Below are 71,442 nucleotides of genomic sequence, written 5' to 3' on the forward strand. Positions count from 1 at the left end.
ACGAATATAAAACCACAGGCTTGGAGAGAACCCCAAATATGGCCTCCAGATTAACTTACTGCTCATCTGACAACGTGCCTCCTGTTAGCTGGGCTTTTAAAGTTTTCTGAAATGGTTAAAAAAGAGGGGGGGGGACATATTTATTAAAAACTGCAGAGAGGAGAAGTGCCACGTAAGGAGAAGTGGTACAGTGGTACCTCGGGTTAAGTACTTAATTCGTTCCGGAGGTCCGTTCTTAACCTGAAACTGTTCTTAACTTGAAGCACCACTTTAGCTAATGGGGCCTCCTGCCGCCACCACGCCGCCGGAGCACGATTTCTGTTCTCATCCTGAAGCAAAGTTCTTAACCCGAGGTACTATTTCTGGGTTAGCGGAGTCTGTAACCTGAAGCGTATGTAACTGAGGTACCACTGTACTTTTGAACAAATACCTGCACCCTCAATTTATGTGGGCATTATTCAAAACCAAAGGAAGCATGCTGTTCTCTTTGAAACCTTTCTCTCTTCCCATATGCAGATTTTATTCATGTCTGTGCAGGAAGGTCTGTGGCCTAATAGTAAGGTATCAGCTCCCAGATTCATCTGCAGGTGGGGGCTGGGAACGTCCTCTGCCTGAAACCCCAGAAAGCCTCTGCCAGCCAGTGTCGGCAATGCTGAGCTGGATGAATGAATGGCATGCCATGGGCACAGCTGGGATTCAGATTCAGCATGAAATGTCTCAACAACAGTTGTTTTAAATTGCTTTCTTTTGACCCGAAGAAAAGCCTGTCAAAATCTTTCTACAATTTCTACTCTCAGTTAAGTATTTTTATTTATTTACTTGATCCCCACCCCACGCCTACACCCATATGGTTCTTATGTTCTTCGGTTATTAAAAATATGTGTGTGTCTATACAGAGACTTTATCTATACCAGTTCTTAACATAACCATGCAATAAAATAAAATCCATCGATGCAGCCTCGTCAATGTGGACTTCTTGAATCAAGGGGTCAGCCCTAGAAGGAATAGGGAAAAGACCTCGCCGGCTGTTGGGCTGCACGTGGCTGGGCGCTTACCCCGGTGCAGGGGGCCAAGCGGCACACCTTGCAAGATGACGTCATACGGATCCAGCCACCTCGACCCCAAGGCGACAGCAATGATGTCACCACCCCAGCTGAGTGGGGCCAGCTGCTCCTGCAGGGCTGGGCAGATCCCTATTCCGAGCATTGTGAGGAATCACCCCGTGCGCGACGCAGCACAGCGCTGCTGCTCCAAAGGCCGGCAGCCTCTTCCCGGTCCGCCCCGGCGCTTCGACGCACCTGCCGCCACCGCGAGGCTCCTCCTGCCGCCCGGCGTCTGGCGAGTCCCAGGTGCGCTCGGCAGCGACTGCCAAGCCCCGCCCCGCCGACTCAAGAGGGAGGGAGGGAGGGAGGGAGGGGGCGCGGCTACGGCCGGGCGTTCCCGAGCGTGGGCGGAAAGAGCCGAAGAGGTGGGCGAGAGCCGGACCGTGCCGAGGAACCCCGAGCGGCTTCGGCAGGTAGTGCTGGGAGGTCGAGCCGAGGAGGCAACTTTGTCGGGATCTGAGCCCGACGGAGTTGCGTTTCGGGGGCCAGTGGCGTCATGGGAGCGTGCCTCGGGGTCTGCTCTTTGCTGAGCTGCGTGAGTGCCTTTTGCAACTTCTTTAAATATATAGATTTATAAGAAGAAGAAGAAAATTCTTAGAGGGGTGGGGTGGCGGAACTAATCGTTCTCGGAGCTCTTGGGTTGGGTCAGGCGTGCCTTCTTCTCTTATTTCTGCTTCGATGGCTGCTTTTAGTGGAATAAGGGCTGAGTCGCAGCCGGATTGGGGGTTGACAGCCCAGCTCTGCTTTTCTTCGGAGACACAAGTCCCATTTTGTTCAGCGTCTCAACTGGGCAAGTCTTTCTTTGTTCGCCTTTTAAAAAAAGAATCGCTCTCCCTTTTACGCATTGCCTGCCCCTTCCGTCCCCACTCCCCAAATTGTAGATTTGATAGTAGATATTTCTTGTCATTCTATTTATTATTCTTATGAGAATCATAAACTCTGCCGTTACAGACGGACGATCACGCTCCTGTCTTTACTTCCTCTTGGAAAGCGTTTGCTCAAAGGACCGGCAGGTCTTTTGAAATCCTGGTCATACTCAAGCAATGCAATCCTGGTCGTTTATTTCATAAAATTTGTGCACCGCTTGGTTGGGAAAAGAAAGAAAAGAAAACCCTCAAAGCGGTTTACGAACAAGTAAAACAAGGGAATCGAGGGAAAATGTACAGTTGCACTTAAAAGCCCACAAAAGTTAAAATGCTAAAAGAGATTAAAATTGCCTCAACTTTCTAAGCATCTGCACAAGCTGGTCTAAACTATCATGGTTTTAGCAGGCATCAGAAATAAACATCTCTGGCTGGGAGTAAACTCTGTAGAATTCAATGGGGCTTGCTCAAGAGCAAGCAGTGAGAGGATCACAGCCACTCCTAAGCATGTTTCCTTGGACAGAAGTCCTGTTGAATTCAGTGGGGCTTACCGCCAGGTAAATGGGGGTTAGGATTGCGGCCCAAAGTTTAATTTCTTCCAGAGACCCCGAAGGCAGCAATGGCTACCAACCTAGATGGCATTCAAAGAGGACTGGACAAATTTGTGGAGAAGGCTATTACTGATGGCTACTAGCCACAATGTCTATGCTCTGCCTTCACAGTTGAAGGCAGTAATACTTCTGAATACTAAAACCACAGGAGGGGAGAGTGGTTTTGTTCTCAAATCCTGAATGGAGGTTTCCCATAGGCATCTGGTTGAGAACAGGATGCTGGACTTGATGGGTCACTGGCAGGATCCAACAGTCTTCTTATGTTCTTCACCTGATAGCTGAAGAACCACACACAAGTTGTGGCTTGACTACTGCAAATAGTAGTCCATACCACCAGTTTCCTGTCTTTCTTATTATTGTGTTTGCTTTTTTAAAAAAGACAGACATTTAAGTTGCTTTTAACGTTATGGTTCTCTGTGTTATTGTGTGTATAAATTTGTTCTTAGAATTATTTCGTGCAAGCTGCATTATGTTATGCGGTGGCATGTTGTCAATGCTGTAAAATAAATGTGCAGAAAGAGAACATGCGATCAGATGCAAAGGAAGTTGTTTGTTTCCTTTTTTTTAAAAAAAATAATTTAAAATAAATACATTTGAGAAAACAGACATACATGCAAGTAAACAAGCATACAACCAAACAAACAAATAATGTTTCCTTTATCCATATGAGTGGTGTGGATTTTGAATTAAAGTCTTCAAGCTTTAAGAGCCGAGATCCACCTTAAACCATTTCGGGATCTTTCTGCATCAGGTCCATTGAAAGCTGTCCCTCCGTGTGCTTTCTGGACTAGAACTCCCATTATCCTTGGCCATTGGGACATAGCAAGCACCTTACACCTAGTCAAACCATCTAGCTTGGTATTGGCTACACTGACGGGCAGAGACTGTCCAGGGTTTCAGGCAGAGGGATGTTCCAAGGTCTGCTAGGAGATGCTGGGGAAATTGAACCTGGGACATTCTGTAAGCAGGGCAGCTTCTTTGCTCTAGAGATGTAGCCCTTCCCCTGCCTTGGGCTGATGGCAGATGGAGTCCGCCAACATCTGGAAGGCTGTAGGTCCCCCACCTGCACTCTAAAGAGAGGAGGAGAAAAATGACATGGATGATAATGAAACATCTTTTTGCTCCCTTGTTGCAGTTAGGGGTTTAAATGTAAGTCTGAAAGATTGGTGCATGTGAAAGGTTTTGCATCTTGCACTCTCCAAGGCTGGATAGCTTCTTCCTCCAGGAACAACATTTATGTAATAATTGATCTCTGGTCATGCAGTTTGTGTGCACCTGCCTGCAATGTTGCTGTTTTGTTGTGACCTGCCCACACCCAGGAAGGTAAAACCGGGGGTGTTGCTGGGAGGAAGCAATAATTCATAATATAGCAATTAGATAGGGTTTCTTGTGTGTGTTTGCATATTTGGGCTGCATTTCTATACATTATTATTATTATTAATTAAAATTCTGTACCGCTCTTCATCTGAGGATCAAGGGTGGTTTACAATATAAAAACACAAAAATACATAACATAGTAACAACCAAGAACAACGCCTCCCTACTTATGTGGAGTTAGGCCAATTGAATTCAGTGTACCTACTTTTGAGTAGACATATACAGGATTGTGCTTTTAGCATCAGTATTTGAGAAGCATTTAACTCACAGGTCACTCAAAAAAAGTTGACGTTCTTCCCAAATTGAAGAATTTTTACTATTGCCAGGAATCTGATCTTGTTAAAATCAGAACAGGTAGTTCTCAGTCTTTCTTCTCCATAGCCCACTTGGAAATTGCTGAGGGTCTTGGCAGACCACTTAATTCACTGTGTTAAATGTTGTATGATATTTTTTTTTTAAAAAAATGGATATTTATTGTTGCTTTTATTTCTTATGTGTTGTGTATTACAGTCTGAATTGTAATACAATGAAGTGCAATACAAGAAATGAAAGCAGCAATAAAAATACAATCCAAAATTTATACGATGGATTGTGTGATGGATGTTGCCACAAATCCATACACTTGACATGGACCACCTGAATGAAGCTCATCAACTACTGGTGGTCCTTGGAACTACATGGATCAGATTTTATTGATAGTGACAGTAATTGCAGTGTGAAACCTATTGCATTTTTGTAGTTCTTTAGGTGCATGTATGTATGCATGCAGTAGAGGCTGGTTTATGTGTCCTAGGTTGTAAGTTCTTAGGGAGTGGAGATCTTTCTATGTTGCCCATGCCACTCTGTTAGGCCCCATGTACAGAATGGCTACTGCTGCTGCTATTATCATTTAATTTTTCATTAACAAAGAGCAACTTTTGTAGCTTCAGAAACAAGCTTGTGATTGATGCTGATTACATGTTGAGGAAGATCAGCCTGGTGGCCACAGAAAATTTCCTTTGAAGCCAACCAAGTTTGTTGCATGCTTAAATTTACCCACAATCTAAAATAAAAAATGTAGAAAATCCATTTCTTTAGTGGTACCCGAAATTTTTATTTTCTCTTTTTTGGGGGGGAGGGATTTCCAAGCATCCTTTTGATAAAAAGTATTCCCAAAGCAAGGAACGGTAATGAAAAACAAGATGTGGTGGGCTGGATATAGATTAAGGATGCTGCAAGTGCGGAAGGGCAATAGTAGCTTAGTGGTAGAGCATATGCTTTGCATGCAGAAGGTCCCAGGTTCAATCCCCAGCATCTGCAGCTGGTTCTGGCCATAGCTGTCAACCGTCCCTTATTTGGCAGGAAAGTCCCTTATCCCAGCACCGTGTCCCGCTGCTGTCCCTTATTGATGATGTCCCTTAAATTTCCCGGGTTTCAAAGGAAGTAGCTCCTCTCCCTACCTCCCTGCCTCGGCCAGAGAGGAGGAAGGCTCCAACTGTGTTGCTTGGCTGCGTTGCTCACCCAATAAGGAGTCTAAGAACGACCAGGGGGTGGAGCTTGCATGCCTTGTGCCAATCAAATCGGCCGCATTGCCTGGGGACTCACCTTTGCTCAGCGCTTCCCAGCAGAGAGGTGACGGTGGTTTTCCTTGCTGCATCCTCTTTGCCGGGTTGCTGCGCTGTGGGAACCACCACATGAGGCTTCGTTCGGCTGCTGGCTGGGCTTCCTGCCTTTGGCTTGGAGGGGCTCAGAAGTTGAACATACCTGAGGTCACAAAATCCCTTATTTTGGCTGCTGATCCCTTATTTTCAAATGTAAGTTGACAGCTATGGTTCTGGCAGAAAAAAAAACTTGTCGGAAATCCTGGAGATCTATTGCCAGTTGGTGCACACCAGTCTAGACCTAAGCTAGTCTAGACCTAAGACCCACCTCAAACTCCCAACCAGGAACTTGTAGCCCACTTCCACATCTTCACTTTTGATTTACTACATGATGGCATTTCACCACATATCACATGCTGGCATACTATTCCGCCTCCTTCAATACAAGTGTACCAATGTTTCCTGTATTGTTGGTCAGACTTTTGAGCCCTTTTAGTAGCTGCGTCCTCTTTTGATTCTCGGTGGGTTTTTTGCTGCTTCTCTCCAACGAGGCTTGTGGTTGCTGTTGAGGAAGAGGGGAAGTCAACATCACCACGGGTGCTTGTGTTAGCAAAGAAGCCTTTATGTTGCAAGGCGTAGCCATTTGCCTTGGGAGGCAGGTCCAACACCCATCCTGCCCCTACCATGGTGCTGCTGCTAGCCCTGTGGCAGCTTTGCCCATGCCACTTCTGCTGCTGCCACAGCACCCTTGTCCTCACCACTGCGCCCTCACCGTTACGCCAGGGTAGCAGCATAGCTGCAGCCACAGGAGAGGGTGTAGCCTCAGGGGTGGGGCTGGTAGCAGTGTGGGCATGACTGCATGGGGGCAGCCCCCAGATCTGCTCTGGGGTGGTGGGGAGTTTTGCCTGCAAAACAACTTGGACTGCCTCATCTATCCCTTTCCACAACTTTCACAGCCTCTATTCTTTCTGTGTCACCAGCAACTGCCTTTTTTCTCCTACCTTCTTTTGCTTTTTGTCCTCCATCACCTGTCTTGCCTTTGTTTTTACTTCTCTCACCTTTCACCTTCCCTCTTTACACCCTGTCAGTCCTTTACCTGCTTCCACTTTCTTACCTTTTCCCACAATCCTTTCTGCCACCAGCTATGTTGCCTCTTTCTCTCTTCTCATGCCTTTTCCCACCTTCTCCTTACCGTCTCAAACATTTCTACCCTTTCTTTCTTCTCACCTGCTTTCTTTCACCTGTCAGTGTTGCCTTTCTGCCTCCCTCTCACATTCCCCTTTGGTCGGCTCACTTTCTTCCACCTTGTATCGCCTTCACTGCCACTTCGGTTCACCTCCCTGTGCTTTTGCCCCCTCATTGTCTGAAATCAAAATCAACAGGCTTTCTGGGAAAGATTAAACCCCCTCAGAACCTAACACAGGCAGCAGCTGTTCTTCATTTCCCCTTCGTCGCAAGTTTGAAGAAACCCCTCAGATTCTCCCACACTGCAGTAATATATAGTCATAGTTCCAACATGAAGAAAAAAAGTTTCGTCTGATTAGTTTGCAAACTTTTGCCATGTTACAATCTTTTAAAAAAAACAGCTAAACAATGGATCTAACAGCTCCCCAACCAGCAGATCTTCAGAACAGGGTTAAAAAGTTTTCTGCCAACAATTTTGGGCAGCAGTGTTTCTTGATGCCCACTAGGACATACACATGCCTCGTCTGTAAACAAAGTGTGCTCCTTGCTTCTGAATGATTGTCCTCTCCTTGTACAGAATTAATCTTGGCTGATAATTCAGCTAAGGGAATTGATTGATTGGGTGAAAAACTTAAATAGGACCAGTTACAGATAGGTAGCCGTGTTGGTCTGCCATAGTTAAAATAAAAAAAATTCCTTCCAGTAGCACCTTAAAGACCAACTAAGTTAGTTCTTGGTATGAGCTTTCGTGTGCATGCACACTTCTTCTCACCCCTTGCCTTTTCCTGTAAGACCTATTACAGTCGTTAAGAGTCGTCAACAGGCTCATCTCAGCTACCTGCCAATCTCCCATTCCCACCACCCTTCTGAGTAATACCCCTCCCCACCTTCTCACTATATAGAAGGGTCTGGCAACTTCTGTTTCAGTGTATCTGAAGAAGTGTGCATGCACACGAAAGCTCATACCAAGAACTAACTTAGTTGGTCTTTAAGGTGCTACTGGAAGGAATTTTTTTTAATTTTAAATAGGACCAGTTTATGCAGAAGAATAGCAATGAACCAGTGTTATTCAGCAGCCAAATTGGAAACAAGCAAACAGATAAAACCAGAGGAAACTTGTAAAAAAATGGTCAGTTTAAATAGGCCAAAATATTGAACCAAATGAAATGTAGTGTGTAAGTAATTGTCATCGTCCCGTCCCCTACCCATAGGGCCTTCCTATCAATCTGATATTTGGCCAGTTCAGCTTATCTGTGTGAATGCAGCAACTTCTAAGTAAAATGTTTGAGGCTGCATTCTATAGCTACTCAGGAGAAGGCCTATTTGAATCTTTACTTGTAGGAGTAGCAGAAACTGCCTTATAGCAAGCCAGGCCATCATTCCATCCAGCTTGATTAGGTCGCCCAGCATCTTGCTCTCCAGATGATGTTGAACTCCAGCTCTCATCATCCCTGAGTGCTGAGCATCCTACCTGGGGCTGATCGGCATTGGAGTCCAACAGCATTTGGAGGGCACCAGGTTGGGGACAGCTGGTGTAGCCTGATGGGTTGCAGTTCTTCAGGGGTCTAGAACAGGGGTCCCTCCCTACTCAGCCCTGGAGATGCTTGGAACTGAACCCAGAGCCTTTTCATCATAATAAATTTTTATTTACACCCCGCCCTTCCCGGTTCAGAAAACTGGGCTCAGGGTGGCTAACAACAAATTTAAAACACTTAATTGATGCAACAAAAATCAGCATAAAATACAGTATAAAACATAAATAACAATAAATTCTGAATTCAAAAATCAGTTTAGGGGGAAAATCCATTCAATAAACATTAGATGATCACCAGGGCTAGCTGGCTAAATTACTCCTATTTGAGCCAGCGAGGAGACCAGGGGAGAATTAGCTACGGGATCCCAGAGCGGGTAATCTTCTTTAAAAGGGGAGGGGGAGGGAAGGAAGGAAGGAAGGGGAATAAAAGATCAGGCTAAGTTCAAATTGAAAGCCAGGTGGAATAGCTCTGTCTTACAGGCCCTACAGAAGGAAGTTAAATCATGGGACAGAGCATTCCACCAGGTCAGAGCCATCACTGAGAAGTCCCTGGCCCTGGTGGAGGATAATCTGACTTCCTTAGGGCCTGGGACCTCTAAACTATGATTATTCATGGACCTTAAGGTCCTCTGTGGGGCATACCAGGAGAGGCGGTCTTCCATTCTCCAAACAGACACAGACCCTGTGTGTGTGCCTGTGACCCCATGCACTCTTGCCACTGCTTGGCAGAGAGAGAGGCAGGCGCCGCACTTTTGTGACAGTATTATATTTGAGGACAGCTGCGAAGCCTTACCTGCGTGTGCCTACTCAGAAGGGCCTCTGGGTGCTGTGGGGCTTTCTCTTTAGTAATTGTGCATCTACACAGCATCATGGAATGCATGACAGAATAGCTTGAAAATGTGGATCAACCTGTGAAGTTTCAGTAATGAGCAACTGCGCTGAGACACTGAAACTTCTGAACAAAGGAGGGTGTGTCCCTTGTATATTTTCCCCATAGGCCCCCTATATTTCTGCACTATTAAATATCCATTTGCAAGAACACACCAGCTGTTTTTGAGAGAAAATAGAAAATAGTGTGTGTGTTTGAGGAAGCACCTGACCCAGGAAAAGGTGGGTGGACAGACTCTGACAAATGGTCTAACTTTTATGATGTTGGATTGTGATGTGTCATTTGGGGTTGGGTAATAGTTAATAGAACCGGGACAATGTTTTGCAACAACTGCTTTGCCTTCCACCTATGACAACATTGTGAACTCCAAATCCTCATTATTATTAAGTTCTAATATTTCTTTATTAAAAAGCATTGATACCCCCACTTTTCTGCAGTGTGGCCCAGGTGGCTAACAACATTGGGCTTTAAGCCATGGGTAGGCAAACTAAGGCCTGGGGGCCGGATCCGGCCCAATCGCCTTCTCAATCCAGCCACAGACGGTCCAGGAATCAGCTCAATTTACATGAGTAGAATGTGTCCTTTTATTTAAAATGCATCTCTGGGTTATTTGTGGGGCATAGGAATTCGTTCATATTCCCCCCCCCCCCCAAAATATAGTCTGGCCCAGGTCTGAGGGACAGTGGACCGGCCCTCTGCTGAAAAAGTTTGCTGACCCCTGCGTTAAGCAATAACTCCACAATATTCAGAGCAGTTTTGATAATGGCAATAGCACAGTCAAAAGCAGGGGTTTCCAAACTTTTCATATCGTTGACACACTTTTTAGGCATACATCATTTTGCGACACAGTAATTCAGTTTTGGTTTGCTAATAAATTCAGTTTTGCTTGTAAGCTAGAGGTTAAACTAACCCCTTTGCAGCCCTGGGAGGAGCGCAGGGAATGTTGGTGCGACACACCTACACACTGCAGCTGATATACTAACATGTCGCGACACATAGTTTGGAAAGCTCTGGTCAAAAGACACCCATACAGAAGAAGGGGGACACACAAAGAACCATTAGAAACCATTTGATTGGTTCTGAATGTTTCCAGAAGAAAAATCCCCCAAATTGGGATCAGATTATGGTTTGCTAATAAACGAGTGCTAATAAATCAGAGTAACTGATTTTGTAGTTTACGTTTTAATCTTAATATTGGAAAATACATTTTGTAAAATTGGAAGATGCATTGTCTGGTGGTGTTGGCAGTGAATGGTGTATAGTGTATGCACATTTAAGTGGTCAGGTTTTCCAGAAATAATAGGAAAGGGCTCCTTTTCCGAGCACTGCTTTCATGTTTAGAAGGAAATTTAGCTGTCTTGATCACTCAGTGTGGAAAACTACTGGAGTTTTGCATGGCTTATCTTTCGGAAGTTACTATTTAACTTGGTATATTTATGGAGCAATCATAGTGGCATATAAGCCAGACGGGGGAATCTGGCACTGCTATGCCATATTCTCCTTAATACACCATATTTGATGCTTGTGCAGCCTTGTTGGAGAAGGGGGAAGACACACAATCAGAAAACCCCAAAGGTTGTAAAAATCACACACATGTGTACAGCATCCAGATGTAAAAATACATGCCTACAGCATCCCTGGAGTTGACACCTGATTTTGCCAGTGCCCATCAATCAACAGTGCTGGTTGGGGCTGATGGGAGTTGTAGTTTAAAACATCTGGAGGGCACCAGGTGGGTGAAAGCTTCTGTACAGAATGTCCTAGATAACGAGCTGAGATTCATTCAGGAAAATATATTACCCGATGTCATAAGCCGTTACAGTGGTACCTCGGGTTACATACGCTTGAGGTTACATATGCTTCAGGTTACAGACTCCGCTAACTCAGAAATAGTTCTTCAGATTAAGAACTTTGCTTCAGGATGAGAACAGAAACCGTGCGGTGGCAGCAGGAGGCCCCATTAGCTAAAGTGGTGCTTCAGGTTAAGAACAGTTTCAGGTTAAGTACGAACCTCCGGAACGAATTAAGTACTTAACCCAAGGTACCACTGTACTTATTTCCACACTCTGTAAAACTAAGTAACTAACTAACTCCAAACACCATGAATGTAAGAGCACTATTAGGAAATCTATGAATACAGCTTCTCATAAAAGAATGAGTGGGCAGATTGTAGTCTCAACAGTCTTAACAATCTCTACATCAGGGGTGGCCAACCTGATACTCTCCTGTTCTGTGTCAGAGGCTGCAAATGCTACTAACTATCAGGGTGGGGTTTTGGAAGAGGAACCAATGATCTGCCATCTTGTTTTCCCCTCACTGTGGTTGTTATGGCACCCCAGATTCCCTGGGTTCTGTGCCATGTGGGGAAAGGAGTTCCTGGCTGTACCGGATGTTCCCTTCTGTTCACCCACTCTTCTCTTTAGATCACCGTCAGGTGATTTTATTTTTCTACAAGGCCACCTTCCACCTATTGGCCTAAAACTCCCTTTGTGTCACCTCTAGAACGGCTCAAAGATAGCGTAGGACTTGGCGTTTTTGACGTGGACTAAGGGAGACCATAAAGTTTTTAATGAAACAACATTAAAAGTTGACTTAAAAGGGGAAAAAAATGTAGTGCATAAAGGGGGAAAAAAAGAGAACATTTTGGTCTAGGAACAGTTACAGGCACACAATAAACGTCCCAAAGGAGTAAAAGGACAAAGAAAGGAAAGCTAAAAAGTGACCTGCTTTCCCTCTCAAGTCACAAATGTTTCCATTGTATCCTGAGATACAATCTTGCTCTGAAAGCTGAGGCTGACTGACCAGTAATCTGAAGTTACTCACTAAATATAACCTCTTTCCCAACAACAGCCATGGTCTATGTGCCTCCTGTCTCAATGTTTCTGGCACCCTCCAGTTTGTTCATGTGTGTGTGTGTGTGTGTGTGTGTGAGAGAGAGAGAGAGAGAGAGAGAGAGAGAGAGAGAAAGAAAGAAAGAAAGAAAGAAAGAAAGAAAGAAAGAAAGAATCAGTGTGGGGAAGTCTCAACTCAGCCATGAAATTTGCTGGGTTACCTTGGGGCAGTCACAGTCTCTCAAGCCCAACCTACCTCACAGGGTTGTTGTGAGGATAAAAATGGGGCGGAAGAGAACCATGTATGCCACCTTGAGCTTCTTGGAGGAAAAAGTGGAGTATAAATGTAATAATAAACAATAAATCTTTGCCCTGTTGCGGATATTCATTGCTGTTCTTTCACTGCCAGGTGTCATGTCTTTGTGGTTCTGCTCCTTGTCTCTTGTGCGGCTGTTGCCCCTCAACAAAGAACTCCACCATCACACGCCTGAGCTTCACCTTCTTCCTGTTCCTGGGAACGTTGGTGTCTATTATCATGATCATCCCCGAAGTAGAAGCAGAACTCTACAAGGTAAGCAACCATGTTTCAATGGGGTGGCTAACTTGCAGCCCCTCCGGATGTTCCTAATTACATCTCTCATCATACAAAATTTTATTTGTATGCTGCCTTTCCACAGTTATACCCACCCTCAAGGCTTTGGTAGCTGGAGTAAGTCAGGGTCCTGTCTTCCCAGGCCTGTGGGAAAAGTCCAGCAAAGCAGGGAGCAGGTATTACAGGACTCACAGCCAAGATGGTCTGTTAAGGCCAGGATCTTTGCACTCATTCTTTTATAAGAAGCTATTATTATTATTATTATTATTATTATTATTATTATTATTATTATTATTTATTATTATTATTATTAGTATACTGCTCTTCATCCAAAGGCCACAGGACAGTTTACAACAACAAAATATAGAATGAGAACACAAAATACACAGCAGCAGCAGCAGCAACAACAACAACAACAGCACATCAGACTCAGCCAGGGCTCTAGACATTTTTTGTTGCCTGAGGCCAAGGACATGGAATCAAACTGAGCTGGCAATGGGAGACAGCAGGGTAGCTTAGGGGGTGCAGAGGGAATTGGGGGGGGGGACTGCTGCCTCACTCCCAAGCATCTGCTGCTCTCACTCTGCCTAGTAGTAGTAGGGCCAGCCTTGGCACCAGTTCAAAAAATGGTTGGCATGATGGGAATTGTAGTCTGGCAACTTCTAGAGGGCCACAGGTTCTCTGTGCCTAATTTAGAAGTACTGTTCCAAGACTGACATTGAGTGGTTTAGTTTCCTTCTGATGAAAGGGTGTTCTGGAAATGTAGAGTGTTTTGGAAAAAATAATTTTATTTCCAAATATGCAAGCAGAGCATAAGTGGAGGCAAACAGGCACTCCTGCTGCAAGGCAGCAGTTCTGGTAGGCATGTACCAAGATTAAACCTATTATTTATGTGTACCTTTTACCAGATTCCTGGGTTCTGTGATGAAGGCAATACAGTTTTCGGTGTCCACGGTAAAGTCGCCTGCAAGTCCTTCCTGGGTCACAAATCGGTATACCGCATGTGCTTTGCCACAGCTGCCTTCTTCTTCCTGTTTGCCTTGATAATGATCTGCGTGAGGAGCAGCAAAGACCCGAGAGCCTCAATACAGAATGGGTAAGGAACATATTTTCATCTATGGTGGGAATGTCCCAAAGCCAAAGCCAAAGCCTTCTGGGATACAGTCTTTTGAGAAATCTGATCTATCATAAAGCTGTATTTTACCCTTATCACAACCAGCACTCCTTAATCTTCTTATGGAAGGTGATATTCTATAGTTTATAGTAGGGAGCTGGTTGAACACTATTGGCTGTTTCATGACTCATGATTGCAAGGTTTTGGAGGGATATGGTACAGAATTGTTGTTTAGTCGTTTAGTCGTGTCCGACTCTTTGTGACCCCATGGACCAGAGCACGCCAGGCACTCCTGTCTTCCATTGCCTCCCGCAGTTTGGTCAGACTCATGTTTGTAGCTTCGAGAACACTGTCCAACCATCTCATCCTCTGTTGTCCCCATCTTCTTGTGCCCTGAATCTTTCCCAACAGAAAGATTGAGGTACAGAATTACTGGTACAGAAAGGAATGGGATATTGTAGCGTTGGAAAAGTTAATGTTGAAATTAACAATACTGTACTGTACTCAGACGTAATAATATTATTCTAAATGGAGCAGTGAAATGTATGTTGCCAGTCCCCTTTGAGAACTCTAGTCAAAAAGCTGGATAAAAAGGTAAAGGGACCCCTGACCATTAAGTCCAGTCACAGATGACTCTGGGGTTGTGGCACTCATCTCACTTACTGGCCTAGGGAGCCTGCGTACAGCTTCTGGGTCATGTGGCCAGCATGACTAAACCGCTTCTGGCAAATCAGAGCAGCACACGGAAACACAGTTTACCTTCCTGCCGAAGCGGTACGTATTTATCTACTTGCACTTTGATGTGCTTTCGAACTGCTAGGTTGGCAGGAGCAGGGACCGGGGAACGGGAGCTCACCCCTCATTGCGGGGATTCAAACCGCCAACCTTCTGATCGGCAAGCCTTAGGCTCTGTGGTTTAGACCACAGCGCCACCCACGTCCCTTAAAAAAAGCTGGATACCGATCTATTAAACAAATAAAGGCAGGCCTTTTGTCTTCTGAAGTTGACCTTCATTTGTTCAAAACCAGCAGGTCAGTTTCACTTGTGTATTGTTAGTACCATTATTATTATTTTTGGAGGGTCATGACAGATGAGAATAGTTTGACCCAGCTCCTCTCCATGGGCACTGGGCCATTAAAAAAAAAAAGCCTTTCTTCTATGAAACTCACCAGGCATATTTTATTCATCTGTACCCAGAACTAAGTCCCATTGAGTAGTTCTATGTAGGATGGTACAGCTGCAAGATTTTGCAGGTGACTTCTCAACCATCTCACAGAGCAGACCCAGGTGTGCTTGCCTTCAGCAAGGTTGCTGTGCATCACATGCCCCCCAACTCCTAAAAACTTTTAGTTAAGCCTTCACTCCAGCCTGATGGCCTCCAGCTGTTGTTGAACTCCTACTCCCATCTTCCCTGACCACTGGCCAATCTGGCTGAGTCAGATGGGAGTTGAAGTCCAGCGTCATTTGCCAGGCACAAGCTTGGGAAAAGCTGTTTTAGTTCCTCCTTCCTGCTTTGCATACATCATAGAGCAGCAGTGCTTCAGACGCAGAGCCTGTAGGCCAAGACTTACGTAACTCTGCATTAGCCAATGTTAAATGCCTTCATACCTTTCCTGAAATAGGACCAAGGAAGATATAAATAAACCCTGCTTTAAAATCCTCACTCAAAATAAAGCACCCTACCTTTTGACAAGGGTTTCTCTGCCTGCGCCCCACAAAGTTCCAACTTTTCTGGATAATTTTTGAGTTCTAATGTTCTTAGGGCTTCTAAAGCAAGATTGCCGAGGCTGCAACAGCTGATGTTTAAATATTTCCCAACTGCAACTTATTGCGAGTGGTGTGACTACTGTCTTCTGATTGGAAATAGCAACTCTGTTTTCCGATGGGGAAGCGCAGGAAGAGCCAGCATGGTGTAGTGGTTAAGAGCAGTAGACTCATAATCTGGTGAACCAGGTTCGCGTCTCTGCTCCTCCACATGCAGCTGAGTGTGGTGGAGTCTCCTTCTTTGGAGGTCTTTAAGCAGAGGCTTGACAACCATATGTCAGGAGTGCTCTGATGGTGTTTCCTGCTTGGCAGGGGGTTGGACTCGATGGCCCTTGTGGTCTCTTCCAACTCTATGATTCTATGATTCTATGATTCTATAGTCACATTTCTCTGAAGTCTCTTGGCCCGACTCACCTCACAGAGTGTTTGTTGTGGGGGAGGAAGGGAAAGGAGAATGTTTTTTTTTTTTTAATAATAATTTTTATTAATTTTCCAAACATATAATAAAACAAATAACAAAACAAAACCATACAAAACATACAAACAAATAAACATGTATAATTTCTTAAACTTATTTTCATAAACCTTCTTTCCCGGACTTCCCCATACCTCCCTTTTTCTGCATCCTTATGTTAACCCTTTCTCAGCAACCCTTCGTATCAGTTAATTCGCTCATTTTCGTTATGCATTCTTTAAGATTAAGATTTACAGCTGCAATTCTCTATTTCTTATAACCATAACATCTCAGCCATCATCAATTTTACAACAGTCTTTAAGATATTTTTTAAATTTCTTCCAGTCTTCTTCCACCGTCTCTCTCCCCTGGTCACGGATTCTGCCGGTCATCTCTGCCATACCCATATACTCAGTCACCTTCGCTTGCCATTCTTCCAGAGTAGGTAGCTGCTGCGTCTTCCAATACTTTGCCAGAAGAATTCTTGCCGCTGTGGTAGCATACATAAAAAAAGTTTTGTCCTTCCTTGGCACCAACTGGCCTACCATACCCAAAAGAAAGGCCTCTGGCTTTTTCAAAAATGTCCATTTAAGGACCTTTTTCATTTCATTATAGATCATTTCCCAGTAGGCCTTTACCTTCGGGCAGGTCCACCAAAGGTGATAGAAAGTACCTTCAGTCTCATTGCATTTCCAACATTTGTTACTGGGCAAATGATAAATTTTTGCAAGTTTGACTGGTGTCATGTACCACCTATAGATCATTTTCATTATATTCTCTCTTAATGCATTACAAGCTGTAAACTTAATACCTGTATTCCATAACTGTTCCCAGTCATCAAACATTATGTCATGACCTATGTCTTGTGCCCATTTGATCATGGCTGATTTTACTACTTCATCTTGTGTATTCCACTTCAGCAGCAAATTGTACATTCTCGACAAGTTCTTAGTATTGGGTTCTAACAGTTCTGTTAGAAAGGAGAATGTTAGCCACTTTGAGACTCCTTCGGGTAGTGATAAAGCAGGATATCAAATCCAAACTCTTCTCTTCTTCTTGTCCTGAGTCACACCATTGGGTCATCTGGTTCAGTATTGTCCACACTGACTGGCAGCAGCTCTCCAGGGTTTCGGACAGGGCTTCCCTCCCAACATTACCTGGCAAAGCCGGGGAATGAACCTGGGGCCTTCTGCATGCAAAACAGGTGTTCTGCCCCTGAGCTATAGTTCTTCTGTTTCTCTTTGAGCCTCATAGTCACCTGCAGCCTCTTAGCTTACTTATTTATTCCTGCAATGTATTCTTTGCTTTTTGTGGCCAAACCCTCACAAAGCGATGTACAGAGAGAAATGGAGAACAGCAGACCCTCAGGTGCAGAGCCTTAAAGCAGTGAGCGGTTATAGAAAAATAGATCCATGAGGGATATCGAACCGGGGTCACCAAATGCCAAGGTGTTGTGTTTTTTTGCATATGGGTCTGATAATGTTTACTGTGGCAGTGCACAGGTTTATAGCCAAATTTTAGGAACAAGATGAAAGAAACAAATACTGAGCACTGGTATGCACTGGTTTGGGACGTTGCATTCTAGGAAAAAAGCTTGCTGAAGGAGGAGCAACAGAGTGAGAAGAGATGGGTGTTTTCTGTGAAACGTGACCCTGCTTTATTGACTTCATAAAAGAAGGTCAGCTGTCATAAGATACTCTCCAAATACGACTAGGTCGCTGTGGAGGGACACAGTCATATAAAGCATAAGATGTACAGAGCTTTGGTAGGGCACTTATTATTGTGATGTTTCTTCTCAATTCCTGCAGGTTGTGCTTTTATTGAATGTGTTCCTGGTTATGTGTGCATGTTTTTAAAGGCATACAGTGGTACCTCGGGTTACAGACACTTCAGGTTATAGACTCTGCTAACCCAGAAATAGTACCTCAGGTTAAGAACTTTGCTTCAGGATGAGAACAGAAATCGTGCGGCGGCAGCAGGAGGCCCCATTAGCTAAAGTGGTACCTCAGGTTAAGAACCATTTCAGGTTAAGAACAGAGCTCCAGAACGAATTAAGTTCTTAACCCGAGGTACCACTGTATTTTAAAAGGCAGTTGTGGGAAGAAGAATCAAGGCCATTTTGAATGGCAGAACTGAAGGAGCCAAATAAATATTAAAAGGAAGAGCTCCACAATTGCAGGGTCACTACTAAGAAGACCTGTCTCTTGTGCTCGCCAATAGATTTTGTCAGTAAGCAGACATGGATTACCTGAGACACAGGTCTTGGATTAAGGGCAGGGTTGTATGGTTGGTCCTTGAGGTAACCCAGTCCCAAATTGCTAAGGGCTTTAAAGGTGAACCCCACTGCTTGGAATCAAGCTCAGAAGTGAACTGTTGACTAATGCAAGTGACAGAAAAGCTGTGTTGCACACCCAGAACTTCTGTCTCTCATTAACGTCCTAGCAGCTGCACTTTGCTCCAGATGTTTCCATCCTGGCATAATGTTGGAGCAAAACAAATGCTGCTTCAGAGGACTTAAGTTTTCCTCTGTTTGTTTTAAAAAGGTCTTTTCTCCTCTTCTCAACTCCAGGTTTTGGTTCTTCAAATTCCTGATACTAATTGGAATAACAGTGGGGGCCTTCTATATTCCTGACGGACCGTTCACATCTGGTAAACAAAACCTTGCATTCCTGACTTGCAAAGGGGCTGTGATGTACAGTAGCTTTTGTGTGTGTGCTGCTCTACATAAGGTGGGGTTGGTTACTTTCTGTCCTACGAAAGCTAAGAAGAAGGGTAGTCAGAGCCATTCTTTGTCCCTGTCCCCCTCATACACCAGTGCCTCAGGATGGGAAGTAGTAGCTGTACCTTCTCTGCTGGGTGGCTTTGAGCCATCCACCATTTTTATTTCCACCAGGCAATGCTACATCTGGGGCATTGTGGGTAATTAAAATGGCAGGCAGCTCGCAAGCTCATCTGCCTGGTGGAAGTTGCTCAGAGCTGTGTCAAAGGTGAGTCCTGCTGAGTCTTTAGAAGCAGTGTGAATAGAAGGGAACAGATGCTTTCCATTCTTGGTTTTTTAAAGCACTCTCTCTAATCCTCTTTAGCTTCTGAGCTTTCAGCAATGAGTCCTGCAATATTATTATTGTTTTCTTCCATGAACCACCTGGGGGTAGCGATACTCTTATTGCTGACAGTGGGTTGTACTCAATATTTATTCGGCTCAGAGCAGACACATCAAAATCAAAGGATGCAACTAACAAGTTCTTTGATTTTAATGGGTCTACTCTGAATAGGATTAATGGTGGATACTGGGAGGAGTCCTTTGCTGGATCCCAAATGACACACAGCTGGCACGCAAGAGTATTCACAGTCTCCATTTCCTTCTGAGTAGTAAACAACAGCGGAAGAACTGATTCCTTGCTTCCTCGTCATGAGTGATTGCACTCTTATAATAGCTGCTAGAAGGGCTTGAGGGATTCTAGGGTGGATCATCCACATCAGTTAAGAAGCTGTGGATCAGGAAATTCAGGATTTGAACCTTACTTCTGGCCTTAGGCAAGGTTCTATCTTGTTCCGTCTGTCTGTCTGTCTGTCTGTCTGTCTGTCTCTCACATGAGATTGGGACCCACCACAGATGGGTCTCTCAGCCTTTCCCTTAATTCTTCACCAAGGCTTTATCCATTACGAAACATCTTTTTCTGGTTCTGTAGACCTGCTGTAAGATCACAATAAGAGCCCTACTGGATGTAGCCAAGGGCCTATCATCCAGCGCCCTGTCTCACAGTTTTGAGCTATTTTTAAGGAAATTCACCAAAATCTATATTACTGACATATGAATCCCAGCTATGTCCGGGAAATTACCGACGTACGGGAACCCTAATACAATTTTTACATCCCCAAAGGATACCTGTTTAAAACTCCATTTCGGCAGCTTGTGGATAATAAACAATAACTCATATTTCTTTCTTTCTCTCCCCACCTCTGCTTTATACTTTTCCCCTCTCAAATAAGTTTGGTTCTACTTTGGTGTAGTCGGCTCTTTCCTCTTCATCCTCATCCAGCTCATCCTCTTGATTGACTTTGCACATTCCTGGAGTCAGATTTGGCTGCACAATGCGGATAATGGCAACTCGAAATGCTGGTATGCAGGTCAGTATGGAACACTTATTTACATGTGTGTAAAATTGATGTGCTCTGTGTGTGGGTTCAGACAAGCGGGTTCCTTGGTGGGCATCGAGAGGAGCATCTGAGAAGATTGTGGTGCCCACGAGTACCACCACTGAAGGCTCCAAGAACAGACTGTTGCTGGGTTCTCTACCCCCCCCTTTGTGTTAAATTTATATGTTAAAGGTAAAGGAACCCCTGACCATTAGGTTCAGTCGTGGCAGACTCTGGGGTTGGGGCGCTCATCTCGCTTTATTTGCTGAGGGCGTACAGTTTCCGGGTCATGTGGCCAGCATGACTAAGCCGCTTCTGGCGAACCAGAGCAGCACACGGAAACACCGTTTACCTTCCCGCCAGAGCGGTACCTATTTATCTACTTGCACTTTGACGTGCTTTTGAACTGCTAGGTTGGCAGGAGCAGGGACTGAGCAACGGAAGCTGACCCCATCGCGGGGGATTCGAACCGCCGACCTTCTGATCGGCAAGTCCTAGGCTCTGTGGTTTAACCCATAGCGCCACCCGCGTCCGTAAAAAAAATTATATGTTGGGTTTCTCCTATTTCATATTTTCCTAATGATGTCATCATACTGCAGTTTGTGTAGACACTGACAGATGGCGCTGTGAACTACAGCATGATAACAGACTGGGTTCTCAAGAGCTCCTGGGCCACGGCAGCAGTGTTGGAGGGCAAGGAGGAGGGAACTGGGAGTGGGCAAGCTGAGATTTGGTCTGAGCGGAGGGGTGAATTTGGCAAGGGTTGGTGAGTGAAGTATGCAGGGGTCGAGCCCCTAGCATGCTATATTTTTCTATTAGTATTTTTCTGCTCTCTTAGCCACTCCAAGAACATAAATCTATGTCAAACAGTGCAGGGTATAAACTGTGTGTATTGGTTCTAATTAGTCACTGTGGATCCTCCTCTTTCAAATAATTTCTTTTAGTTATAATCAAACCTAGTGGGAATAATAATAATAATAATAATAATAATAATAATAATAATAATAATAATAATAATAATTTATTTATACCCTGCCCATCTGGCTGGGTTTACCCAGCCACTCTGGGCGGCTTGCAACATAATATTAAAATACAATATTCTATTAAACATTAAAAGCTTCCCTAAACAGGGAATGTCTTCTAAAAGTCTGGTAGTTGTTTTTCTCTTTGACATCTGGTGGGAGGGTGTTCCACAGGGCGGGTGCCGCTACTGAGAAGGCCCTCTGCCTGGTTCCCTGCAACTTTGCTTCTTGCAGTGAGGGAACCACCAGAAGACCCTTGGCACTGGACCTCGGTGTCCAGGCAGATCGGTGGGGGTGGAGACGCTCCTTCAGGTATACTGGACCGAGGGTATAAGCAGACCCACCAAGAACCCCTCCCAAATATGTTGAGTATAACAAGATCCTATCCTGATTTCTATTGCAAGTGCCATGTTTTCCCCTGCTTCATTTTGTTATCCCTCCCCTCACTTTTTTAAAATTAAAAAGCAACGCACAGACTGTCCTACTGCAAACAGATAAGCTCCCACTCCATTCCATTGCGTGGGGAGAGACTTTGGATCAGGGCAAGGAACCAGCATGGTTTTATTTTAAAATCTGGTTCTTCTGAGCATCTTCCAAGCATCCCTCTTACTGCAGGGATGGGGAATCTGTTGCCCTCAAAACGTCATTGGGCTGCAGCTCCTACCATCACTGATCGTTGGCAACCCTGACTGAGGCTGATGGGAGTTGGGAGTCCAGTGCAATCTGGAGGATTGTGCATGACTGCTACACCTGTCCATATGCACACTTACTTTGGAACACCCGTTGAATTCATTGGACTTAATTCTGAGTAGACTTGCATTTGATGGTGCCATTAGTATTGGCTCAAAGAGAACGTGCAAAAACAGCAGACGCAATGGAGAAAAGTTCTAGGAAATGAAAGGATTGGATGAGGCTCTTACCAGATGCTTCCCCTACACATGATGGGGATGAGAACATGGCTTGCTTCTCCATCCTTCTCACTCCTCCAATACTATTGGAAGACCATGAATTAATATAATGGAGGCGCAGGTCAATTCTGTGTCCAGGGCAGCTGTGTACCAGCTCCATCAGGTACGTAGACTGAGACCCTACCTGCCCGCAGACTGTCTCGCCAGAGTGGTACATGCTCTGGTTATCTCCCGCTTGGACTACTGCAATGCGCTGTACATGGGACTACTTTTGAAGGTGACCTGGAAACTACAACTAATCCAGAATGTAGCAGCTGGACTGATGGCTGGGAGTGGCCACCGAGACCATATAACATTGGTCCTGAAAGACATACATTTGCTCCCAATACATTTCCGAGCACAATTCAAAGTATTGGTGCTGACCTTTAAAGCCCTAAACTGCCTCGGTCCAGTATACCTGAAGGAGCGTCTCCACCCCATCGGTCAGCCTGGACACTGAGGTCCAGCGCCGAGAGCCTTCTAGCGGTTCCCTCCCTGTGAGAAGTGAGGTTACAGGGAACCAGGCAGAGGGCCTTCTTGGTAGTGGTGCCCACACTGTGGAACGCCCTCCCATCAGACATCAAGGACATAAACAACTAGCTGACTTTTAGAAGTCATCTGAAGGCAACTCTGTTTAGGGAAGTTTTTAATGTTTGCTATTTTATTGTGTTTTTAATATTCTGTTAGGAGCAGCCCAGGGTGGCTGGGGAAACCCAGCCAGATGGGTGGGAAATGAATGAATGAATGAATGAATGAATGAATTCAAATGTGGAGGGTGGGATTTGTGGCCTTCCAAAAGTGGTTGTACTACAACTTCCCCATTATTCCGGACCATCAGCCATGCTGCAGCTGCAGCTGATGGAAGTTTTAGTCCAGGGGTCAGCAAACTTTTTCAGCAGGGGGCCAGTCCACTGTCTCTCAGACCTTGTGGGGGGCCAGACTATATTTTTTGGGGAAGGGAAATGAATGAATTCCTATGCCCCACAAATAACCCAGAGATACATTTTAAATAAAAGCACACATTCTACTCATGTAAAAACACCAGGCAGGCCCCACAAATAACCCAGAGATGCATTTTAAATAAAAGGATGCATTCTACTCACGTAAAAACACGCTGATTCCCGGACTGTCTGTGGGCCAGATTGAGAAGGCGATTGGGCCGGCCCCGGCCCCCGGGCCTTAGTTTGCTTACCCATGTTCTAGTCCAACAGTGGGTGGAAGTCCACTTGTCCCCTGGTTTACTGGCAAGCTGTGTATCGACATCTCCCCCGCTTTCTTTTTTCAGCCCTCTTCATCTTCACGTTCCTCTTCTATGCTGTCTCCATTGCTGCGGTGGTGCTGCTCTATGTGTATTACACGAAGGCAGACGGTTGTACAGAAAACAAGGCACTCATCAGCCTTAACCTCATCTTCTGTGTGATTGTGTCCGTGGTTTCCATCCTGCCCAAGGTCCAGGTAAGATGCTGTATTGAGAATCCAAGGCTACTCAGTGATGAACTTTGTGGAGCTCTCCCAGGTCCTGGTCTGGCATTCTAACCATGACACCACATTTCCTGACATTAATTCTATTAACTTGGGCCACCTTTGGAGCAAAGCTCACACTAGGTGGCTTGTGTATCAGAAAGATGCAACACAATGCTGTGAAAAACTAAAAAGTTTATAAGACAACCCCAGCTTTTTAATATATATATATAAAATTGATGTCTTGCGGGCCTAAGTCAGGCATCCCCAAACTCGGCCCTCCAGCTGTTTTGGGACTTCAATTCCCATCATCCCTGACCATTGGTCCTGTTAGCTAGGGATGATGGGAGCTGTTGTCCCAAAACATTTGAAGGGTCAAGTTTGGGGATGTCTGGCCTAAGTAGACATGACTTGAGATGTGTCTCTGCATTTGAAACACACACACACACACACACACACACACACACACAGTGAGTGTGTATCAACTGGGGTGTGCACATATTGCTAATTAAAAATATCAGAACAGTCATGGACAGGAAATTTAACCTTTTCTTCCCCTACTGAAGTCCTGAGGCTCTGATCCACCCTGCCCCAAAAGCTAGTATTTAAAACACACACACACACACACACACACACACACACACACACACACACACTTGGGGGCTAGGGGAGGAAAGAATAAAATTATGTTTTTCTCTTTATATTTTTAAAAGCCCTAGCTGATGCAGTTTTATTTTAAAGACCACAGCAGCTCCCCTGTGTGTTGAATGCAAAGAAGCATTTAACATCATGCCCCGTTCAGCCCTGATTTTTGCACCAAATATTCTTCGGTACTTTAAACAGGTGCTGTTCCTCTTCCTCTACAGGATGCCCAGCCTCACTCCGGGCTGCTGCAAGCCTCCATCATTACACTCTATACTATGTTCATCACCTGGTCGGCCTTGGCCAATGTCCCAAGTAAGTAGCACTTTTCCAACCATGAACTATTTCCTTTACTTTTATTCTTAATTCTGTGTATCCTGGTTTTTGTTTGCTTTTGTTTTTTTAAGGAAAAAACCATTGGGAGGAAAAGATCCAAAAGGGTTTACAAGCAAATTAAAACCATAGTAAAACAGAGTTCACAGGGAAAAATGAAAATGCCATATAAGAGCTTTCCCCAACCTGCTCTTGCTGGACTACAATTCCCATCACCACTGGATATTTTGATCAGGGCTGATGGAAGTTGTAGTCCAATAATGTAAGGAAAACACCAAATAGGGAAAGCCACTATAAGAAGACAGTTCTAAATTCAGTGGAAGGCTTGGACGTTTTTTTTAAAAACCCTAAGACTAATTGAACTAAGTTCAAGGCACATTCTCCATTTAAGGAGCCACCACTGAAAAGGCTCTTTCCTTTTCAGCCTGATCTTTAAGCATGCCTGCGGTTGTGTATACACCACCGTAAATGTACATTTGGGTAACACAGATCTGATTTCCCTGTGTGCACTTCCGTGCATATTTGTGTGCAAACTTGCGCTTACTTCTTCATGCAGTGCATCGTTAAACTATGGAACTCGCTCCTGCAGGAGGTGGTGGTAGTCACCACCTGAGATGGCTTTAAAAGATGATTGGACAAATTCATGCAGGAGAGGGCTACAGATGGCTACTAGCCATGATGGCTATGCTCTGCCTCCAAGGTCAGAGGCAGTCATGCTTCTGAATACTACTTTCTGGAAACCACAGGAGAGGAGAGTGCTCTTGTGGTCAGATCCTGCATGCACGTTTCCCATTAGGGTATCTGGCTGCCCAGTATGAGAACGGGATGCTGGCTGGCCTGACCCAGCAGGCTCTTCTCGTGTGCTCAATAAACACACAAGACGTACCTGGCTGCACTTTTGAATAAATAAGGTATACTATTCATTGTATCAAATTGTAGATTTCAACGGAAGTTCCACTGAATCCTTTCACACAGTCTAAGACAAGGATTTCCTAGGATGGCGGAAAAAGGCTAATATTCCGGAAATCCTTGTCTGAAACTCTGTGAAAGGATTCTGTGGAACTGTAACAACCCTTCATGTGGATTGTTTGACTCTAAGAACAGTCAGGTGGAATAGATACTTATACATGTATGGACCTTATGTGTGAACTGACTAGAGAATGAACTGATCCACTGGGTCTTCTGCTTTTTTCGTTGAACTTTATGAGACTTCCGTTGAAATCTACAATTTGATACAATGAATAGTATACCTTATTTATTCAAAAGTACAGCTGGTTACATCTTGTGTGTTTATTGAGTATGTTTCACGTAACCATAGGTTTGTTGTTGTTGTTCTTATGTGCTGATATGAGTACAGTGGTACCTTGGTTTACAACCATAATCCGTTCCGGAGGCCTGTTTGTAAACCAAAACAGGTCGTAACCCAAGGCGCGCTTTTGCCAATGGGGCCTCCAAAAAAAATTTGTTCGTAATCCAAAAAAAATGGGTTGTAATCCAAAAAAAGGTTGCAAAGCAGGACACGCACTTCCGGGTTTGACATGTTTGTAATCCAAAACGTATGCAAACCAAGGTACCACTGTACTTTCAGTTGAACTGTATCCCAGTGTTTACATTCCACACCAGTGGCTGGTGCTTGAAAGGATGTATTTGTACTCTGTACCCCGCAATTAGTATACCCCTATCCTCCCTGGTCCAAGTTTTCTAAATAAAACCACATTGACTGAGTTAACTGTTGCGGCACTATTCTTGGGGAAGTGTCCACTTACATGCTTGTTTCCTTGCTGTTTTCACCCCATGTGCAGAAATTGGATGACTGTGTCTGCAAGTCTGGGACCAGTATCCCCCTTTCCCCTCCTTAAAAGGAGGCTTTGGCAAAAGCAATGAGACAGACTTCAACCCAGTATCATGAGAAAAAAACCCCAGAGACGATTCCAAGTTGGATCTCAGTCACTGTGTTCATTTTATGGAACTGATGCCAGTTTGTCTCCATGTCACGATGACATTTCTATCGTTTACCCCTCCCTGTTCAAACTTAGGATTTTGTTCCCTCTTTTTCCCAGAGACATATTTATCTTGGCTTGAAAGACATGCCCTCTTGTTGTAGCTCAACCTGTTGTTTCTATTGACATTTGGGAGAGCCGGGCATTGCCTTGTTTCTACTGCAGCCCACAGAATATGTCTTCTCAGGTTCTTGGTTTGATGAGAAGTCTCATCTCTGCAGACCTGACAGCACAGAATACTTCCCCAGAAAGGATATGTGATTTATTTTCAGGGGGGTGAGAAGTTCTGAGTGTGCTTTTCCTGTGTGCAGGGTGTCTGGAAGGAAGTCGATCTGCTGTTCAGCAACGTCTGCAAAGCTCAAGGTTCCCCACACCTGTTTGAGATGTTTATCTGTTTTTCATTTGCAGACAAATACTGCAACCCGACCCTTCTGATCCGAATGGAAGGCAATGGCACCAGCACCCTTCCTGTTAGTGGACAACCAACTCAGTGGTGGGATGCTCCGAGCATTGTGGGATTGGTCATCTTCATCCTCTGCACATTCTTCATAAGGTAGGAATCCATATTCATTTAGAAACCAAACTCATCTAACTTATGAGGTGTCTTGAAGGCCACGTTCTGCCCGGGGGCCTAAGGTTCTTCTGCTCTGCCATAGGCCCCTGGTATGGAGAATAGAGAGTTAGATGGTTCAAAGGACTGATTTTAATATGAGGCATCTTAATACATGAGCAAATGGTGCCTTGGTTCTCAAACTTAATCCGTTCCGGAATTCCGTTCCAAAACTGGAGCGTTCCAAAACCAAGGCACACTTTCACATAGAAAGTAATGCAAAACGGATTAATCCATTCCAGACTTTTAAAACCAACCCCTAAAACAGCAATTTAACATGAATTTTACTTTCTAACGAGACCATTGATCCATAAAGTGAAAGCAGTAATCAATGTACTGTACTATAAAATAAATAAGACAGTATTGTGGATGATAAAAATTAAAATTAATTTATTTTCTTACCTGCACTAATGATAGTCATTGTTTGGATGGGGGGCTTTTATCCATTTCCGCAGTCGCACAATCAGTCTATCAGTAGCTGAACTGGGTTCCACACAGTCACAAAAACAAAAAAGCCTCAAAAACAAAAACGCAAAATAAATAGAAAGCGCCATACTTAATTCGTTCTGGAAGTCCGTTTGACTTCCAAAATGTTCAAAAACCAAGTCCCAGCTTCTGATTGGTGCAGGTGCCCCTGAAATAACAGCCGACAGCCGCATTGGGCATTCAGCTTCTGAAAAACATCTGAAAACTGGAACACTTACTTCCAGGTTTCTGGTGTTTCAGAACCAAGGTACCACTGTAGAACATAAGTGGAGAAAAAGAGTAAGAATTTCTGCCAATCACTTTATTTGCTACCCCACAGTAGACAGCTAGATAGAGGCATCTGTAATGTCTGTGGCAGAGCCATTCCTTGACCAAGAACAGGATTCTAAGCTGCTGTGGTTTAAACATAGACTACTCCACCCCAGGGCTTACAAAGAATTGCAGAAGGAAGACCACTCTATATAGCTGTGAGTGAGGAAAGTACTCTAGAACGAGCCTCTGTGTTTGACAAGCATAGCCTCAACTCACATCCTTATTTCTATGAGTCCCAGGCTTCTGAACCCTTCAGACCTTGCACATCAGCCTGTCTGAGCCTATTCTTCTATATGTATATTCTGCCTAAAGGATAGCACTCAGAACTGGTTGCTTGCTGATCTTGTGCATGATAGACTCAAAGTACATTGAGCTTATGTTAGCTTCCAGTCTCCCTCTGCTGGCAACGAGTAGTAAATCCCTCCCCCTGTTAACTGAAGAAAAGCTGTGTGCATAGCTGTCTATAAACATAACATTGTACAGTCATACCTCGGGTTACAGACGCTCCAGCTTGCGTTTTTTTGGGTTACAAACCCACCGAAACCCGGAAGTACCGGAATGGGTTACTTCCGGCTTTCAGCAGTTGCACATGCACAGAAGTGCTAAATCGCGCTTTGCGCATGCGCAGAAGCACCGAATCGCAACCTGCACATGCGCAGATGCACCGCTGTGGGTTGTGGCCACTGCGGGTTGCGAATGTGCATCCCGCACGGATCATGTTCACAACCCAAGCGTCCATTTATATATAGATATATATATATTCAGGCACATAGTGGTGTATGCATATGCACTCAAAACAGCACCAAAAACGAGGGATGAAGGGGCATGCAACTGATGTTCTTCTCCTTGCTTTGCCAAAGCATCCGCTCCTCGGACCACGTCGAAGTGAACAGGATGATGCTGACGGAGGAGAGCCCAGCTATGATCGAAGGGGGCAATGCTGGCTTTGAAGGCGAGGCGCGCCGGGCTTATGACAACGAAGAGGATGGAGTGACGTACAACTACACTTTTTTCCACATCTGCCTCTTCCTGGCCTCCCTCTACATCATGATGACGCTCACAAACTGGTACAGGTGAGTGCAACTGTCGCTCCCTGCAGGAGGATGGAACAGAATTATTCTCTGTTTGCTCCCAAGGGCAGGAGCAGTGCCTGGTGGGTGGAAATCTACAGGAAAGCAGACTTTGGGGAAACGCTGAAAGAAAACAGCATGGCACATTGTTTAGTGTAGCACTTTGGAACTCCTTGCCTGTTTATATCGGGCTGATGCCTTCACTGTACGCTTTTTAACACCTGCTAAAAGCGCTTTTGTTTAAACAAGCCTACTCAGGTGCTTAGAAAGTCGACGTGAGTTTTAATTTGTTTTCGCTTTTAATTTTTTCAACGTCTTAGCATGATAGCTGTCAGTTCTTCTTATTTATAATTTTATTGTGTTATCTTTTAGGTAAACTGCTTCGAGGTTTTTTTTTTTTTTTCAATCAAACAGTGTATAAATTTGATAAAAAATATAATAAATAATAAAATAGCAGAGGCGTGCATGTCCACCTCAAATCCAGGCCCAATATGGCACTTCAGAACTGTTCTAATTTGGGGGTTGACCAAACCTTGATCTGGGCACCAAATCGATGTTGAACCAACCCCAAGGTTTTATTAGGGTTTTAAACCGGGGCAACCCAGAGCTTTTTCCACCTGATCTGGCTGAAACTGATTCATTTCAGTATCTGGGTTTCTCCTGGATTGGTTGCACAGCCCCAGAAAATGAGAAACAGAGAGCAGACTGGCGGGCTCTCCTTTGCTGGAGGTCCTTAAGCAGAGGCTGAATGGCCGTCATGTCAGGGATGCCTCAGTTGCAATATCTGCATTGTAGATCTTACACTGAGGAAGAGATGGCCTAGAATGCTTCCAATGACCCTTCCATGTTAATTCTCTGGTCTGGTTCCTTCCCGGTTGAGATTACTCAGATGTCTGCATTTTGAAGACCCTTTGGAAATGCAGGATGTGGCTGGCTGGGTTTTGCCAGCCTGTGCACATTTTGTTGGCATAGTTTTTATTTTATTATCTCATTTCACCTATTTATAGCCTACCTTTCTCCCAAGTTGGGATTCAAGGCAAGCTTGCAACATTTTAAAAATATGATTATAAAATGCAAAGGAAGGAAAACAGGCTAGTTTTCAGAATAGTTAAATTGCAAGGAAACACATTAAAATACCAGTTGCCCCCATAGCAGCCTGGGGGTCAACATCATTTCCACCCAGCTGCCAAAGGCCTATCTAATTAAGAAGCAAAATTTCAGCAGGGCATCCCTAAAGTAAAAGAAAGAGAGAGAAATGAACACATACACAGGTGGAACAGATAGAATTTCCTAGGCTTATGGGGTATATAGAAATTGGTCTCCTTTTTTTCTGAGAGTTCTAGTGTTCTGCTTTGCCCACTACTGTTGCCTAGGTAACAAGGATGGAGCATCAGTTCTCCAAGATCAAGCACTTTTTTTTTGTGAGGAGGAAGGAGAGAGTGACCCCCATGAAGTCTAGAGGAGCAGATGGGAAGAGTTGCCTATGCATGTGCTCCAGGGAGAGGCCATTGTGAAACAGCCCCCCCCCCTCACTCGCTGCAGAATCCCTGCTTGGAGTTTTCTAACTCTGCCTTGCTTGACTGTACACCCATACCTGGCGCCCCTCCCATCCCCAGTTGTGAGCACCTGACTATTTATAGCCCATGACTCACTGCCATCGCACCAGGCGTGACCTGTACTCCTGCCAGTGTGTTCTGCAGTGCCTTAGCTCTGAACGTTTCGTTGTCTCGGTGAGATTGGCGGCACGGTGGAAGCCGGTCTGTGACAGCAGACGTCTCTCCCGAAACCCCCCCTCCTTCCACCCTCTCCAGTGCTCGGTTTCTGAATGAAAACTGACTCGAGAGGGTTTTTTCTGGGATCATTTGCAAGGACAGGCGTAGAAAGCAACTGCAACCATGAGGCAGCAAGCAAAGCACGAAGACACAGCTTGCCACAAGTGCTTCGTGGAGCAAAGAAGGGGCTCCTGGCTCTCCTCTAACGGATAAAAGGCAGAAGAAAGTAGATGGATAGATAGATAGATAGATGATAGATAATTTATTATGGTCAGAGACCTGTTTATAAAACACACTTGGGGGTACAATTCCCAGAAGGAAAACAATTAAAAAAATGACAACAATAAATTTAAAATTTATAAATGCGATAAGACACTTAAAACTTTAAGATAAGCTACCGCAGAGAGATGACCCCGAGTCACCCATGGAACCAAGTTTGGGGATTTTCTTAACAAACTAGTTTGAGTCGGGGGATGGTCTGTGCCTACAGATCTGTACACAGAATCTGGCGACCATCCGGGTTGTCTTATGATCTTTGCCTAACAGGAAAAGGTTGAATTTTTGCTTCTCCTGGAGGTCAGCGAGCCTCACCAGTAGGGGATCAATGGTCTTACTACGTGCCTCTTCACAAAAGGGACATCTGAAGAACAAGTGTTCTGGGCTTCCTATATCTCCCAATGAACAGGCGCAAAGTCTCTGAGCATATGGGACTTTTTAAAGGCTCCTTTCAGGACTGGCGAGGGCAGCAGAAGAAAGTACTTCTTCACACACTTAAACTGTGGAACTCCCACAGGAGGCAGTGTTGGCCACCAACTCAGATGGCTTTAAAAGTGGGCTCGTCAGATTCATGGAGGAGAAAGCTATCAATGGCTATTATGCATGTTTGGAGGCAGTCATATTTCTGAATCCTCATTTCTGGGAACCACAGGACGGGAGTGTTGCTCTGGTCCTGCTCACAGGTTTCCCATGGGCAGCCATTGTGGGAACAGGATGCTGGACTAGATGGGCCATTGGCCTGATCCAGCAGGCTCTTCTTCTGTATTTACGTTAATTCTAAAGGCCTAAACTAAATTGTCATTTTAAAGACCTAGTATGCAATGTTAGGGACGCGGGTGGTGCTGTGGGTTAAACCACAGAGCCTAGGACTTGCCGATCAGAAGGTCGGCGGTTTGAATCCCCGTGACGGGGTGAGCTCCCGTTGTTTGGTCCTTGCTCCTGCCCACCTAGCAGTTCGAAAGCACGTCAAAGTGCAAGTAGATAAATAGGTACCGCTCCGGCGGGAAGGTAAACGGCATTTCCGTGTGCTGTTCTGGTTCGCCAGAAACGGCTTAGTCATGCTGGCCACATGACCCGGAAGCTGTACGCTGGCTCCCTTGGCCAATAAAGCGAGATGAGTGTTGCAACCCCAGAGTCGGTCATGACTGGACCCTAATGGTCAGGGGTCCCTTTACCTTTACCTTATGCAATGTTACCAGAGGCAGAGAATGCAAAAGTTGTCCAGAAGATAAAGAACAATTTGGGTTTTTATATCCCTTCTTAAATAGGTCAATGGTGGAGTTCGGCGTTAGGAGTTGTCTGATGGATCTGGGCTTTCTGCAAAGCTGCTGTTGTGTTCTTTGCATTTGGGGGACTTGTAAACAGTATTGCATCAGCTCCCTATCTAGATAGCAGCTGCAGTCCAGCTGTGCACAGATGCTGCCTTAATTTTTTCTTTTAAAAAAATGTTCAACCGAGCACAGGAAGAATACAAGAACAATCTGAGCTATCCACGATGGGCTTCGTTCAGGAAGAGGGGGGCAGGATGTACGGCCTGCTGAAGGCCACATCGCTCACTGTCCCAAGTGTGTAGAACTCAGGGGTTGCCAGTGTTTTGGAGCCCGTGCTCATGTTTGCAAACTGGAGAAAGCATTGTGGCCATTGCTGAAGCCTGTGCACACAAACCTTCTTCCCCGCCAGCAAAAGTGTTTGCTTTTCTTCAAGCTGGTGTGAGAGAGACTGAGAAGCAGAGATCTTTTGGGAACATGCAGCTGGGGAGCTAAGGGCTGTGTCCAAGGAACTGCTGACACGTTCCTCTTCCGCGCACTTTCATTTGCAATGTGCGCCTGAACACTTGGAAGCGGAAACTGTGTAGATACCTCTTGGAGAGCCAGCGAGAAGACCCAGGGTTCCAATCCCCACTCCACTGTAAAACCCACTGCGTGACAATGGGTCACTAATTCTCTTTGACTAGCCCTACCTCACAGGGTTGTTGTGAGGACCCAGTTACTGGGAGGTCAGGGAAACCCATGATGTATATCTGCACTTGAGATGGGACATGGTTGGCAAGTGATGGCAAGGCTGATGCGGGATGCAATATTTTTCAATCTTATCTTAATCCAGATACTTGATTTGTTTCTGTGTTCTTTCCTCAGACCTGAAGCAAACAACCAGGTGCTGACCAGCCCTTGGACTGCGGTCTGGGTGAAGATTTCTTCCAGCTGGGCTGGGCTTCTCCTGTATGTCTGGACTTTGGTAGCCCCCATTGTGCTTCCAGATCGCGACTTCAGCTGAAAGCTGTCTGTAGTGCCACACCGTTTGTGCTATGCAAAGAAGAAGTGTGTCTTGCTACGATGAAGGGGTTAACGAAGGAGACTCTTCGTTCCTTTACTTGAAATGTGGGCTCTGGTCCGAATGGGCACCGAAACTGTCCACGTAATCCCTTTTTGCTCTTTCAGCATCTAGGCAGATCTGCCACACTTGTGCCTTCGCCTGTTTCTTTTTCTCAAAGAATATGTTAAACAAAGGAAATGGGTCCACTTGTGTGTGATACTTGACACATATGTCATTATGGTTTTCTTTGCTGGGGGGGGGGGGAGCAGTACAGATTAGGTTGCTGCTGCTCATGATGACCTCTATGCATGTTGCAAAAGGCCCCAAAGGTTGGCCGACCAGTTATTTTTCTAAAGAATGCTCAGCATGAGAATAACTTTTAATGTCTCTTTTTAAAGGAACCCTTTTGCCAATTTGCCTTATTGCAAGAATACCTCTTTGTTTTGGATAAATTTGTTTATTTTGATATGCAACTTTGTGTCACTTGGGAGTTTTCAATAAATGAATAGACTTGAGCATAAAATATACCAGCGCTGGAATTCTGCCAATGAGACCTGATGCCACCTATTCCCATGGAAGAAGTAGGATTTGTTGTTGTTGTTTAGTCGTTTAGTCCAACTCTTCGTAACCCAGAGCACGCCAGGCACTCCTGTCTTCCACTGCCTCCCGCAGTTTGGTCAAACTCATTTTGGTAGTTTCAAGAACATTGTCCAACCATCTCGTCCTCTGTCGTCCCCTTCTCCTTGTGCCCTCAATCTTTCCCAACACCAGAGTCTTTTCCAGGGAGTCTTCTCAAAAAGTAAAGCTGGCATTTCAACGATGTAAACTGAATTGTTAGGGTTTGGCTCTTATACACAATGGCTGCGGTTGGGATTGGAGGAGAGGTTCTGTTGAGTATTCCATGTGTGAGACATTTTGCAAAATGGTGGGCATCAGTAGTCCAAACTTGGTAGCAAGAGGTAGAAGGAACATTTGTTTGCTCTTGGCTAGAGGGCTTGCAATAATAATAAATAATAATAATTATTATATATATTATATATTTATTATATATTATTATTATTATTATTATTTTATTTATATTCCACCATCCCCAGCCAAAGCCGGGCTCAGAGCGGCTAACAACAGTAAAAATAGCACAATTTACATAAAATCACAGTCAAATTAATTGAAATACATTCTAAAATCAGTTCAGAATCAAATTAATGGCAAGGATGGAAGAATCCACATTTCATTTCGGTCATCTTTAAATTACTCCAAATCACAGCAAAAACAAACAAAAAACAACAACCCTATACAGGATTTTGAGAGACCCGTGAGACATCTTCCCTCTCTGCATTGTTATTGACTTCTCATTCATCACTTTATACAAAAATGATCTCTGAAAGCATCATCATCATTATTAATGTTGGTGTCATCTATTGCAGCTCAACCACATAAAATACAAAATGGCTAAAAAATAAATCTGTTAACACCAGATAACAAAGAGGAGAAAATTCAATAAACTTCTTAAAAGTGCTTATACAACAATATTAAAATAATAATAATAATAATAATAATAATAATAATAATAATAATAATAATAATAATAATAATAATTTTTATTTATATCCCGCCCTCCCCAGCTGAAGCCGGGCTCCCAATAGCTTTTGATAGGCTTATCCTCTACCACAAACTTGTCCAATTCCTCTATTAAAGGCATCCAGGCATGTGACCTTGTGGCAAAGGCAGCCCATTAATTATGTCTTTGTGTGGTGAAGGACACCAGAAGCTCATAATAACAGGGCTGGAGGAGACCTTGTAGCCTGCAGAGACCATCCCTTACCTTGATTCAGGAAGTCCATGGCTGTCCAGTCTTGCTTGAAGACCAGGAGATGCTCTCGCTCCCATTAGAGCACATGTGGGCAGCATCTGAGTCTCATTTGGCCTTGGAGACCTTCAGCACAGCCTGTGCAGGTGCCCAAGCCACCAGAGTTTGCGGCATTGCTTCTCAGTTCATGCTCCTACAAGCCAATAGACTACCCCAGGACCAGGAACTTCATGCCTGGCGGCTGAATGTGGACATCTGAATCTCTCTATTCAATTCAATTCAAAATCCTTTATTAGGCATAGCACACCACACATTAACAAACAGACATCATATACAGACTGTATAAAATACAGGCTCAGCGAACACAATTTATCCCAGACCTATTCTTAACTCCAGGAAATAAATCAATGTACATAGATAATATAATACAACACAGCAACATCACTTACCATTAAAAACCACTAAGTCTCTTTATCATGGCCCATTCTCTCTTCATGGACAGCATTTAAAAATTCAGCCCTTGGAACTCTGCCTAGGCCACACACCTCTCTTATCCCAAGTGTTTTTGCCTGATTGGAATTTGTCCTTGAACACTGATAATACTTTTTGCCTGTGGTCCCATTCACCAGTAGCATGTGGGTCTCAGAAAGGGTGCCCAGAAAGCAATGCGACCCTCTGGCTGAAAAATGTTGCCCACCGATTGGTTTGTTGAACTGAGCCAATTACTGACCATTGCATGAGAAGCTGCCTTTGTTTCTGCAAAGCAGGTTGAAGATTAGGATTTGGCCGTAACACTAAACTGTGGTTAATCTAAAACATAAGTGGAATCTTCTATTCATGCCAGGGCTGTGTCACAACTTGTCACTTCATGCTAAACCGTGGTTTAGTGCTGTGTGCACAAATTTGGCCTGATATCTTTTGCTATAACAACGGGCATTTGATGTATCATGGTTTTAGGGTTGCACTGGGTTTCCCTGATTTCAGACTCCACCTCCTTGTCAGTGCCCATAACCAATGCCCAAAATGGATTTGGATTTTTCAAAGGCCATAGTTATTAGAAGGCAGATTTAAGCTACAGCTGTGGAAGAAAGGCTGCTATCACTCTCATGTACACTAGAGGGTAGCACTAGCCTAGGACAAGGAATCATGGTATGTTTTGCTAAAAGTGTGCTAAAAACACAGGGCAACTGAGGTCCTTTTTGCATAGCAGTCAAAGTAGCTTTCTATACTGGGGAAGGAACCAATGTTGGAAGATATTATCTTGCTGGATAGTTCAGAACAGTCTCAGCCCTCCTGATTTCTCTGAAGGTTCAAAACATAGCTGTCAACTTACAGATTTGAAAATAAGGGACCAGCAGCCTCAAAAATAAGGGATCAGCAGCCAAAATAAGGGATCAACAATTACTTTGATAAAATACATATTTTGTTGCGTGCAAATGGCTTTAGATACCTATTAGGTCCATTAATTATCATATAGCATATATTCAACACAAAAAACAGCAACAATTTGTTGTTGACAAAGGACAGCTGGACATAGAAAGGGCCCCATTACCTTCAGTAACTTTTTTAAGGGACATCATCAATAAGGGACAGCAGCGGGACATGGGGCTGGGATAAGGGACTGTCCCGCCAAATAAGGGACACTTGACAGCTATGGTTCAAAAGGAGGGTGTGAGGTGATTGCCCACTCTAGATGTTCAATCTCCATGTATGCAAAAAGCACCTGGACAGCAAATAGATGTTGATAGACCTGCCCGTTATAAGTCTCTCTTTCTGTAGACCTCTTGCTTGGCCTTACGACTCTGTCCTTTCTGCTGGTGTGGCCAGGTGTGACTTGCAATCTGCTAAGATGCCGGCAGCCCACGGTTCTATGTGTTGTCCCAGCCTGGTTGCAAGCACAGGATGCGATCGATCGATCTCTTGGGCCACCCCCTCAGCTCTAAATTCAGTGGTACCTCTCTAAAGCACCATTGCCACTCGGATGCAAGCAACTTCCTGCTTGAAGCTGATTCCTCTGCTGTGCTCTCATCACATGACGTGGTGAGCATGACCTGTCCTGTCCGTCTCTCCTAAGCGGCGATGCCGCTTAAGAGAATTAAAAGGCTTCCAGTGCAATTGTTTATCGAGCAGCATGTATCGACGTGCCCCTTCTGATGTGGTCGCTGGACAAAATAAGAAGCCGATTAGTGCCTTTCCAATAATCTCAAGGAGGCAGACTCAGTGACATCATTGGTATTGGCCACTAATGGGATTTTACTACAGTGTACACTCTTTTATAAATATTAATATTTTTAATAGCCACCCAGAGTGGCTGGGGAAACCCAGCCAGATGGGCGGGGTAGAAAATAATAATAATAATAATAATAATAATAATAATAATAATTATTATTATTTAAACAATTCCATTGGAAGAAGAGATCCGTAGAGGGCAGGCCCACAGCTCAGTAGTAGATCACCTTTGCATGCAAAAGGCACTGGGTTCGATTCTTGGCATCTCCAGGTAAGGCTGGGAGCATCTCCTACCCCAAACCCTGGAGAACCATGAAATGTTAATAATGATGATGATAATAATAATAATAATAATAATAATAATAATAATAATAATAATAATAATATTTTATTTATACCCTGCCCTCCCCGGCCAGAGCTGGGCTCAGGGCAGCTAACACCAATAAAATTACAATAAAACATAATGGGGGGGAACCAGTTTATTAAAATACGGGTTAAAATACAATTTAAAATGCAGCCTCATTTTAATAGTAGCAACAACATTGCACATTTACATGTATATAGTGGTGAACACAATGAAAACGTGAGAGCATGAGAAGATTCTGGCCTGACTGCACTGGCTGCCAATTAGCTCCCAGGCCCAATTCAAAGTGCTGGTTTTGACTTATAAAGCCTTCAATGGCTCAAGGACCGCCTCTCCCCATATAAACCGACCCAGACTCTTATATTCCTCATCTGAAGCCCTTCTTCATTTGCCTCTTTCACATGAGGTCTGGACGGTGGCAAGACGAGAAGGGGCCTTTTCTACAGTGACTCCCCATTTGTGGAATGCTCTCCTCAGGAAAGCTCACCTGGCACCTTCCTTATGACTCTTTAGCCACCAGGCAAAAACGTTCCTCTTCAACGAGGCCTTTGGTTGATTAATATTCTACAGCTGTTTAAATGTGTTTGTGGGAGGAGGAGGGGCTATTGCTTTGTTGATTTTTGTTGTAGATTTATCTACATTTTATCTTATGAACCATTCTCAGTTTTCTTTATGAAGGGTGGTTTATACAGTGGTGCCTCGCAAGACGAAATTAATTCATTCCGCAAGTTTTTTCTTCTTGCGAGTTTTTCGTCTTGCGAAGCACGGTTTCCCATAGGAATGCATTGAAAATCAATCAATGCGTTCCTATGGAGACCGTCCGGGGACAGAGGGGAAGCGCCGCTCTGTCCCCTCTTTTGAAGCAAGGGGCGGCGGGGAGAAGATCGCTTCTCCCCCTTGCCGCCCCTTGGTTCAAAAGGCACTGCACCTTCCCCTCTGTCCCCGGAGCTTGCGGGGCTGGCAACGGGGAGAAGCGATCTTCTCCCCGCTGCCCCTTGCTTCAAAAGAGGTCTGGGGACAGTGGGGAAGACACGCTGCGCTTCCCCCTATCCCCGGAGCTTGCGGGGCAAGCTTCATTTTGCGAAGCAAGCCCATAGGGAAATGCGTCTTGCGAAGCAACTCGAAAACGAAAAAACCTTTCGTCTTGCGAGTTTTTCGTCTCGCGAGGCGTTCGTCTAGCGGGGCACCACTGTAAATCTAACAAACAAAAAAACAAAAACAAATAAGAGCCTGCTGGATCAGGCCAATGGCCCATCTAATCCACCATCTTGTTCTCAAAGTGGCCAACCAGATGCCTTTGGGAGGCAAGCAGGACCCAGTCAGAAAAGCATTCTCCTCTCATGTGATTTCCAGGAACTGACATTTGGAATTATTTACAGTGAACCCACCTAAGGCACCTGTTTCATTCTACCTAATGACAGGGCCAGTGTGGGTGTGTCGACAGTTGTACCTCGGGTTAAGAACTTAATTCATTCTGGAGGTCCGTTCTTAACCTGAAACTGTTCTTAACCTGAGGTACTGTACCACTTTAGCTAATGGAGCCTCCCACCGCTGCCACACAATTTCTGTTCTCATCCTGAGGTAAAGTTCTTAACTTGAGGTACTATTTCTGGGTTAGCGGAGTCTGTAACCTGAAGCGTCTGTAACCCGAGGTGCCTCTCTCTCTCTCTCTCTCTCTCTCTCTCTCTCTCTGTGTGTGTGTGTGTGTGTGTATAATTTGTGTGTTCATGCTGTTTGTTAGTGCGAGGTTGGGCTTCGTTTTGTAATGTTGTTACGGCTTATGGCAGAAACAAATAAACTCATATGATTATCCCTGCTCCAAGTTACTCTTCTGAAAGGATTCAGTTGGGACCTGGAGCAATGCTTACGAGACTGCAGCCTGTTTTGCTGGGCGCATCAAATTTGTTAATTAATTAAGCCAGAATTATGTTCCTAATCCAATTGGTGGCATAAGTGAAGAACAATCTATTATGTGTGGTCCCCCCCTTCTTTGCCTACTCAGAGACCCAGGCAGGCAGTTCTTTATTAGCTTACTGATGTCAGCAAAAATTGGTTTTGAAAGGATGGGCAATAATGAGCATCTTTCTTTGACAAATGCAGATAGACACTAAATACATGATGGCATACAATGAATAGATAGGGGTCTGTTCCAGCCACTGCATGCAACCTTGAACAACTTTCTGATGACTCCAGTGGGCTTAATGGTTTTCTAAGTGTTTTCTGCTTTCAAGAACCCCTTGTCTTAGAAAGAGGAGTAATTGAAATGTTGTCCATGCTTGTTTGGCATGAGCAAAGTATACAGAGCCAGGCAGGTCAAATGGAGGACATCAGTGGCGACTTTTTGAGTTGGTGTGGCTGACGATTTTTAAATGCCTGCATTCCCTACACTAGGAGTTGTGCACCACTTATTTGGGGGGGGGGGGGAGAGAGAGAGAGAGAATGAATTAAAACATGTGCAGAGAGCCTTGGTCTCAAGAGAGAAAGTTCAGTGCATTAGGGGGTAGAAGGAGCTGATTCCATGCAACTACAGTGGCACCTCGGGTTACATACGCTTCAGGTTACATACGCTTCAGGTTATAGACTCCGTTAACCCAGAAATATTACCTCAGGTTAAGAACTTTGCTTCAGGATGAGAACAGAAATTGTGCTCTGGGGGTGCGGCAGCAGCAGGAGGCCCTATTAGCTAAAGTGGTGCTTCAGGTTAAGAACAGTTTCAGGTTAAGAACAGACCTCCAGAACGAATTAAGTACTTAACTGGAGGTACCACTGTATATTATGTCACAATGAGTCAGATCATGGGACTGTTGCTCCCTTTAATAGCAAACTCAGCTGGTAAGTGCTGACAGGATTGCAGAGCCACAATGGGTTGGCTGAGAAACAAAAAGAAGTACTGGTAAGTTTGGGAGGAACATGGGGTTACAATAAGTACAAAGGGACTTTGAAGAGGAAAAAGAACATCTCCGGAACAGCTCAGCGAGCACTGAGCATGCTCAGTGGCTACGAATACTGAGTGTCTGTTGTGAAGAGGAAATGGAAAAGCAGGGCGAGAAGGAACGGAATGGAGTTTCCTAGAAGAGAACATGGCTGGCTGGAACGATAGACAGGAGCAATCCACATCGCAACATTTCATTGCAGATGCTCCTTCTTTAGGTGAAGACTCTGTTTGGCAGCAGTCGATACTCCTAAGTCTTGGGCAGAGTCTCTTTCTCACCCTCTTCAGCCTGAGATCCTTCAGCTGGAGAACCTGTGGGTCGAAACTGGGATCTTCTGCAAGCATAGCAAGTGCTGTACTTCCCTCCACAAACCCCATATTACGCTGGAGGCAGGAGCAGTCCAGCTGTGAGGCAACTACCGCAGGCGACAAGATCCAAGGGGCAACAGATCTCAATGTAGTTCTTGTTCCTGATGTACATCTTTACTCACAACCTTTCCTTGGGTTTGCCTTCGGTGTCGAAATGTCTTGGGTCTGCCCTGTCTGGAGGAGAAGCAGAATAGCTGGCCAAAGCATATCCGGGCCATTCTGAGCCAAAGTGACAGTATTCGGCTGCTTGCTGCTCCTGAGAATCACAATATCTGCCTGTAAATGGTAAAGATATTATTGAAGACCATTATCTAATGGACTGTATCCTCCCATTTTTCCTAGGAAATATCTTGTGTTGGCAATATATTGGAAATGAAACGGAAGAAGAATTCTGGAGCAGTCAACAAGAAGTACTGCATTTATGCGTGTAAGCCAGTTAACAGCCACATTGAAAACAAAGTTAATCACTTTCAGAGTGTGCTGGCAGTGCACCCATGGATTTTTATTTTTATTTAGACCACATGATGCTATTAGGATGATCGAATGAGCTTGACATATTGCATAACGCAGGGCACAGATCTTTATTTTCTTGTTGCAGTTGTTGTATGGAGCAGTCTGGTCCTATGCAAGTTGTTTATTAAGAAGTAAGTCACAGAGAGTTTAATGTTGCACCCAAGTAAGTCTGAAAAGGTTTGCAGCACAAAAACATATGCTTTTTAAAAAAAGATTAGCTGTGTTTATACACACTGAGATGAAACGGGGTTGGTTTGAGTAATCTCTCGGGGATTCCCCTCCCATGAAGCTAGTTATAAAAAGTGTTTTTTTAAAGAGGTCAAACTGGTTAGATGAGCTTAACTGGGCAGATTCTTTGAAGGAAGGGTATTTACTGAACTTAAAAGATGGCCAAGTACAAGTGATTTGGTATCTTAGGAAACTGCCCAGAGATTGTGTGTGTGTGTGTTGTGTGTGTTATTTAATAAATAAATGGAGTTAATGGTTGGATATCCTTCTGGGAGGGGTGTGTCTTTCCCCCCCTCACTCCCCTGGCTTGAGGCAATGTCCTCTAGGTCCCAATGGGAAAGAGACTGGCAGACTGGCAGTGGTGGAACAGAGTCAGAAAGAGACCCAGAACTTGCCTTGTGAGAATCCAGTGCTATGACTGGTGGAGGTGCCATTTGAAATCAGAGGGGGAACAATATTTACCTCCAGCAAGATCTGCCGATAGAACTCCCATGCAGTTTGGCCTCAGCCACCTTGAAAGTAATCAGAGTAAGTCTTAGGGCTCATCCAGACTTCCTTTTGTGCAGCATTTCTAGGCATAGATCCATGCTTTAAAGCACCATGTTTGAGTGCTTTTTTGCTTTTTTGCCCTGACACTTTCCCCATGAAAACCAACTCTTTACTGCTTAATCAGAGCAAACAGCAACCCGCAGAAGACACAAATTGCTGTTTGTTCCGATTCAGCGTCAAAGAGTTTTCATGGGGAAAGCACTGGAGCAAAAGAAAAAAAGCTCTGCACTTTAAAGACAGACCTATGCCTAGAAAACGTAGGGCAAAAGGTAAATGAGCCCCCACAAATAGAAAAGAAGAAGTCCTGGATGGATTAGGTCCACCCAGTTTAGCATCCACAGGTTCTTCGTCCCTGGTACAGAAAGACAGCACAGTACTCTGAACAAGGCCATTCCTTATTTCCTTGAAACACGCGTCTTCTCAGATTAATCTAATGATGTCTGTTGTCATGGCTGCAGCAAGGAGTAGACAGATCCACATGTGCAAACCTCATGGACTGCTAAAACACTGCAAGGACACTTTGTTCCTGCCTAGCTGCTGGGCTTCTGCTACCTGCACGCATTGCAGCAACAGAGAATTCGCACAGTCCCATAATTCCGCTGACAGCGTACAAAACATGCAGTAGGAATTAAGGCATCTTTGATCACGTATTGAGATCACTTGAAAATTAATTAGTAAGGACGTGGCTTTGTAATCCCAGAGCCCCAGCAAAGTAAGCGAAAGTTCCATGAATTTCAATATCTGAAAGGAGGATACATGCAGCTTAGGTGCCCCAGGATGATAAAAAGGTCCTTTAATCTTCTGTGCTAATGGATTTTGGAATGATGGGTGGTTGTTGAAAGCTGGGATGAGTTTGCAGTTCTGACACCTATGATACCTTTCAAGTGTTGAAACGTTCATGAAAGGCAGCTCCATATCCCCCAGTAGCCATCATGGTTATGTTCTACCACTGAACACCAATGAATACCAGTGACTGGGAATCACAGGTAGGGAGAGTGCTGTTGCGCTCAGGCCCTGCTTCCAAGTTTCCCACAGGCATCTCTTTGGCCATTAAGAAGATGCTGGATTAGACGTGTCTTTGGCCGGATCTAGCAGGGACACTCTTGGTTCTTATGATGCTGTCCATCCACCCAGACTCAAACAAGCGTAGATCATGTCATCAGCGTAGATCATGTCATCAACTCCTAGGGCAGAGGGGCCGCCAAGACCATGTAACACTAGTTCTGAAAGGCATACATTGGTTTCCGAGCACAATTCAAAGTGTTGGTGCTGACCTTTAAAGCCCTAAACAGCCTCAGCCCAGTATACCTGAAGGAGTGTCTCCACCCCCATCGTTCTGCCTGGACACTGAGGTCCAGCGCCAAGAGCCTTCTGGCGGTTACCTCCCTGTGAGAAGTGAGGCTACAGGGAACCAGTCAGAGGGCCTTTTCGGTAGTGGCGCCTGCCCTGTGGAACGCCCTCCCATCAGATGTCAAGGAAATAAACAACTATCTGACTTTTAGAAGACATCTGAAGGCAGCCCTGTTTAGGGAAGTTTTTAATGTTTGATGTTTTATTGTGTTTTTAATATTCTGTTGGGAGCCATCCAGAGTGGCTGGGGAGACCCAGCCAGGTCGATGGGGTATAAATTATTATTATTATTAGCCCCCCCTAAAATATTTGAGGGGGCAGCTCCCCCACAAGTTGATGGGCATTGCCATTCAAATGGTGTGGGTGCACCGAATCATGGCATCAATTATGCGGGGTGGGGCTTACCTGCCCCCTCAATATTTTATTCGTTAGCACCCCTGCATCAACCCATGATCTGGGCTTTAATCCTGCTCCTGGCCCAGCCCCTTAGTGGAACCTGTCTTAGAAGATCAAAGGTTTTGCTTTTTCATTTTGGACACCTTGCTCACTGCATGTGATGATAGGCTTCAAAACATAGCAATCATCACAAAACGGGTGTGTGTGTGTGTATGTGGGAGAGGAAAGTTGACTGCTCAAGAAATGTTTCACCTGGCTGGATGACAAACGAATGGATGGCAAAGAGGATCTGAAGATAATGCTAGCTGCGCAGTCATTGTGGCTGCTGACTTAAGCCTTACTTGGTTGGCTTTTGTGGGTGGTTGCCTCCTACTCCTCTTGGTCACTGCACTTGATCTGTTGTTCTCTCATCCAGATTATCAGAGTGGCGAGAGCACATTTTACTGGCTTAGAGCAAAGGTCCACTTAAACCAGCTTTCTGCCTCTGTCAGTGAGCAGCTGGCTGCCTCTTGGATACATACAACCAGTGACTGGTGTAAATAGCATCAGAAGTGCTCAGGATCAGTCCATAGGCCAACCTGGTCCAGTGTCCTGTTCTCATAAGCTGGGCCTGAGAGCAACCATGTTCTGCCCTCTTGTAGTTCCCAGAACATCTGGCAATAAGAAGCATCACCAGAACTTTGTTAAGCACCTGCTGATGCCCATACATCTGCAGGGCCCCCACTGTTGAACCCCACCGTCTCATGCACCTGCTGCTAGTCTAAGCTGTTCACCTACACGCTCTGAGCCTGCAAGCAGTGACAAAAGCAGAAGATTGGGATGGAGACTATAAAGGGATACTTGCATAAATTGACATCCGATTCTTCACACATTTTTGCTTCTGACCATGGCATGCCCTCCAAATTACTTTGATGAAAACGGGGACGCACATCTTTTGGTGCCAAGCTCTCATGCACCAGCACCAGCTCATTCCCAGGATATTCTGGGATCATATCAGAAGCCAGGGTGGCTTCTGTAATTCTGGGAATGTCCTGGGCAAATAATAATGGTTGGAGGGTATGGGTGTACATAGAAACCTCTGACTTCTACTGTACAAAGTGGGACCACTCCTCTCACTTTTGCTTCTGGCCTCTTCCACCACTAGGCTGTGGCCCCTGGAAGGTTGCTCAGAAGGAAATGTGGCCCTCAGTTTCCCCACTGCTGAATTGGAGCACTCACGGTGATGCCTTTTCAGAATACCCATCGCATCATTCAGATTATTCAACTGTAAGGTATTTCTTCATTGTTGTCTGCGTTGTGTGGTGTAGTGGTTAGAGTGTCAGACTAGGACTTGGGAGGCCAGGCTTCAAACCCATGAAGTTCATTGGCTGACCTTAGGCCTTTCACCATCTCTCAGCCTAACCTAACACACAGGGATGTTGTGTGGATAAGATGGGGCGAAAGAGAATTATGTACACCACCTTGAGCTCCATGGAGAAAAAGGTGAGATACAAACGTAATAAATAGAAATATTAATAAAAGACATGACTTTATTTAAATTGGAAACCAGCAGAGTGAAGAGGTCATCAGAGTTGCTTTCTACGCAGGGAGAGCGATAACCACAAACCCAACAAGTTAGAAAGGTTCGCTGTTTTCTGTCTCTCACACCTCCTGGACAGGTTTGTGGCTGCTGAATGGTGTCAGCTTCATGGCTTTGGGGAGCAAAAGTCAGGTGGACAGAATAATTTCAGTGAAAAGGAAGCAAAGGACATTGGGAATGTTAAAACACCTCCTCTGGTGAGTTGCGTAGGACTTTCTGCTTATGTTTTCTCCTGACAGCCAGGAAAAAGAGAGAGAGACCGTTCTCATGACTGTATTTAAAAAGTAATTTGTATAAATGCCAAAAAAAAAAGAGTTTTCAATAAACTATTCAATTCAATGGCAAGTTTCAGATTTCCCCATGAGACTTTTCTTTTTAAAGGCATTTGTGACAACTCACGAGTCGTTACAGACTTGTGTACCAAATCCTGCCGTTATTACAAGCTCTTAGCAAAAAGGAAACTGCTGCCAAATTTCCCTTTTGTAGCCTTTGGCAAACCATGTTGTTTGGACAGGCCCAGATCCAGAATTTGGAGGGCCCCAGTAATTGGATTCAGAAGGGTGCCCCCCTCCCCCCCGCCAGCCAGCCTATCTCACTTCCTCATCATTTTCACAGACAAGACCTCGCCTCCTCTCGTCTGCCTCGCTCTCCCATAGTTTGGTTCCTTTTGCAGAGCTGCCATTTTCTTATAGGCTGGGTATCCGATGTATGATGTTCTCCAGATGTTGTTGAACCACAGTTCCCACCACCCCTGGCAGGTAGCCATGCAGGCTGGAGCTGATGGTAGTCAGAAGCAGAGATGGGGGCAGAGCCGCTGCGCTAGCTTCCCGGCAAGTGGGCCACTGTTGCATACCAAAACTGGAAGGGAAGAAGTGGTGGAGGGGCTGCTGCAGTGCAGACACACCAGTGGAGCCAATCCGGTGTTCCTGCCGGTGCTATTGCACCACACCAACCTCTCCTCCTCACTTGTCTCTTTCTCCTTCCTGGTAAATAGCAATGAGTGGTCACCAGTAGGGCTGCCAGACCTCCAGGGTAGTGACATGGGCGTTGACTTGAATCGCCAGCTGGGTGAAAGTGCCTCTATCTATTTTTTAATTAAGAAGACTTTGTGCACAGTTTGCAAGCTTCAAGGGGGCAAGAGCCAGCTGCAAATCATTGTATAGACTCTCCGCCATCTTTCACAACCCCCCCTCTCCCAATTAACTGCCATCTTAATGGCTCTGTGATGCAGGGGAGAATCACCAGGGCCTACCCTTGCGACGTCACCAGGGGGGCACCCTGTGACATCACCAGAGGCTGCCCCTAGGTCTCAGGCTTCAGCCCTGAAATCTCAAGGTCTGGGATGCTCCTGAACTGGCAACCCTACCTCTGCCAGGAAGCCAGATTGCAGCCCCACATCATTGGGTGAATTTCTTCCAATGGCAGTTGTAATCAAATGGCTCCTGGGAGACACCACTATTTGTTTAAAAGCATCGGAATACCAAGCATGGGGACGCGGGTGGCACTGTGGTCTAAACCACTGAGCCTAGGGCTTGCCGATCGGAAGGTCAGCGGTTCGAATCCCCACGACGGGGTGAGCTCCTGTTGCTCGGTCCCTGCTCCTGCTAACCTAGCAGTTCGAAAGCACATCAAAGTGCAAGCAGATAAATCGGTACCGCTCCAGAGGGAAGGTAAATGGTGTTTCCGTGTGCTGCTCTGGTTTCGCCAGAAACAGCTTAGTCATGCTGGCCACATGACCCGGAAAAACTGTCTGCAGACAAACGTCAGCTCCCTCGGCCAGTAAAGTGAGATGAGCGCCGCAACCCCTGAGTCGTTCATGACTGGACGTAACTGTCAGGGGTCCTTTACCTTTTCCTTTTACAAAGCATACAAACCCTAAGTTACTGAGACAAAAATACAGTAGTAACAGGGCCCAGTCCTACACTGAATACCTTATACCAGGCTGTTTTATACCAGATCTGACTATTTTTCAGAAGATGTATATAATTAATATTATGACTATTGTTACTATCACTGTTATTCCAGCCCCATTCCCAGTTGTGTCCCGTTATTATGCTTATTATGCCCTGAATATATTCAGCAAATGCTATCACCGAGCAGCACAATTTGTTATCCCCACAAGATGCTAAAACAATACAGTTGCCTTTTCTGTGCTATCTTTGACCAGTAAAGGATATATCTGTATATTCCAAAACCTGCCCTGAACTGTTTGCTCCCAGTATAGCAAAACCAGCTGGTCTGGGGCTGGTCCGCCTCTAAGGTAGGATGAGGTAGCTGCCTTGGGTGGAGGAAGCCCCACAGGCAGTGCACCTGTGGATGCCCCCCCCCATTGCCACTGCCCCCGGAGAAGCAGCGCCACCTTGCAATATCTGGTGAGATTTCACCGAAATCACTTGAGATGTTGCAGAGGGCACAACAGGGCTGCAGTGCGGCATGGTTCCCTTTTTGCCTTAGGCAGGAAAACTGGGACATGCCAGCCCTGCTCTGCTCGGCTGTGTTGCTGCCACTTACCATGGGGCAAAGGAGAGGTGGTGGTGAGGTACCAGAAATGCCCCGCTGGTACATTTGCCTCACATGGACCCACTGCTACCTCACTCCTTTCCTTCTTCCTCCTGGTAACCAGCAGCAATCAATCAGTGGTCAGGTGAGTGTTGCCTCCCCACTACTGCAGGAAAGCAAACATGCCATTATACCCTTCGGTCTCGGGCCCACCGGTTCCAATTTGTCTCCACCGTTTCGTCAATTACAGCATGGATTCGATTAACCCGACAGAGTCATCTGATTAAAGCCCGCCTGCAGCCTGCTTAGGTAATGCAGGCGGGCTTTAATAGGGGCTGCTGGATGGTGAGGATGGCTGGCCTCGGTTTTGTAAGACCTTCGGGCCAAATGGCAAGTGACAGCAAATGCCTCGCAGCCATTTCTCCACAGCAGAAGGAACTGCTTACTGTGAAGAAGACTTTTCAATTATTCTCTTCCATTCACAGTGAGGGGGAAATGCCTTGTGCCAAGATAAGGAGGTCAAGGTCAGAGGAAGAGGTCTGTGATGGCCTGGGAATCCGATTCAGAGGGTGAACTGGAGGAATCCCAGCCTGCACAGGAGTCCCCCCACCTCCAGGGCCGGCTGAACTGGGGCAGGGCCTTGATTCTGAGGCGCCTGCACCTGTGCCGGATCCTCAGGAGCAGGCACCAGGTGAATCCACTCTGGCTCCAGAGGTGGTTGAGGACTCAGTGCCTACAGGTGAGTCTCCCCCTGGGCCCAGTAACCCTTCAGCCTCTCCTGAACTGCAGAGGCTCAGGGCAGAGAGGCGAAGGGAATTGGTTTCTCCCAGGAGGAGTGCTCGCCTTAAGGCCAGGAGAGGCGGGTCTCCTGGGGGCCGGGACCGCCCCTGGCCTCAGAGAAGATAAAGGCCAGTCAGCCCGGTCCCAGGTTGCGGGAGCAACGTCGTTGTTGAATACCTGTTCCTGCCCGGACCCAGACCTGACCCTCCAGTGTTCCTGTCCCCGCCCGGCTTCCTGCTTCGGATCTCGCCCCGCTCCTTGTGAACTGTTTCCAGGTTAGTGACCCAGGACCGGACTTTGACTACGCCAACGGTAACCTTCCCCCCGGGACCAGCACAAGGTCCAGCAAAACTGGAGGTGTGGGTGGTATAGGAGAGGTGGGGAGCCTCAGGCACTGGGGCCAAATGTGGCCCTCAATTTTTCTCTGTCTGGCCCTCCTAACTCTCCTCAGGTCACTGGCTGCTGCCATTCAGCGTAAACAGTGCTGAGCTTGATGGAGCAATGGTCTGACTCAAAATAAGGCAACTTCCTATGCTCCTATGGGATGTGGGCAGATTGGTCCTTGGTACATCAATGTAAGGGAGGCTACAGACAAGCCACTAGTCCCACTGGGGCAGGGGATCATGCCCAGAAAAGGCTCATCTACCTCCATCTGATAGGGTACCCACACTGGAGAGAGAGAGAATTAGTTCTGTTAAATGATAACCCATTGCAGGTCCACTACAGGATCCAAAAACCAAACCCCACACTTCCAGCTAGTGCTGGACTGGAAGTTCTCAACTGTATTTCTGTGGGCTAAGTCATGATCAGGGCTGGACCAAGACATTCTGGCATCTGAGGTGAGCCACAAAATGGTGGACCACCAGGAAAGAAGAGTTGAGTGAAGATCTACATCAGGAACAAGGTGTGTATGAAGATTTACATTGGGAACAAGGGGGGGGGAGGAGACTAGCAGCTCCCCCTAGTTGCCAAGGGGCCATTATGGAGGCAGCATATGGGGGGGATGCCAAGCAGATGACACACCACAGTTGTCACCACTGCTGCAGTAGCAACAGCATTTCTTGAAGGCCATATCTTCTGCCCCTGTGGATCCTGTCGCCTGAAGCAGTTGCCTCCTGTTGCCTCATGGGTGGGCCGGCCCAAACACAACATAGTTTCGTTCCAAGGGACATTCTGCTGGGAAATGATGACCTGTGCTGATGGCATTCTCTCTCCCTCTCCCACACGCAACACCCCATGGAAAGATAATTTGTCACGATGAGACATCATTCCAGGCATTCTCAGGAATTCAAAACAGCAGCCATCAGCTCAGGGGGGTATTTAGCGTCACCAGTGAGTCGCATTCCACCCACCCACAATAGCTTCCTCATTGATTTATTTGGAAGATTGATGCCCTGATTTTCAGTCAACTGTCTTGCAAGGGGGCTGGTGAGCAACAGGTAATATACCACCTCCCAAAAAATAACCCATGCACACAACCCAAGCTTCCTTTAGTCATCCAGTGGAATCAGTTTGGTGATTATTATTATTAATATTATTTGGCATCTGGGCTAGTCTAGACTCCTAGTAAACTTAACGTCCACCCTGCAAACAAAGCGCCATGTTGACAGCTGATGCTGGAATTCCCCTCAAGGGTGATTCAAGTGCTTAAAGGAGAAAGGGAACTTGTCTCTGTCTCACCCCCCCCCCCCACATGTGGGAGCTTTCTGTGTTCTTTGCTGGACTCCTGCTCTCTCTTAGGAGGTAAATGTCGTGTCCGGAGGCTTAGTTGCTAGATATTTTTAAATGTCTCATCTTCCAGACTTCGCTAATAACTGGGGCAACGCATGTACCCTATTTCATCTTTCTCGGCAATGTCAAAGTGCACTCGGTATTTTGAGTTCTTTTTATAATTCAGCCCTTTTGAGGGAGAGAGGCACTCTTCCATGTCTCATTTGCAGACTTTTGTCAGTCATTCTAGTGCCTTGGACTTAGTGATGGCAGCGACTCAGCTCACAATTTAAGGTGGCTCTCGCAAATCTTCAATTTCCAAAAGGATACGCAAACCAAGACATAGCTCTCCTTTGAAATTTGCACTTCTCCGAATTTAGGAATGAAGCTCTACAGCTAAGTAATGTGTACGAATGAATGAATGAATGAATGAATGAATGAATGAATAAATAAATAAATAAATAAATAAATCTGGGGCAAAGTGTGCACAGGGATGCATATATAAGTGAGATTGTGTATCAGAAAATGTCATATATAGGGGAAATTGCTTTGCAAAAATGTGTATCTTATGCAAAATTGCATACAGAAATTTGCACTAAAATGCTAGTGCATTTCCATGAGGACACTTTGCAAACTGATGTGGAAATATGAACCTCGGGGTGGAAAAAATGAGAAACTGAGACACTGACAGGGGAAGAGGAGTGTGAGGGGAGCACACCACCCCAGGCAGCACGATCCCGGTGGGGGGCCATTGCAGCTGTCCCCCCTGCTGGGCGCCCCTGCGGGCGGCATGCCACGACCCCAGGATGCACGTCAGCCCCGCCCCCACCTGCTCTCCGCTCCCCGGTGCCGGAGCATGAAGCTCCGCCACTGAACTGAGAGAAACTGAAAGTCCATATAGTGTACCAAATTTCAGCTTTCTAGATAGTGAGGCTGTCAGGGATTTAAGCACACAGGGGCCTAACCCTGATGCTGAATAGTACAGAGTGTTCAGGAAAAATCTTTGTCGTGCAGTCCTCTGTATCGGAGGCACCGCCTTGGGCCAAATATTTGGCAGCAACGGTGCGCTGCGTACCTGTGACGTCACGCAAACGCTGCATGATGTGGCCACCTTGTATATTTTTTCTGGTACTAAGGAATGCTGCCCGTTGCTATTAGACAGCAATGGGGTCTCTCTCTCTCTTTCTCTCTGCAATAAATATTGTGTGATCTCCACAATCAGGGCCAGCAGGACCTAGCTGCTGTGGTAAGCATCAGGTTGTTGGAGATGGCTGTCTCTCTAATTTTGTTTCATGACATCCCATACCATTAGGTAGCTATTTTGGGACTGGTGCCCCCCTCTCAAAAGTCAAAATGTGCCTACTGGCCAAATTTGTGTTGCATAAAATAGATAAAAGGCACTGGCCAAATGCCTTCAAGTTCATCTTAATTCTCAATGTGAAGATGCCAGAAGATGGTCCATTTGGTACCCCATAGATTCAGGGTGGTTTTAGGGATTGAAAGGTCATAGAATCATAGAACTGTAGGGTTGGAAGGGATCACGAGGGTCATCTAGTCCAACCCCCTGCAATGCCCCTGCAATGTCCAACCCCCTCTTTTGCCCAACATGGGGCTCAAACCCACGACCCTGATATTAAGAGTGATGTGCTGTACTGACTAAGCTGAGTTTGATCTGGAGAACTGGTAGTAATAACTCACCAACTCTGGAACTTCCAAGCTCCCAATCACCTAGTGTCATTGTGATGTCAGGTGATAGATTGACAGGTGGGTGGTCTCACCCGCCCATCAAATTCGGCCTATGAAAGTTGACCTGATAAGGATCTGGCCTGCTGAGCCAAAAAAGATTCTCCACTCCTGCCCTAAAAGATGGAAACAAAGAAATAAAAACCTCATCTCTGTAGCAGAGGCCTCCAGGTTGAAGCCCTGGGATCTTTAGTGAAAGGTCTCATGCAGCAAGGCAGAAGATCCTGCAGATTCACCCTGAGTAGAGATAGTCTGACATAGCCTAAATTCTTGTGTTTTTGTGAAATCTGATAAAAGCAAGCTGGTCTGGCAGGAAAGAGAAAATCCAGGCTATTCCTGACCTCTGCTCTAAATATTTTAAAGTCCTGGATAGCTCTTTCAGGGGGGTTTTAGACAATGATTTTTCACAAACAATCAATCAGTGCCTACACATTTTGTCTCACAGCTCAGTTGATGGAGCATGAGACTCCGAATCTCAAGGTTGTGGTTTTAAGCCCCACGTTGGGCAAATGATTCCTGCGTTGCAGGTCGTTGGACTAGATGACCCGGGTGGTTCCTTCCAAATCTACAATTCCACGATTCTATGATATCTCAGGTTCTACCAATGCAAGAAACCTATCGCTTCCTGCCCCAAATGGAACCTGGGAATTACAGTTCACCCAGGAAGGGCAATCGCTTGCCCTGCTCATACGCATGCCTATGGCACTAAACAAGTTATACCACAAATATCTGAAAGTCACTCTCCATTTCTATGGACCTTTTCAAGTGTTAAGATCGGCAAAGGGGCCTCTCTTGGCCATTCTGCCACCCACAAAATGTCTCATGAAAGGGTTTTCTCTGTGGCAGCTCCTAAAGTGTGGAATTCCCTCCTGCACTGAGATGCATCTGGTACCTTCATTCCATAGCTTCTGCCTATGCTGAAGACACACCACTTTACCCTGGCCTTTGACAGTTTCATAGAATCAGAGAAGTGTAGAGCTGGAAGGGACCACGAGGGTCATCTAGTCCAACCCCCTGCAATGCAGGTATACTTTTGCCCAGTGTGAGGCTTGAACCCATGGATGACCCTGAGATTAAGAGTCTCATGCTCTACCGACTGAGCTATAGTTTAAGCTATGTTCTTTTGTGAGACCCCCCCCCCCCGCCTCTATTGCTGGGTTTATTTTCTTCTGCTCCATTTAGAATGATTTTGCTTTTTGGCAAGAAATTGCTGAATGAAATAAATTTGAATTGGAATACAAAAAAGGGAGGTATGAGGAGGTCCGGGAAATAAGTTAATGAAAGATAAGTGACAAAAAGTTCGAATTGTTTTTAACATCTTTTTATTTTGTATTTTTTGTACTTTGTATTTTTTTCTTTTTCTTTTTCTTTTTCATTCTGTAAAAGCTTAATAAATATTTATAAAAAAATAGAATGATTTTGCTTTTTATTCTTGTATGCTTCTCTGTTGTTATTTTTTAAAAAATGATTTAAATCATCCTAAAATTCTTTGCATTTTAAGAGAAAGAGCTTTTTGACAGCGGAACGAACTCCATCAAAAGGTGGTGGACTCTTCTTCACTGAAGGTTTTTAAACAGAGGTTGGATGCTCATCTTTCAGGAATTCTTTAGCCATGATTCCCACATTTTGGGGGGCTGGACTAGATGACCCCTGGGGTCCCTTCCAACTCCACATTTCTATGATTTATAAACTGCTTTGTATTTTTTAAATCAAAAACTTCTACAATTTATAAACTGCTTAATAGTTCAAAAAAATAAAAATAAAACCCTCTGTATATTGTTGCATCATTCCATATTATGTTTTCTTACTGTAGATTATATTCTTGCAACCCAAAGCAAAGGGCGGGTAAGAAATCTTATCACTGAAACGTCTCTCCTTCCTTGGGGACCAGAGGCCTTGTGTTCTTCTCTTCCTTCCTCGCTTGGACGATCAGAGCAGCAGATTCCCAACCAGAGTCTGGAGATGGTTAGGGAGAGCCTTGTTTGCACTTTCCCTTTTTCCCCGAGGCGTTGGCCAATGCTAAACCCCTTTTTGATGAAGGTTCTCTCGCCTGGATTGACACAGTGACCTGCCACTGGGTGGACGAGAGCGAGAGCGCGCGAACCCAGGGGAGAGAGGAGGAACGGCAGCCGTCGGTGCCAAGATTTTGCTGAGCTCAGGCGCGCTGCCGCTGTAGCCAGCCGAGCAGAGGCTGTTGACATTTCCGGTTGCAATCCCGCAGCCAATTGGCGATCGCCGGAGCAGCGAGACACGGAATATGATAATTTCGTCCTGCTGAAAGAAAAAAAAAAAAGAGAGAGAGAGACGGGCAAGTAGGGAGGGAGGGAGGAGGGAAGCAAGAAGAGAGAGAGGACACCCAGGGCTCAACTCCTATGAAGAGGCCTTGGGAAAAACGCTCCCCGCGGCTGTATAATGCATTCTGCACATGCCCGGAAGCTACCTCGAATTTGAAAACAGATTCTGAACAGGTCTCCAAGTTCTCTATGGAGCTCCCGCCCACCTGCTGCGGTCAACGGGCTCAGCAGACGCCCACCAACCCCAATTAGATGTGGTCACTCTCCAGGGCTGAGTTTTGGTGCTGTTGGAAAACTGTCTCCAAACCACCGCTTAGTGCTCCTCGAGGGCTCCGAGAAAGCTCTGGCGTGGCCGATGCACTCTGCACGTGCTCCGGAGGCCCATCCCCTCCCTGTCTCCTGGGGCTGAGCTTTGGGCTCGAAACTAGGTCCGAAGCCTAAGGATTGCTGGGGAGGCCTGGGATTGAGGGATACACCCACCCAGCTACCCGCGAAAGATTGGGCGTTTGTGGGATGAGTCCGGTCCGGTGGTGGGTCGGCGGCTCGACGTGTGGCGCCGGAAGAGAAAGATGGAGCGGCCCTAGGGAGGCGTCGGAGCCCGTGCCCAGAGAGCAGCTCAGGTCTTCGTCCAAGTTCCTTAAGGCGCCTCGGGCGGCACAGGGGCTTCGTGGCTTCTTCCCGGGACGTCATTAGGGTTGCTGAACAGTACAGAGGCGGAGATCCGAGCGCAAAGCGCGCGCTGCTCCACTAACCATCCTAACAATAAAAAGTGGACCCAGCTGGCGCATCGGTTTGGATCGCGACGGGTGGCTTGGCGGCTGATGTTGGTTCTGGTGGCCAAATTTGGAGAGGCGGGGGGAAGAGAAAGGGGGAAATCCTCTCAAAAAGCACCTCAGCCTCCTTTTGACAGGGTAAGTTGTCCTTGAGTAGGGTGGTCGGTTTGCAACAAGAAATGAACCTAAAGCAAGTGGGTGGGTGGTTAGACTGCAGCGGTCATTTTAATTGCCCCACACACAATGAAAATGGGTGTGTGGACACGACGGAAGTAATCTTGTGTGTTGGTTTCCCAAGATTCTTGGGGTGGGGCAGAAATATGCTTTAAATGTGCGGTGGGTATAGTTCTTTTCGTGTGAGTGCCGATTAATGCTGCAATTTTACGTACACTTAGCAGAGAGCAAGTTCCATTAAAGTCATTAGGATTTACTTCTGCGTAGACAAGTATTGGTTCTTGTTACACGTACAGGATTGTGTTGTAGGGCCGCATACCAATAGGAGGCGACTGAGGATAACACCAGCAGCTGGGTGATACAGTTCTTAAACAGCGCAAGCCTAGCCATGCCTACTCAGACAAAGTCCTATTGAATTCACTCAGGAGTAAAAACGGCAATCCGATGCACGGTTACTTTGGAGTAAGCCCCGTTGAACTGTGCTGCAAGGCAACTCAATTGCGAAGCAATCCCCTGCGTGGTTACTAGGATCGTAAACCCCACTGCACTCCACGGAACTTAACTACCAGGTAAATGCGCATTTCAGCCTTGTAGTGCAAGGCTATGTATATTTACTCGCAAGTAAGCTCCATTGTGTTCAGGAAAACTTACCCCCTAGTTAGCCAATGCAATTCTGGGCTGCATCAATAGGAGTATAGCATCTAGATCAAGGGAAGTAATAGTGCCACTGTATTCTGCTCTGGTCAGACCTCACCTGGAGTACTGTGTCCAGTTCTGGGCACCACAGTACAAGAAGGACACTGACAAACTGGAACGTGTCCAGAGGAGGGCAACCAAAATGGTCAAAGGCCTGGAAACGATGCCTTATGAGGAACGGCTAAGGGAGCTGGGCATGTTTAGCCTGGAGAAGAGGAGGTTAAGGGGTGATATGATAGCCATGTTCAAATATATAAAAGGATGTCACATAGAGGAGGGAGAAAGGTTGTTTTCTGCTGCTCCAGAGAAGCGGACACGGAGCAATGGATCCAAACTACAAGAAAGAAGATTCCACCTAAACATTAGGAAGAACTTCCTGACAGTAAGAGCTGTTTGACAGTGGAATTTGCTGCCAAGGAGTGTGGTGGAGTCTCCTACTTTGGAGGTCTTTAAGCAGAGGCTTGACAACCATATGTCAGGAGTGCTCTGATGGTGTTTCCTGCTTGGCAGGGGGTTGGACTCGATGGCCCTTGTGGTCTCTTCCAACTCTATGATTCTATGATTCTAAACGTAATACGTGTAAACGCATGAAAAAATTCTGTGGCCAAGCCAAAAGAGATACAAGCGCAATTCTATGGGAGCTTATGCATAGGCAAATCCCCACTAGTTTGCTCAATGGACATTATTCTTCAGTCAATGCGCAGCCTGGTTGCGCCATGAAGTTGGACTGGACCCTTTGAATACAGCGGGGCTTCCTCCCGAGAGATCAGGCGTAGGGATCGGCCTTTTGCTTTTGTTTTGTAAATGAACACGATGAGGGATCACAGCCTGAGCCTTGCACTGGAGGAAGTCCGCTACCACCAGGGCAATCGTGTGCATGCCTTACTTTGGAACCAAGCCCCATTGAGTTGAGCGGGGTTTGCTCCCAAGGAAGCGGATGTGAAGGATTGTCGCCTCCTTCTGCTTTGAAGTACAGTACACTTCCATTGATAAATATCCAGAGGGCTCGGCTGCTGAGGGTTTGGTGTTTTGTTTTCTATAATAATAAGGAAGTTGCATCAAATGCAAAGGGAGCTTACTTCCAAGTAGGACATGAGTGGAAAGTCTTCGAGACGGCTGCAAAAGGAGGAGAAAGTAACGCATTCGTTTCCCCGGCTCCTCCCCTCGCCACCCACGGTGCCCGCTTCTGGCGCTCAGTGGCGTGGCACTTGCTTGGGTATTTTAGGCCAGCCAGCCAGCCAGCCAGCCAGGCCCCCCTCCCTCTCCACTAAAAGACCCGACACCCTCCACCTCCGCCGGCCTCCCTTAAAAGGCTAATCGGTGTACTGTATCTTTAAAAGGTTCAAACCTCTTTCCAAAAGGCCTAGAGATAGCCGCGGGGTGGGGGAAGGAGAGAAAAAAAATGAAAAAGCCACCGCCGCGGAGATAGACGGAGAAGCTCGGCTGTTTTGCCTCTTAGAAGCAGAGGAGGCAAAGGAAAGCAAGCAGCAATTCCGATTGTGATGCGGCTTCTCCGGGCGGAATTTATTCCTCGCTGTCCAGAGGCGGCAGGAAGAAGCTTCCGCGTGGGCTTCTTCTCCTTCTTCTCCAGCGTGGATTATTTTTATTCCGAAGAATAACAGAGGAGGATTGGTTCCGGCTGGAGCATGCTCACAAACTGCACAATCTCCCATGATTAAGCTTGCCTAGGGTGTTGTGGTCCCCCCCCTTCTTCTTTTTCTCCTCTCCCCCCCTCCCCTCCTCTCTCTTTCCCACATTGATTTTGTTTTGAAGCTGAGCTACAAACCATCAGGGCAGGGTTGGGGGGGACGACCTGCCTCCCCCCTTCCTCCATCGGAGAAGGAAAACATCGCGCGCCTTCTTCTCCCAGCAATATGACATAATAATCCCCATCCCCGATCCTCCCTCCCTCCCTCCCTCTCCCCACACCACCACCTCTTTTTGAAACAGGTGTTATTAAAAAGAATAGGAAATAAGCTACCCGGCAGCTCAGCGGAAGGCTTCCTCCAGGAGGGGAGAGCGAGGCTGCAGAGCCTCTCAGGAAATTGCCAGCATCGTGAGAATCGCGAAAGTGGAGGGGATCGGGCTCTGCTTGCAGCCAGACAGCCAAGGTAAGGCGATGGTGTTTCGCCCATTTATCTCGCTGCCCCTCGTGCCGTTGTGTGTGTTTTGACTATTGCTGTTGCTGCCGCAGCCGCTGTTCCTCGCTGGTGGAGGGAGGCAGCAGCAGCAGCAGCAGCAGATTCCATTTTGCCTGGGCTTCTGAAGAGGTGTCAGGTTGCTTTTCTTCCTTTATATTTATTTATTTTAACAGGACGCTCCTCGCTGCCTTTCGGGACTGTTGTCAAGTGTGTGTGTTTGTGTGTGTCTGTGTCTCCCCTGGGTGGGTTTGAGCCTGCGAGGTGGCTCCTCTTGCAGGGCTGATGCCTGGGTGCCTGAAGTAACCTCTTGCGGTGTCAATCGGCGGCTGTTAACCCTCTCCGCGCCTTGCGCCCAGGAAGGCCTGCGCAAAGGTGGTGTTGATGTCGGTGGTCTATAGGGGGTTGGAGCGTGCGCCGGGGAGGGCAGCGGGGTGTGTGTGTGTTGAGGGAATGTTTGAGGAGGCCTGCTTGGCCACAGGAGGGCCAAAAACAAGTCTCAGGTGGGCGAATGATCTTGCAAAAAAAAAAAAAAAAAAAAAGGGGGGGGGGAGGGAGAGAGAAGGAGCCAGAGAAGTGAGGCACACCAAGTTGCAAAGTGACCAGGCCTCCCTATGCAGCTTCACTTGCAAATGTGTGCAGTTTTCCCCCTTGCATACCGCTTGCGTGCAGAGAGGCTGGCGGTGCCTTTCGCCTTGTGCTTGTTGGGGAAATGTTGCCAGGAGCCTGCTGCCCTCCGCTGCTGCAGTGATCTATCTGATCAAGGAGCCTTGTTGTGGATGCGCTGCTCCTCTGCTTGGTGTAGCCAGGCTTCGTTTATTTTGCCAGTGGGTCCAAAGGAGGTCTCTGAGTTATGTGGTTGTGTCTCTTGCTGTCAGGAAGGGTGGGCAGCTGCTAGTCCGGTGGTGGAAGGCTAAGGTTTACCTGGGAGCAAACCCCACTGAATGCATTGGGGCTTACTTCTGAGTAGGCATGGGTAGGATGGCGCTGTAAGCTCCTCTCCCTGCAGCCCCCCATGAGTTGAGTGCAAATGACTGACCACAGAGGAAGTGTTTCCCTCCTGCTGGTTGTATTTGGGTTGCTGAGCGCAGATGCGCGGCCTTGGCTTCAGTGTATTGCACCAGTGTCTGACTCTTGTGCTTATGCCCTATCTCTGTCCAGGGACCCCTGCATCTCCCCCCCCCCCCAGTTGACTCACCACCAAGGCTGCTGGATATGATCATATCCAAGAGACATCTCAGCAGCATTCAGACATTTGGGCTTTGCATTCAACCGGGGTCGATTTCCAGGATCTTGCCCTGTGGGAAGATACTCCTAAAAGCCCTGCAGAAGGAGATGACAACCTTTATCCACCAGCCTCATGCAGTACCTGCTTGACTGCCTATCTTTACCCATGCATGAGATTCCTCCCCCCCCCCCACCTTCCTTTTTCCCTGCTGGGTTTCAAGGGAACTGCAAAGCTGTGATTGCAGCAGTGACTGCAGAGGGCTGTTCTCAGTTGGAGGCAAAAAGAAAAGAAAAAAAAGGGCACCCGAGTGCACAATCTGGCAAGTCGATTGTTGGGTGGTAATTGGCCCAGTTATTACATAACAACAGAGAGGCAGATGCAATGTAAGCAAGTGCTACCTTATACTGTATTGTATTGTATTAATGAGAACTCCATACAAGAGGAAAAAGGGGCTTGCTTTTTTCTGATCAGTTAACCATTTCCTGTTGGGGTTTACCATTCACATGACTGTGATCGACAGGGGGTATACAGTGGTACCTCGGGTTACATACACTTCAGGTTACAGATGCTTCAGGTTACAGACTCCGCTAACCCAGAAATAGTACCTCGGGTTAAGAACTTTGCTTCAGGATGAGAACAGAAATCACGCGGCGGCAGCAGGAGGCCCCATTAGCTAAAGTGGTGCTTCAGGTTAAGAACAGTTTCAGGTTAAGAACAGACCTCCGGAACGAATTAAGTACTTAACCCGAGGTACCACTGTATTCTGCTGGCAAAACGAATGTCCCCAAAGGCGCTTTTAACAAAACAAATATAGGCTTATTGTCGTCCTAACCTGCGTCTTCATATAAAAGTCATCTGAGCCTATTGTCTCCGCCGAGGTGTTCATTACGCTTGGTAAACAAGGAGTAGGCCGGGGATGTGGATCATGTGACCCTCCAGGTTTTGGACTGTGAGTCGTGCCACCCCTTGCCATTGGCCCTTCTGCCTGAGCCTGATGGGAGTTTTGGCCTTGCAGGTGTTGTGAGACACCAAGTTCCCCCATCCCTAATCTAGGCAAATTTATCACATGCTTAGTAACAGAGTGTAAAACCACATTTGGTAGAAGGTCACAGTCTAGCTTGCCAGCATTTGGGTCTTCAGCAGGGGAAACATTTGATGTTGGTTAACACCAGAGTCATTAAAGATGCCTTTAAAAAAAGTTTGTATTGCATAGTTTAAATTTGTTCCTTTTTGTTGTTTGTTCCTTTTGTTGAGTATAGCCCTCACAAGGAGTTGGATCCAGCATGAAACCCATTGGGTCTTCTTGCAGTGCAACCTGTCTCTACAGTTACAGTGGTACCTCGGGTTACATATGCTTCAGGTTACATACGCTTCAGGTTACAGACTCTGCTAACCCAGAAATACTACCTCGGGTTAAGAACTTTGCTTCAGGATGAGAACAGAAATTGGGCTCCGGTGGTGCGGCGGCAGCAGGAGGCCCCATTAGCTAAAGTGGTGCTTCAGGTTAAGAACAGTTTCAGGTTAAGTATGGACATCCGGAACGAATTAAGTACTTAACCTGAGTTACCACTGTACTGGTATTTGTAGATTTTCTCATCCATTGTGATGATGTGTGCGCTGGGTGGTGCAGACCTCTGGCCAGGGACATTTACATGAGCAAGTATCAGGGAAGAATGGCAGATGAAGTTGATGGACTACATGAAATTGGCGGAAATGACTGGCAGAATCCGAGACCAGGGAGAAGAGTTGGTGGAAGAAGACTGGAAAAAGTTTAAAGACTATTTACAGAAATACTGTAAAATTAATGAATGTTAGAAAGTTGTTGGAATGAAGTTATATGGCTTTAGTAGAAATGTTATAAGGAATTAAGTATAAATAGATTATTAGAGCATGAAAGGGAAAAATAAGGTTAGAATGTGTTAAGACAATTATAGGACAGAAAACAGAGGAAGATGGAAAGGAATTGCTGAAACAATAGAAGTGGAATACAAAAGGGGAGGTGTGAGGAGGTCGTGGAAATTAGTGAAAGAAAGATAAGATATTGAAATTGGACTGTGTTTTAAATGGTTTTTGTTTTGTTTTGTTAGTTGTATGTTAGTGTTTTGCAGTTTTTTTTCTTTTTTCTTTGTATTGTATTGTATTATTGTATGTTTTTTCTTTTTTGGTTTTTTGTAGTGTTGTGTTCAATTTGTTGGAAAACTAATAAATATTACTTAAAAAAAATACATGAGCAAGTATCCACCCATTTAACTGTTTTGTGTGTGTCGATTTTCTACCCCCCCAAAAAAATCCATGCTCAAAGTGGCTTGCAACAAAGAAACAAGGATGTATTTCAAATAAATACAACAAAGTCAATTTCATAACAACATAGCAAAACAATAGCATAGTAAGTTTCATAATAGCATAGCAAAACAACAACAACAACACAATGGTTACTAGCCACGGTGAAAGCAACTACTGTATTTTTTGTATATAAGACTAGGTTTCCCCCCTAAAAAATAATATAAAAAATTAGGGGCATCTTATACACAGGGCCATCTCTCCCCATTTTCTTAAATCTGAGTCCCCCAAAATAGGGGGCGTCTTATACATGGGGGTGTCTTATAGACGGGAAAATACGGTATATGCATATTATGAATGCATAAATGGAGACTCTTGCATCCAGGATGAGCTGCCCCCTTGCATTTTTTATAGCCAATAGTTGTGTAATTGGTACTGCTGTCATTCCATGAGTAGAAGGGCAAGTTGCTAACCATTCAGATCACGAGGTAATAAGGTCAATGAAATTGTTCTGATGTCAGCTGTGTTCAGTGACTCCCACGCCTGAATTCTGAACTGCAACTGTACTTTTTCAGGGGAATATTATCATTTTAAAATAACTTTTTAGTTTCGCCAAAAGGAACTGAATACAGTGGTACCTTGGGTTAAGTACTTAATTCGTTCCGGAGGTTCGTTCTTAACCTGAAACTGTTCTTAACCTGAAGCACCACTTTAGCTAATGGGGCCTCCTGCTGCCGCTGCGCCGCCAGAGCACGATTTCTGTTCTCATCCTGAAGCAAAGTTCTTAACCTGAGGTACTATTTCTGGGTTAGCGGAGTCTGTAACCTGAAACGTGTGTAACCTGAAGCATATGTAACCCGAGGTACCACTGTATGTCCCCATTCTTAATATGGGACAGTTAGTTGCTCTACACACATTAATATGTTTGAGTCACAGATTTGTGTTTCTAAGTTTCGGCCCCTAGATAGGCGGGGGTTGAGTCACCCATTTCTTACTCTCTCTCTCTCTCTCTCTCTCTCTCTCTCTCCATCCATCCATCCACACCATACGCTTAAAAGAGTCATGGCTTCCCACACAGAATCCCGGGAATTGTAATTTGTTAAGGGTGCTGAAAGTTGTCAGGAGACCCCTATTCCCCTCACAGAGCTACAGTTCCCAGAGCTCCCCAGGAAAGAGGACTGGTTGTTAAACCACTTTGAGAATTGTAACTCTGTGAAGGGGAATTGGGAATCTCCTAATAACTCTCGGAACCTTTAACTAACTACAGTTCCCAGGATTCTTTGGGGGAAGCTGTGGCTGTTAAATATATATAATAGTGCTTTAGGTGTATTGTATCATATGAGCTCTGTGCTACAGAGCCCACCAGGAGCCATATTGGAGTTGTCTTCCGTCTTGGCTTGCCTGCCTTTAAATACCTGCAGGCAAGCCTTGCATCCTCCCACTTCCTGTCCTCCTCTCCAGTTTCCTGTAGGAACATGGCTGGCATTGCCATGGTAACATGGCTGTGCTGTTCCTTCTGCTGACTTGGCTGAGGCCCATCATTGCCATGGCAATGGAAGACATGGTGGCTCTTTTGCCATTGGCCTAGTGTTCCAGGAGACTCTCTTGGTCCACCAGGAGAGGATGGAATTGGGGACAGTACACTTTTTTTGCCATGCTTGGTGCCATAAAGTTTCAGTTATCTGCAAAAGGTAACTGCACCGTGCTCTTGTATGCATGGGTGTTAGTTTATCACTGCTGTGCCCCGGGGTTTTGTACAATGGTATCATACCCTCCAACACTTTGAAACCAAACTATGGGAGACCAACTTCCCATTCTTTTAACTGTGAGAGCATGGCCACCATTTGGGTTGCTGTGAGCTCCCATCAGCACCAGTCAGCTGGTGCTAATACGAATTGTAGTCCAAAATATTTGGAGGGCAGCAGTTTGCGGAAGGCTGGAGTAGTAGTGCTGAGAGTGTCTGATGAGGACCTAGGACCAGAGAGACCCAAGTTCAAATACCAAGTCAGCAATGAAGTGGGTGGCCTTGGGTCAGTTGGTCTCCTCCCTTGCTGAACCCATCTCACAGAATTTGTTGTAAGGATATAAAACGTAATCCATAGTGAAGCAAATAAATTCCTTTCCAAAGTAACTCAAATTCTGTCTCACAAATTGTTGTGACATGTACAATTCGTGCATTGGCTTGTATTTATTTTACATAATTTATTTTGTTTCGATAGCTCTGGGAAGGTACAATCTAGCTATGAAGTCCTTGCCACTAAAAGCTAGTGGCATCTTTAGCTTCTGCAATTTCCACACAAACAGTCCACATTTGCTGAACCCGCCTCAACATCCTTAAGGGCCTGAAACAGGTAGCAAACAAAAACAACAACAACAACAATAATGAAAACTTCACAGGATGCTGTGTTTTGCTGTTTATAACGCTGTGATTATGTAGCATGATGGAAGAATCTGTGCAGCCTTGAGTGAGTAGCCACTCCTTGTTTCTTTATTGTTTCCATTATTTCCCTAAACAGCTGGCGACCTGAGTTTGGGAAACCCTGGTCTAACCGAACAAAGTGGAGGTTTGCTTGTGGTTCAGTGTACAGTGATTACACTGAATCACAGGCGAAACGGCACATTGTGCATTCCAGCTAAAGGGAGGCTTGCCTGTGATTCAGTGTAATTGCTGAATATTTATTCTCAACTATATTGTAGGCTTAGGAACATAGAAATATAGGAAGCTGCCTTATGCCAAGTCAGACCATTTAGTTCAGTATTGTCAACACTGACTGGCAGCAGCTCTCCAGCATTCCAGACATGGAATCTTTTCCAGTCCTACCTGGTGCTGCCAGGGATTAAAGTGGGAATGTTCTTTATGTGCTCTACCACAGAGCTAAGTTCTAACCAAAGTCTCTGCGTTCTGTCCAGCACCGAACAACGGTAGTTTTGCAACTGATTTCAGCTGGCAGCAGATTGTGCCCCAGCTTCTTCTTTTTCTCTCTCGTAGAATAACAGTGACTTTGCTTGATGCTCCTCCTTAGGCATCCATGTTCCCTAAAGTATTAGGAAAACATTAACTTGGAACATGGTTGTGCAATTTTGCTTTCTGACTCTTTGACGAAGTGACAAGCTGCCTTGTGTGTGGCTTCGAGTTTGGCAAAACAACCGTCATCTTCTGGCAATGGCGCTGCTGGGTCAGAAAGTCTGCAAGTGTCTTATTGCTCCATAAAACCTGAGAGCCTAAACTGGAAGCCTTGCATGCCAAGTGTCACATCCTTTAGCCAGAAGAGACCGCGTGATGTCAAATGGCTCATGACTGCCTACGTTCTGGTCCATCAAAAGGCTTCAGAAAACTGCTCTGGGTTCATAGCAGGGGCAATCAGAATGAGGGCCACTAACTGACTGCTGATTCAGGACTTTAAATTGTGCTCTTATATCAAATTTCCTTTTCTGCGTATACTGTAATGTTTTACTGTTGCTATGGCCATTGGCTAATGTGAATAAAGTTTTATCTATCTAAACTGCTCCGGGTGGTTAGAATTAAAAGTTCATCCCTGATCCTGGATGCTGCTCCAGCAGACACTTCTGTTTCCTCACTCTGCTGAATGGTAGGGCCAGCTCCTTTAGACAACTGATGGGCTCTCCTTTCTCCTCACACTAGATCACACCTCATGCAGCCTCCTCTGTTTCTGTATGGGTCATGTATACAATGGCCCTATCAACAGTTAGGTCCTGCTCATTTCCTAGGAGAAAGGAGGATAATATGGTGAGAGGAACAGTTTTCTGTCTCTATTGCCGGAGACAATATGCCTCTGAATTGCTGGGTAAAGCAAGTGTGAACAGCGCTATTCCTCTCACATCACATTCCCCATGGGCATCTGGTTGGCTCTTAACTTTATGCATTTCTCCTTGCAGGAAGGTAGAATATGTGTAATTAATAATCCGATTATAATCCTGAGCAGCTCCCCACCCCTATTTCAAATGCATGCTCCATTGTCAGTGTCGCCCATAATCTTTTTCTTCTGAGGGTGGTAGGGGTGCATTAGGACAAATGTGTAAAACAGAAAAAGTTATGGATGGTGCTGCAATTCAGGAACCTCCCGGAAAGTCAGTTTTTATAGGGGACACTGTGGGGGGGGGGGAAACTAAATTCCAACTCATTCGGTTGGAATGCAACTCGCTAACATAAAAGTGAAAGCATGCCCTGACAATGCTGAGTGGAAGTGCTAGCTGTGATTTTGTACATCTTGAGTATTTATTACCGTGTTACATAATAGAAGCGTGATGGGAAGGAAACACTTTTTAAATTCTGAAGTCTGAATATCTTCCTGGGTTCTGTAAACGCTGGTTGCCTACCAAAGTCCCAGATTTTGAAACTGATATTAACTCTGCAAAGAGCAGATAATATTAATCTAATATCTAATCATAATGGTCTAATAAGAAAGCTGGTAATACAGGGTTGGATCTTAAGCACTGTTTGCAGAAGGGTGGCAGAAGTAGAAGCTCTGTTAAGAACACCCTTTTCAACCATTAAGAGGAAACGAAACTCTCTTGAAAATCATTGGGGAAAGGGAGGAGAATAAATTTCTCTAATTCTTTTTTGTGTGTGGTGGGGCTGTTGGTGGGGGCTAATACGAGGTAGCCAAGAGTTTCCCAGTTTTTCTTACCCCTTGCTGCTTTCAGCGGTGGAAGGCAATCTCTGCCCTACTGGCCATTGGAATGCATTGGGAATCTCTTCCCTGTTGAAACGCATTGGGAATCACACTACATTACCTTGTGTTCTCAAGGCAGTCCAGGAAGTGTGGTTGGTGGGAAGGAGCACAAGGTTCTCTCTGCAGTTTCCCATCATCCACGCTTCCTGGTGAGACCCAATGAGATAAGTGGCAACCTCCTTTGGAAGATTGGAGAAAAAGCAAAACAGCAGAAAATTGGTTGCCGATTTCCATGTGGGTAATATTGTCAGAAAACAGGAGGGAGTGGGAAATGTTGGTCTCCTGGATGGGGTCTTCTCTTTTCCTCTGCATTTCAAGAAGCCTCTCCTAAGGGTCTGAGGACAAAGTTGACTGTGTGGCATCTAGAAGAGGAAATGCTTGTAAGCGCTGAGTTCACCTTGACTGTCCATTATGTGGACTTTTCTTTGCCCAACACTAGAGAAACAGCATAGAGCCTGCTCACCACCACTGTCTATGGTGTTCAGCAGAAGCTGCAGAGACACCATCAACCAACTTGCCCACAACCCTTGAAAATGTATGCTGGGAGACAAGTCTTATTTTATAAACTTTAAAAAAATGCAAATATGGCTAGACCTCCAGTGATTTTTAAAGGCAACATGACCTATGGGCACTATAGGGGGTGGAAAAGAGATCAGTGGCAGATCTGCACATGATTTGCAGATTGAGAGTCATATGTTCAAACTCTAGTATTTCCAATTTTGAGAAAGGCTCTGGTAGCCAGTGACGAGACAGAGAAAGACCTCTGCCTCAGACCTTGGAGAGCTACCATCTGTCAAAGTGGACTAGGCTAGATGGATAGTCTGACCTGGTATATGGCAGCTTCTTACTTCAGTCCTTGGGTTCTTCCATGCTACTTTTGTTGGATGCTTAGGGATTTTGTTGATGTAGTCACTAGGTATGAGTGAATCCGTCAGTTTTAGCTTCTGTGTCTCTCTCTTTATTCCCCCCCACAACACAATCTTAAATTCAGTTTGGTCCCACACTGGAAGAATGGCAGACAAAGGTGATTGACTACATGGGACTGGCGGAGATGACTGGCAGAATCCGTGACCAGGGGAAAGAGACAGTGGAAGAAGATTGGAAGAAATTCAAAGTATATCTTAGAACTTGTTGTAAAATTCAGGAGTGTTAAAATGTCAAGGGGTTGGGAAACAGAGAATTGCAGCTGTAATTAACAATATTAGAAGAATCTAAAAGAAATTGAAGTGAATAATTAGTTGACTGAGGAGTTGCTGAAGAAATATAAAACAAGGATGCAGAAAGGGGGAGGTATGGGGAAGTCCGGGAAGTAAGGTTTATGAAAAAAGGGCTATGAAATTATACATGTTTATATGTTTGTATGTCTGTGTATTGTGTATTGTTTGTTTTTTATTTTGTGTTTGGAAAATCAATAAAAATTTATTAAAAAAAATAAAAAAAAATTCAGTTTGGTACATACCCATATAAGTTTGGAATTTATTTTCTTAAAAGAAGTCATACAAATTCAGCAGCACTTTTTACTGTGCAATTCCCTCTAATATAATGCACTTCTGTATGCCGTTTCCTGTAATGTAATGCAGTTCCGTGTGCTATTTTCTCCAATATATGCACTTTTAGGCACACATATCTGCATTTTTATACACGTGGAGAACTGCATTGCAGAATTCTGAAAGGTGTGAATTTAGAAGGTAGCAGTATGCATATTTTTCCTAAATCAAATTTCTCTTATCATACCTGCATGCCCATCATGTTTTCTCTCTGAGTTGCTTGCAAAGGTTATATCGATGTTTGTTTTAGCTGCATTTATATCCCACCTTTCTGCCAGGTGCTCAAGGTGGTGTATTTTGGTATCCAGGTGCTTTCTGATACTCTCACTTGCTTAGCTTCAACCAGGTGGTTCCATTCTGTGCACCCTTCAGACTTCTCCTTCCAGGGGCCAATGAGGTTGCATGGCCTCATGGCCTATTTTATTTAGAAGTAAGGAGGAGAGAGGGCAGGGCAGGGCAGCAGCTGTCTGCATCCTACGCTATGACTGTACTTGGAACAGTAGGGGCATTGATACTTTTGAGTTGACAGGGTTCACTCCTAGGCTTACAAATTGCCACTCCTCCTGTTGCCTGGGCAAGTGAGATTTGCCCCCAGGTGCCCAAAGATTGGGGACACTTTAGGATTAGAGGTCGAGGCTTTATTTCTTAAAGAGCACAATTGGTGTAGATTTGTGTTGGGCTAGTAGCATGCATGGCGAGACACTCTCTCTTCAAAGAAAACTCTCACCACAAAAATATCCTATCCTTCCTCCATCATTCTTAGGTATTGATATACTTCTTTTGGTACCTGAAATGAAAATTTGAATTCCCGCTGCTCTGCACTTTGTTAATGATAAGAGTTGGAGTTAGAAAATATCATGCCCTCTGTAATAAGCTATCTAGAGCAATTGCTTCAGGTTAAAGGCTGCTGCTGGTGGGTGGCGCTGTGGTCTAAACCACTGAGCCTAGGGCTTGTCTATCAGAAGGTTGGCAGTTCGAATCCCCGCGACGGGGTGAGTTCCCGTTGCTCGGTCCCTGCTCCTGCCCACCTAGCAGTTCAAAAGCACATCAAAGTGCAAGTAGATAAATAGGGACCACTCCGGCGGGAATGTAAACAGCATTTCTGTGTGCTGCTTTGGTTCGCCAGAAGCGGCTTAGTCATGCTGGCCACATGACCCGGAAGCTGTACGCCGGCTCCCTCGGCCAATAAAGCGAGATGAGCGCCGCAACCCCAGAGTCATCCGCGACTGGACCTAACGGTCAGGGGTCCCTTTACCTTTACTAAAGGCTGCTTGGCTTCTTCAATGTTTTTTCCCCACCCTCCCACAATCATGCATATTTGTGTGCAGGAGACTCTGGTGGACTTTTGCCTTTCTCTGTCTCCAGCCTGAGACATGGATCGATCGGGAGTTTTCTGTTGCTCCAGAGAAGCAGACACGGAGCAATGGATCCAAACTACAAGAAAGAAGATTCCACCTAAACATTAGGAAGAACTTCCTGACAGTAAGAGCTGTTCGACAGTGGAATTTGCTGCCAAGGAGTGTGGTGGAGTCTCCTACTTTGGAGGTCTTTAAGCAGAGGCTTGACAACCATATGTCAGGAGTGCTCTGATGGTGTTTCCTGCTTGGCAGGGGGTTGGACTCGATGGCCCTTGTGGTCTCTTCCAACTCTATGATTCTATGATCTAGAGATGCTTTGCTAAACTTGTTTTGCCTTCAATTATTGAGTGTTGGATTCCCTGCTCCTTGTTGCTTGGGTGTGATTATTTCTTTGACTACTCATCGCTATTGCAAGAGCCACTAGGAGTGATAAAAAACTGCGGTGGTGGGGCATGGGTGAAATGAAATTGCCTTGCTTCTGGTAGGAATGTGACAAATGCCAGCCAGAAGTGTGCAGTCACTGCAAGAATTGTATTGCCTCTGTAGCCTTTGGAAGCAGCCCGATCTGTTTTGGATCCACTTGGTGTCATTCCAGTTCAATTCTTTACTTCGGTCCTCATCTAAATCCAAGATCTGTTTCATGTCCACCATGAGTATAATGTGGAATCTAAGCGTGGATATAGCTGGCTTTGCTTTTCCCATTTGAAACTTGTAGGCAAGGCAGCACAAGGGAAACCCCACATAGAGCACATTTTTGCATTCAAACTTGCGCACTGCTTTGATAAGCTTGTGAGAAGCACTATATAAATACTGCAATAAAAGCACTATATAAATACTGTAATAAAACAGGAAGAAAGAAACCCATTTTGTTGCCAGGGTTGCAATATCCAAATGATGGAGTTAACCCACAAAGTAAAAAAAAACACACCCAGAAAACAACCTTGGCAAATCTGCTGTCTTTGTGCCTGAATTCTGCTGCTGGATGCGGCCACCACATTTGATCACTGCAGAAGATCCATCCATGCACCTTCTAAAAATGGATGGGGGAAAATTACATACTTGCCCTTCAGAGGAGCACACCTGAAAAATGATCCTAAAAGCTTGAAAATAATAATTGTGTAGTCAAAGTCTCTTACTTCCCTACACAAGCTCGTAATTTTGCACAGGGTACCACATTTGCCATCTTGGGGTAAGGAGAGATGCCCTTTCCAGGATACTCCATTTCTGTTTCCCCTCCCTGCAGTGGACACAGGCTGTTTTTAGGGTCTCCCCCCCCGTTTTGTTTTTAATTTCTTTTGGAGGGGTTACTTTTGCAAATCTTGGGATTCCTTCAAATCTTCTGACACTCCCCTCTTGTGCCATTTTTGGCTACAGAAGGGCCAGTGTTTGGAGACTTGAGTTTGCTATCGGGACCTATGCATCAAGGCCACTGTAGCCCTCATACAATGGCAACCACTTCCGGAGGGTCCCACGACCACATTTTAGCATTTTAAAATCACGACTAAGCGCTGAAGCTGTTTTAAGCCGCTTAAGCCAACCTTAAACCCCCAGATCAGCTAAACAGCTTGTACCAATAAAATGGCTTAGAGTTTCCTAAGCACCTTAAACAGATCTAAAGCTTTAGTATAAGACTGTGACCATGGCGTTTAGCTTTTCGGTGACACCAGAGGGCCTTACCCAGCTAAGCCAACTAATTACAGAACTGAGACCCTCTCCCCTGGGTTTTTAAAGGCCAGATGTTTAATCAACCAAAGGGATGCAAATACACATTGCAAGTGCTTAACCCAGCCCCATATTTAACTGCAGGAGTAGCTGAATGTTGCATAGGGTTACAAATTCTCTAGGAGCGCACTGTTGGCCACTGTGAGAACTAGATTCAGTGACTAGATAGGCCTTTGGTCTGATTCAGCAGCGCTCTTCTCATGCCATGTTCT

The 71,442-nt window shown here is 45.5% G+C and overlaps 2 protein-coding genes and 1 long non-coding RNA gene across 11 annotated transcripts in view; 2 read left to right on the forward strand and 1 right to left on the reverse strand.

Annotated features, from left to right (window-relative positions):
- The first annotated feature begins 1,467 nt into the window (after positions 1-1,467).
- Positions 1,468-33,801, forward strand: SERINC2 (serine incorporator 2). The gene is made up of 10 exons (XM_083512201.1): positions 1,468-1,638; positions 12,383-12,544; positions 13,474-13,661; positions 18,467-18,546; positions 19,888-20,025; positions 23,289-23,458; positions 24,331-24,421; positions 26,848-26,992; positions 28,708-28,920; positions 33,101-33,801. The coding sequence occupies exons 1-10, from the start codon at positions 1,600-1,602 to the stop codon at positions 33,237-33,239; spliced, it is 1,365 nt and encodes a 454-aa protein (XP_083368327.1). The 5' UTR covers positions 1,468-1,599; the 3' UTR covers positions 33,240-33,801.
- A 20,301-nt stretch (positions 33,802-54,102) lies between these two features.
- LOC310710923 lies at positions 54,103-58,350 on the reverse strand. Its single transcript, XR_014528307.1, has 3 exons — positions 58,245-58,350; positions 57,343-57,379; positions 54,103-55,376 (listed from the first exon to the last, which is right to left on the reverse strand). It is a non-coding gene; the product is annotated as an uncharacterized lncRNA (long non-coding RNA).
- HIVEP3 (HIVEP zinc finger 3) overlaps positions 57,464-71,442 on the forward strand; it is a 225,489-nt gene continuing 211,510 nt past the window's right edge. For 7 of the 9 annotated variants that reach the window (XR_014528288.1, XM_083512058.1, XM_083512063.1 and 4 more), the window contains exon 1: positions 57,464-58,374. The gene's annotated coding sequence lies outside the window, so the exon portion shown is untranslated. Of the gene's footprint in view, positions 58,375-58,514; positions 58,534-71,442 lie in introns of those variants that run through there. The other 2 variants (XM_083512059.1, XM_083512061.1) reach the window with 2 other exon arrangements.

This window comes from Podarcis liolepis (assembly GCF_965112155.1).
Source record: "Podarcis liolepis genome assembly, chromosome: 7".
Lineage (NCBI taxonomy): Eukaryota > Metazoa > Chordata > Lepidosauria > Squamata > Lacertidae > Podarcis > Podarcis liolepis.

Excerpts from the sequence above, each read along its gene's own strand:
- SERINC2 (XM_083512201.1), top strand. The coding sequence starts at position 1,600 with ATGGGAGCGTGCCTCGGGGTCTGCTCTTTGCTGAGCTGC. Across the intron at positions 13,662-18,466 it reads AGAGCCTCAATACAGAATGG|GTTTTGGTTCTTCAAATTCC; the intron begins GTAAGGAACATA and ends TCTCAACTCCAG. Across the intron at positions 20,026-23,288 it reads CTCGAAATGCTGGTATGCAG|CCCTCTTCATCTTCACGTTC; the intron begins GTCAGTATGGAA and ends TTCTTTTTTCAG.